The 71081-nt window shown below is 42.8% G+C and overlaps 3 protein-coding genes across 3 annotated transcripts; 2 read left to right on the top strand and 1 right to left on the bottom strand.

The window, feature by feature from the left end:
- Nucleotides 1-11644: 11644 nt before the first annotated feature.
- On the bottom strand, nt 11645-22846 carry LOC132572251 (zinc finger protein RFP-like). The gene is made up of 7 exons (XM_060239127.1): nt 22418-22846; nt 20328-20423; nt 18856-19086; nt 17999-18021; nt 14741-14856; nt 13338-13364; nt 11645-12480 (listed from the first exon to the last, which is right to left on the bottom strand). Exons 1-7 carry the CDS (start codon nt 22832-22834, stop codon nt 11915-11917), a joined length of 1476 nt encoding a protein of 491 aa, XP_060095110.1. The 5' UTR covers nt 22835-22846; the 3' UTR covers nt 11645-11914.
- Nucleotides 22847-25441: 2595 nt separating this feature from the next.
- LOC132571940 (zinc finger protein RFP-like) lies at nt 25442-31805 on the top strand. Its single transcript, XM_060238731.1, has 5 exons — nt 25442-25881; nt 28625-28720; nt 31197-31427; nt 31609-31631; nt 31733-31805. The coding sequence occupies exons 1-5, from the start codon at nt 25468-25470 to the stop codon at nt 31803-31805; spliced, it is 837 nt and encodes a 278-aa protein (XP_060094714.1). The 5' UTR covers nt 25442-25467.
- An 8585-nt stretch (nt 31806-40390) lies between these two features.
- On the top strand, nt 40391-55229 carry LOC132571939 (zinc finger protein RFP-like). The gene is made up of 9 exons (XM_060238730.1): nt 40391-40856; nt 46917-47012; nt 47133-47357; nt 48988-49010; nt 50281-50396; nt 52684-52710; nt 53003-53038; nt 53300-53326; nt 54249-55229. The coding sequence occupies exons 1-9, from the start codon at nt 40419-40421 to the stop codon at nt 54803-54805; spliced, it is 1545 nt and encodes a 514-aa protein (XP_060094713.1). The 5' UTR covers nt 40391-40418; the 3' UTR covers nt 54806-55229.
- Nucleotides 55230-71081: the final 15852 nt, after the last annotated feature.

Genomic DNA, 71081 nt, shown 5'->3' with positions numbered 1-71081 from the left:
AAAGCTGGCGTCCACTGGCACTTTAGATCCATGAGGTGTTCTTCAAGGTATGAGCTTTCATGTGCCTTGCAGTATGTTATTTTGGGGAGATTCCCCCGGGAGCCCTGGGTGGCAAAGAAGGGGGGATGTTTTTTTCAGACAGGAGGGGTGGGGAGTGGACATTCCAATAGCTTTTTTTTTTTTTTTTTACCAAACAACACCTGGGTAGAATTGTTGCTGGCTGGGGTAATCTGATGGTGAGTAAGGTTTTTTCCCTCTTCTTTGTCCCCCCTTCTTTCTCTTTCCGCCTGCAAGGGATGCTCTGTCTGTATTCTTGGTGCTGGTGGTGGGGGGAAGCAACAGTGGGAGGGCTTCTAGTGCCCTGGCCCCACTGGTGAACATCCCGGTGCTTTTTGGGCATTGTATGAGAAAATTTTGAACTGGATGGTCCACTGGTCTGATCCAACATGGCTTCTCTTATGTTCTTTCTTTCCATGTCTTTCTTTTCTTTCCCTTTCTTTCCTTCCATTTTGACTGGATGAAACTTTTCTGTTCATCATACTGTTGTTGCAGACATAGGAGCTCTGTCAATGAAAAACTGGCACCCCCAGTTGTAGCCAGCTGGCCTTTCTATGGGATTTCTGTGTGAGTGAGTGAGAGTTAGAGGTGTGGGGCAGAAAGAGATTATTGGAGATTACTGCTGTATAGGTCAACAGCAATGGAAGTGATGGTACTATGAACTTGACACCATTTTACTGGTCCTGTTTTTAACAACTGGCTGACACCAAAATTAAACTCTTCCTGTAGATTTTAAAAAGGATGAAAGACATTCACTGGCTAAATATCTGCACAACAGGTTGCTTTTAAAGGCATGGGAAACACAGCCAGTAAAAAGCTGCAAGCCCCTCATAAATATCCTTTTTGGGATAACTGCAGAAAAGCTTGTATGAACTTTATATAACTTGAAATTAATTCATTAATTGCAGTACAATTCTCTGCTACCTTTCACAGCAATTTCCCAATGTTTCAGTCAAGGAAAAGTATGAAAAATAGCTGTCGAAAGATTTTCTTGAAACGAAGCAAGCTTGGTTGTAGCTTGAGGAAAGGTTCCAGTAGTAGCAGCTAAAGGAAGGGCCTACTAAATGTGTCAGCATATTTTGAGATACAGCAGCTGCCTGGGCCCAGTATGGGTGGTACACAGCACTGGCATTCCTGATGGCAATAGCAACAGCACTTCCAACTGCGTACACTGGTCAGTGCTGTTAGGAAAGGGTGGGTAGGTGGTGCAGGCAATTGAACATGGGCATTAGGAGTGCTTGCAAGCTGGAGAAGAACACACAAACAGATAGGTGCATGCAGGTGTGAGGGTGGAAATGGAGGGCCCTGAGAATGTATGAAAAAGTTGCAGACCACCCACTTTCCACCCCCATTTTGGCTCAGCACTAGTTTCAGAGAGATTTTTCTGAAAACAAAGTTACTTCAGAAGAGACAGGTTTGGGGGAGTGCCCTGGAAGTGACATCACAGGAAAAGGTGGAGTTTTGGTTTTGGTGGAGTTTGGTTCAGTGTGCCCTGGAAGTGACATAACTTGGCCCTTGACCTGGAAGTGACACCACAGGAAGTGACATAATTCCTGTCTCCTGGCTCCACCCCCAAAGTCTCTTGGCTCCACCCCCGAATTTTAGTGGGCCACGAAGGAGAAGTGTAAAAATAACCAGGCCATGGGAAAGAAAAGTTTGGGAAACCCTGCTCTATCTAATACAGCAAGACGCCTCTATGAGGCCACTCTCTGTTATCTAATCCACAAGCTTGAATACACACCCACTAGCGCAGACACCCAACGTAAAGTTACACCAGATACCCTAGTTTGAAAGGCAAAAACATACTCTCATTCATTATTATTATAGTGGTATGTATTAATTATTCAGGGGTCCCCCTTTATTCCCCCTTTTCAGCCTCTGAAAGCTTATTTAAGTCTGAAAGAGACTGACCATCATCAAACAAATTACTAAAAATATTGTTTCCTCTCTTCTAGAGACATGTACATGATGCTGACATTCTTTTCAAAGGGAGTGACAGCCTTCACAGCATTATTAACACTGTACTTTATAACAGGAATTAAACATGGCAATAGCATTAAACCTTCTAAGGAAATACCAATTAAGAATAAAATGCGCTTCCAATCTCCCATAATTTGTCCAAACCATGATACATCCAAGTTCATCCATGTTTGCACTGGTACGTGAGCAATTTTACGAATTTCAGATGCTATATTCTGCACAGCCTCCCCATTATCATCAATATTAAGACAGCAATTTGAAAGATTAAACTTCCCATACATACAGAGTAAAGAGCTTATCAGTATCTGGTAATCCTAGGGCTGGAGCCTGCATGAGCTGACGCTTCAGGGTTTCAAAGGCATTCTGACATTGCTCTGTCCATTCAAAGGGTGCTTTTTCTCCCCACTTTGTAGCTTCACATAAGGGCTTAGCTGTTATAGCAAAATTGGGGAGCCAGATTCTGCAGAACCCTGAGGCTCCCAAGAACAACCGCAGCTGATGCCTGGTAGTGGGCACAGGAATAGCACACACAGTCTCTTTTCGCTCTCTGCCTAGCTGCCATCTGCCCTGGGACACATGGAAGCCTAAAAATTTCACTGTCTCTTGGCATAGCTGAGCTTTTTTTCCGAGACACTTTATACCCAGTCTCAGTGAGGAGTGTCAGCAAAGTGGCCATGGCTTCCTGGCAGGTCTGTTTATCTTTGGCCCCAGTCAGGGTATCATCAACATACTGAAGGCACACAATTTCTCTTGGCACAGTTGGGAACTAGCTCAAGTCTTTACTGAGAGCATTGCAAAAAGAGTAGGTGGATTTTTGAACCCCTGGGGTAAACGGGCCAATGTATATTGCAGCTTTCTACCAGTCTCTTTCTCTTCCCACTGGAAGGCAAACAGTGGCTGACTCTCAGGTGCCAGTCTTAAACAAAAGAAGGTATCCTTAAGTTCCACAATTGAAAAATAAGTGGATGAGGCAGGTATAAGTCCTAACAAGACATATGCATTGGGAACCACAGGATGCAAAGTCTGTGTACAAGAATTAACAGCACATAAATCCTGCACCGGTCTGCACCTGGCTTCTGAACTGGCAAAAGAGGGCTATTCCATGGAGACTGACATTCAACAAGAATTCCATATTCAAGAAGCCTGTCAAGGTGTTTCTGGATGCCAGCTACTGCCTTCTTAGGGATCGGGTACTGGCATTCTCGGACTGGAATGGCCCCCAAGATTAATTCTACCTTAATAGGCGCATGGTTTACTGCTAGCCCAGGCGGGTTTTCTTCTGCCCATACATCTGGAAATTGTTGAAACCAGACTTCTGACATGGCCATTACAGGAGCTGGTTGGTAAAGCCGCCACTCTTCTTCTCAGGGGCATTCTAGAGCATATACACCTTAATACTGCAATTCGCCTTTTGGGGTTGTATAAGGCAGCTCAAAGTTCATCTGATTCTCTGATTCAAAAGTCAATCGGGCTCGCAACTTGGAAAGCAAATCTCTTCCCATCAGCGGCACTGGGCAATCAGGTAAATGGACAAAATTGTGGCAGACCACATGGCCTCCTACTGTTCAAGTTCGTTTGGCTAGAAGTGGTCAGGATTGTTTATGCCCTGTAGCTCCAATTATATTAATATATTTGCAAATTGAAGGGGCAATCTTATCAGGCACAACAGATCATGCAGCTCCAGTATCTACAAGGAACACAATCTCCTGACCCTCAACATCAACTGTGCCCATACGCTCTGCAGGGTCAGGACTGTTGATGCCCGGTCTGTCCTAGTCATCCCATCCTTCTAGCCCAGCCAAGCTCTGAACAGACTCTTCTTCGTTCCTCCAATATCTACCGCTCTAGTCTTGGCCTCTTCCTCTTCCCCTCGCTCTGGCTCCTCTGCTCCCACGACCTTTAAACTCCAGTCCTATCATCTGTCTAGGGGCACTTTGGATTTCTTGTGTGTGGAGGGGGGTCGATTCGGGCATGAATCTCTCCAGTGCCCAATATCCTTACAAAACGCACACCAGTTTGGGTCTAAATTGGTCATCACCGTTCTTTGATTTCTGCCATTCATTCCTTGCCCTCAAGCAGCCCCTCTGCCTCTCATAGATGGCTGCCCAGCCAAAGCAGCTGCCAACTGATCAGTCTTCTTTTTCATCTTTCTTCCTCCCTCTTCTGGTCTACATCTCAATTGGCATAAACTTTCTGGGCAATCTCTAACAGTTGGGATAAATTCATGCCAGCAAAGCCATCTTGCTTCTGAAGCTTTTTGTGAATGTCAGCATAGGATTGAGCAACAAAAGCTGTATTCACCATGCGCAAGTTTTCTGCAGCCTCAGGATCGAATGGAGTGTACATTCGAAATGCTTGTATCAAGCGCTCAGCAAAGGCTCCAGGGCTTTCATCTGTTTTCTGGAGAACTTCGCTGACTTTAGACATATTAATGGGCTTCTTGCCTGCTTCTTTCATCCCCTCTAAGATTGCCTGCCTGTATTCTGGTAGATGCTGTTTGGAAATTTGGGAATTGGAGTCCCACTTTGGATCTGTTGCAGGAAATCAAGCCTTTATCCACTCTTCTCTATTTGCAGTTCCCTGAGGAACTTTTCCTTCTACATGTTTTTGGGCATGATGCAGGATACGACTTCTCTTCTCAGTTGTGAAGAGGGCTAGTAAAAGCTGTTGACAGTCTGCATAGGTAGGCTGATGCGTAACCGTAATACTAGTGAGCAGATTTGTCATTGGGGCAAGATTGTCAGAAAATGCAACAGTATGAGTTTTCCAGTTTACTAGATTGCTTGAAGTGACAGGCACATACATGTATTGGGTCTCAATGCCGGGGCCAGGCTGTTGAGGGATATGGACTTCCCAAAGTGGAGCTAGCAGTGAGCCCTCTGTGCCGGATGTAAAACCTGGAAAAGTTGAGGGCAAGGCCGTGGAAGAGCTGGAAGTTTGCTCAGTACTGGATGAGAGTTCAGTATTGGAGAGAGGCTCAAGAAGCGAACTAAAACTTGCAGCCAACCTCTGACTATTAAACACAGGCATGGAGTAACAAGGAGCTGTTGCAAGAAACGGTTGCTCTGAAAACAACTGCTGAACTGAATTTAGAGTTCGCAGGGGTGTCGCTCACCCTTTTGCAGCTCTAGCTCCCTCATTCATCTCTATTTCCTGGCTCTCTGAATCAAAGGACTTTAGAGCGCCCTTAGCTGGCTGCGCTTGATCCTTGCCAGCACCTCCTTCTGCTGCCCCAGCACCTCCTTCAGCTGGGGAAAGGTGGGTACACTGGAACATATGGTGAGGGACTAGCCAAGGGGTCTTCGGGATCGGCATCTAACACTGGGGGCTTTTCCTTTTTTGGAGGGATTGTTGTTTTTATTAACACATCCCGGCGCAAAGCCATAACTTGACTTGCAGCTTTATCAGTGGCCCTCTGAGCCCACCTCTTCTTCATGCTCTGAACTTCTCTGGTCACCAGTAAGACTTCTGCACCGTTGCTGCCCAACTATTGATGTGGGGAAACTGACTTTCACGAGTTGGGGACTGTACTACACTCTTATAAACTCAGTGAACCAAGCCTTGGACAAAGCTACCCTCGGGTGGCCATTCTACATGTAAGGCCACCCAATCTTTCTGACATATTGCTTTCAGAGTTTTAAGAGTCAGTTTGACTCCATAATCATCACAGAAATGTACCTTAAAGTTCTTACACATGTATTCTAGCAGAGTTTTTGACTGAATTCCACCCATGGCACCAGACAGACAAGACACACTTTGAAACACAGAGAGTAGGGAGGGTGAGCTGCCAGTGGGGTTATAACAGCTCCAGACACAAAGGAAGCCTTAACCAATCGCTTCCCCACTTTCCCGGCTCAGATGCACTCATGTGGCTGAGAACCGCGGTACCGGTGGGTACAAAAATCGCTTTGTGGTTGGACCACATCTCATACACACTCACACACACCACAAAAATCCTCCCAGATCCTAGCCTTTGTGCTTCAGTGCCAGAGTGGAGCCTACTGAACAGGGCTTAAGGGGTGATCAGACCCTTCTTCTCTCCTAAGGAGAGGTAATCCAGATTCCCAGACAGTTCATACTCAAAATCCTGAAGATCTTCCAATTCCCTGCACACGTCGGTTCAACCAGGTGCAGGATCTTGGTTGGCGGACCGGGCATCCTCCCCCACCAGGGAGGAGAGAGCTGGACTCAATCAGAAATGTGACCATGGCGCCTAGTCGATCTTCCCGCCATGAGGGTGGAAGGCAGTCGGTTATGCAGCCGCCCCAAGGGGAAGGAAATATCCTACCCCATTATTTCCCGGCCAATCGCGCCAGGTAAATGTTGCAAAAAAATAATGAGGTCTGCAATCAATTACTGGTGTGAAGTGAGGTTTTTACTGTGGTACCAAAGCAGAGTTCAGTGTGGCATGATTGCCCACAAAATACTGAACTAAAATCCTACAGCACACAGACAGTCTTTTTAAGCAAGAAAGAAAGCAGGCAGGCACACAGGCTTATCTGATTTCAACATTGCCGCCTCTTCATAGTTCTCGCTAGTAAAATTCCATGACTCTGTCCCTTTACTCTATCTAATGCAGCAACACGCCTCTATGAGGCCACTCTCTCTTATCTAATCCACAAGCTTGAATACACACCCACTAGGGCAGTGTCTGGGCCCCAACAGAAAGTTACATCAGACACCCTAGTTTGAAAGGCAAAAGCATGCTCTCATTCATTATTATTATAGGGGTATTAATTATTCAGGGGTCCCCCTTCAGATGGATCCATGCATCTTCCCATGCATAGATGCCAACAGACACAGAAAGATGTAAAATGCAAGGGAGTGGGGGAATCATGGCACTTTAAACACTAATGGCTTTGTTCATGAAAACTTGACTTCCTTAGCATGCAAGGTGCCACAAGATTGTTTGATGTTCTGTGCTCTCTAGCCACATTCTCTGCATTGTTCATAATTTTATAATAAAAACATAAAAGAAGCCATGTTGGATCAGGCCAATGGCCCATCCAGTCCAACACTCTGTGTCACACAGTGGCCAAAAAACCCAAGTGCCATCAGGCGGTCCACCAGTGGGGCTAGAAGCCCTTCCTCTGTGCCACCCCCAGCACTGTGCCCCCCCAAAAAACAATAAACCTCATGGCTTCCTCTTAGCTGCTTTTCTGTTTCCTTTCTAAACCAAATAGCCTCATGTGCTGTTTAACTTGCCAGGCAAAGAAGTTTGCTTGAACTATCTGATTATTTGGAAGTATCATTTTCTATCATTTTTCCAGCTCTACAATATATTTTTTGAAACAACAGCTTTGGCCATTTGGGGTTCCAGGCAACACCTCATCCATCACAAACTAATTGTCAGAATTTCAAAATTCAGTGAATGGTAATAAAAGAAGAAAACAAAGTACAAGGTACAGAAGGGGACAAAATATAGGTGTGTAGCTGTCATACAAACCACTTAGAGTCAATAAACCATGAATATATCCCCACAATGGAGAACTGTTATACCATTGTCAACTAATGGCATTTGTGGAGAAATGCCTTGTCTCCTGGGTGGTTGACAACAAGCAGGGCTTTGCTGTGGGATTTAACCAGGGTTCCCTCCCCCCCTGAGCTAGGACAAGCAGGAGAGGGGAGGAAAGTAGTCCATGGCCCTCCAGATGCATCTCTTAAGAAATGTTAATAGGTCTTGCAGGAGATGTTGGGATGGGCCAGTTCCCTCCCCTCCCTGCAAGCAGGGAACATAGAGGCCTGGAGGACATTTTGCTAGACAGTTAAGAGGGGGCTTCCTGGAGACAACGGGGTGGAAAGCCTTGACCTGAGCAGAGCAGGGTCAAGACACGGTTTTGTTAAAAACACCTTGCAAGGGGAAGGTGGTCTCTCTTTCCCTTGGGATGCTTGGTTGAGGAGTCGTGCTATGGTCTGCAGACAGGCAGCCATTGAACATGTGGTCAGCCTGGAAGAGCCGGGGCAGGTTTTCAAGGTAATGGGAGATCTTTAGAGAATCAGAAAAGCTAAGTTAAAGAGCCTGTCCTGTTTTTCCATCAGTTAGGATGCATCCAGCTGAGAGGGACAGAGGATTTGTATTTTACCAAATACTTTTGTTCTTCCTTGCTTTTAGCGCTGTGCTGTGCTTGTGAACATTTCCTTTTTAATAAAAACTTTAAACTTTTGATTCTGGGAGTGATTCTCTGTACCACATAGATCTCCATTGTTTTGGACACACTGTTTTTAAAAGAAAGCCCCAGGAGGAGGGAAGGCAAGCAGTTGGCAACTGGCTGTTCTCTCAGGGGCACACAAAGCAGTAAACGATTTCCATATTAGCCAAGTGCTGGGCTAGCAGGAGACTCAGAGGCAAGACCTCAGATCACTGGGAGGGAAGCTGGGAGTCCTGTCCCTCTCAATGGGCATATCCTTCCAAAAAGGCAGGTGGTGGTGGCGAGAGAGAGAAGAAAAAGCCCCTCCAGGGAGTTGGAAACCCCAAGGAGGGTGTGGAGAAATGCCATCTTAGTCAATGTTGGTGCTTCATTGGGAGGGATCACTAAACTGCTAAGCAGGCTTTGGCCTAGCCTCCCTCCAACCCCCCCCCCTCCCTTCCAGAGCCAAACCAACAACTCTAAGGGGAAAGCCTCCTAGAGCGGCAGGAAGTTCTTTTGTTCTCTGCATGTGAGTTAGGCAGGAAGAGAAGTCAGTTCTCAGCTAGTGCTCAATGGAGAAGGATGTGAGCCTGGGAGCTCCTGCCTGGGGAAGAGGCCTATTTACGCAGGAAAAGGCCCCCAGGTAGTCAGACCAAGTAAGTCATCCACAAGACAGGGCAAGTTTAGACCAGGGACAATAGGATGCGTTTATAATCACCTTTTCTCTGTCATGCTGTTTGCTGTGTGGGTGCTGTGCTGTGTTAACCTTTTACATGCAACTGTTTTCGTTGTGCTTTTCTTTTCTTTTTCTCTTTTAAATAAATATTTTTTTGCTGTTTTGAATGCTGGCAGTCAAACTCTGTACCACATAGATCCCGACCGTTTAGACCACGCTGTGTTAAGAAGGGGGCCCCGGGGAAGGGGGAAGGCATGCAGTTGGATAAGGGGCCAATCCTCCAGGGGTTCCCCGAAGAAGTGCTGCGGTCTCTGTGATACCCAAGTACAGGGTGGCAGAGGACCTTAAGGCCTGGCCTCATAGCTGGAGAGGGGGATTGGGAGTCCTGTTCCTCTCAATCTGAACCCCTAGACTGAGCAGGTGGTGGCAGCGAGCCCAAGTGGCAGGAGGAGAAATAGCTCCCTCCAGGAGTTGGCGACTCAATAGGGAGCTGACGGGACCGGGTCTGAAGGCGGAATCGGGCCGGTTCCGTCACAGAGGGCAAGGCAGAAATGTGGCCTGCAGACCAGAGCAAGCATGTTCTACCACAGCACTGCTATAATTTTTAACATTGTGGGCATATATTCATTGTTTGTTATTTGTGGTAGTTCATGTAATATTTCCACACCTGTGTTTTACACCTATCTGCACCTTGTAGTTTGCTTTTTCGGTTTGAGGTGTTTCTTTCGTTTTTTGAAATAAAATAAGAAAATGAGCAGCCAGTCAACATCATACCAAACAAACAACTAAACAACAAATAAATTGCACTCTCATAGATTCTTTATTTAATAAATTTTCCTCCTGCACCTTCTCCAAGGAATTCAGGGCAGTATACACAGTTCCCCCTTGCTCCACTGTATCTCTACCCTGTGAGGTAGCTTAAGGTGAAGGTGAATAGACCAAGATAATTAAGTGCTGAATTTACTCAAAAAGAAGCCTATTTTATTTAAAACCTTTTTAGCAGCCTTTCTATTTTGTGGAACTCAAGACAGCTTACAAACGTCAACAAAACAATTATTTTTTAAAAAACCTACAATTTAAAATCTCAATTAGGACTCTACCTGTTAAAATAGCAATAAATTAGTCATATATGCCATAAAAAGGAGATTTATCAGTTTATATTTTCATACAAGTTATAATTGTGATCAATCATAAAAGTACTTTTTGTGTATAATAATAATACTACTTTTTATTTGTATCCCGCCCTCCCCGCCAGGGCAGGCTCAGGGCGGCTCACAGCATAAAAATATAATATACATCAACAATTATAATTATAAAACATCATTAAAACAATTTACAAGTTATATTAAAATTAACATTAACGTTGTGGTACTATAACATTACGTCTTCAGTAGGTTCAGTAGCTAAAAACATATCCAGCAGCACTTTCTTGGCTCGGCATTAGGTGAAGGCTATTTTGAAGAGGTAGGTCTTACAGGCCCTGTGGAATCGATCTAAACATCGTAGGGCCCGTACCTCTTCTGGGAGTTGATTCCACAGCAATGGAGCTGCAGTGGAGAAGGCCCGATCCCGGGTGGTCTTCAATCTGGCCTCCCTTGGCCCAGGGATATTCAGCTAGTTCTTTCCAGCTGACCTCAGCGCTCTCTGGGGCTCATATGGGGAGGGACGGTCCCTCAGGTAGGCAGGTCCTCAGCCATATAGGGCTTTAAAGGTAACAGAGCTTTTGGGGGAGGAATCATTTTACGTTCAGGGTTTTCTTTGAGTAAATATAGTAAATTCCATGGTAAGCAGAGATTTGTACCCTGGTCTCATTTTTGAACCAATGTTCTTAACTACTAAGAGCCTCGTGGCACAGAGTGTTAAAGCTGCAGTACTGCAATCCTAAACTCTGCTCACAACCTGAGTTCGATTCCTGGCGGAAGCTGGGTTTTCAGGTAGCCAGTTCAAGGTTGACTCAGCCTTCCATTCTTCCGAGGTCAGTAAAATGAGTACCCAGCTTGGTGGGGGGAAAGTGTAGATGACTGGGGAAGGCAATGGCAAACCACCCCATAAAAAGTCTGCCGTGAAAACCTGACTGGGAAACAACTGGTGCTTGCATAGGGGACCTTTCCTTCCTTTCCTTCTTAAATGCTATGTCATGCTGGATGTATCCTGTTCTTCCCGAAAAACAGTTTTTCCTCACAATGATTTTGTGAGATACGTTAAGTGAAGAAATAGTGACCAGCCTAAGATGAGCTTCATGGCTCTGCAAGGATTCACGTCCAAGTTTTGGCAATTTAAGGATTCAATTACACATCACTGCTTCTTCCCCATGTTTATTTTAAACTTTTTTTTCTTTTGCAAATCTTGCTACCAGGGCTAGTTTATCAAGGAGCAGAGCAGCATAGGAAGAGGAGATCTTTAACCCTTTCTTCTCCGATGAAACAATTTGCCTCTAGGTAGCCTCATCTCCCCCCTTCTTGATTTCATCAGGCACCTTCCCACCCACCCCAATTAAATCTCCCACTCCTACAAGCAAACTGGCTTCTAGAAATATAGAAACTTCTGGCCTAGAATGTCACTGGGACCCAAAAAAAATGCAACCATGCTAACTCACTAGTTTAACAACTGACATCTCTGGTTCCCAGTTAGAGGTTTAGAACCCATGTGTGAGGAAATAGTGAAATTGGAGTCAATGTGAAAAGTTACATAGGCTGGACTAGAAGATTCCTCTCAATGTACCATTTTTGACGTGATACCTTCCATCAACTAGGAAATTTTTTTCTGGCCACATCCCATATTGTTACAAGAGGATCTATTAATGACATTTCAAAATATAATAAAAAATTTTAATGATTCAGAGTTGTATGTATGAAATAAAATAGCAAGGGGGGGGAGCTCATCTTATAAGTTTCTACAGGGCCCATAGAGATGCTGTTTGGGTCTTGCCTCCTCTATAGGATGGGAGACCTGCAGTCAGGAACAAGTGCTGTACGAAAGCCACTAAGACTGTAGTTTCCTGCATGGGTTTCCATACAGCTGTTAAATACTAGCACCCCCTTTCAAAGTAGCAGAAGGATGGGGGGGTTGGCTTCTAGACGGAGCAATTTAAAGTGACTCCAAACCACCCCACCCAGAAAAAGGGACGGATCTTCTCCCCAGAGAATGAGGCAGAAGGGAAAGAGAAGATGACGTCATCTGTGTCAGCATCAAAAAACTCCACACGGCCTTCTTCATAGTGGAGGGACACCCGGATCTTCCTGGGGTCGCGTTTCAGGGTCAAAGGGGTAATTGAAGAGGAAGTAAAAGCCAAGAGTTGACAGGGTGAGAATCGATTATTGAACGGCTTTCCCACAGCCCAGACCCCTTCATCAGGCCTATATCTGAAAAGCCCCTTCCTCCTGACTGACTCTCTAGCAACTCCCACATCCCACAAGGTCCACCCTGTTTTTCCTGCTACTTCCACCTCCATCTTTACTTCCACCTCCCACCAGTGTCTTCCTGAAGTAAACCTCTCACAACCCAAGACACAAGGAATAATATTGAATCTTTCAGGGTTGTCAGGAAGGTCCTGCTTTCTGTCTCCCAGATTCACACTCTTCAGTTCCTCAGACAGAAGGAGTTCAGGATGGGCAGTGTCTGGATCCAGAGTCACGTTCACTGCAGGACAAAGAAAGAGAGAGAGGAAGAAAGAATGATGTCAAGAAAAGGATCACCATCAGCAGCTGGGCAGACATTCACAGAAAATGGTTTTCATTATGGATTTCACACCTTAATCTGGTCCAGTTCAGAGAAGGAACAGTCCTTCCTTCAAGTAGAAGCAAGGTAAGAACCAACTAACTAAAGGAACTTGGGACCTGGATATTTTTAAATGCTGACATTCCTAAATGAAGAAGGCTTTGACTTTAAACACAGAATCAGACCAGGAAAAATCCATACATATTATATCTCCCCAACAAGATAGGACTCTAATGTCCAGGGCTTTTATTGTAGCAGGAACTCTTTTGCATATTAGGCCACACACCCTGGTGTAGCCGGTCCTCCAAGAGCTTACAGTAGGCCCCATAATAACAGCCTTGTAAACTCTTGGAGGATTGGCTACATAAGAGGGGTGTGGCCTAATATGCAAAGGAGTTCCTCTACAAAAAAATCCGTTAATGTTAAAAACATATGTTCCACTTTGGATTACTGAAAGAGCTTTCCAATTACATATATAAGAACAACTGAAGGTACCTCTTTAGCAAAAGTCCAACCATTGGCCACGTAAGCCAGTTAAACATTGTCAGTACCCAGGGCCTTTTTTTGTAGCAGGAACTCCTTTACATATTAGACCACATCCCCCTGATGTAGCCAATCCTCTAAGAGCTTACAAGGCTCTTATTACAGGGCCTACTATAAGCTCTTGGAGTACTGGCTACATCAGGGGTGTGTGGGATAATATGCAAAGGAGTTCCTGCTACAAAAAAAGCTCTGCCAGTACCCCAGGAGAAACTTTTTTAAAAATGGCAGATAGTTACCTTTGTCCATTGCTTCCTCCAGAAACACTGTGATGGGAGGAAAAGGTGGCAAGGTTAGCCAAACGACATACATTTGTGTTCCTTGATGTGAAAGCACAACAGTCATAATTGTGTTCAGCACTTCAATTAACATCATTTTGTATGAATTATTTTTTTAAGGGATGCCTCAGAATTAAGGCCCACAAGACTTTCCTTCTAACAGCCTAATGTCACCACCTCCACAAAATTGTGCAAAACAGGACCACACAGGTTTAGGATGTAGATTTCTTAAGGCCAAACAGTGCCTAACCACACCTGCCACTGGAGGGAGGGACCAGTGGGAGGGGTGGGGGGGGAGGAGATACCGGGGGCCTCTGGATGGGAGAAGTAGGCTACAGGCATGGGGAAGAAAAAGTGGTAGCCAGTGACAGGAGATAACTGGGGGGCAGGAAGCAGAGACAGAGTTGAAACAATGGAGGGGACGATGGGGGGGGGGGAAGCAGAGACAGAGTTGAAACAATGGAGGGGATTTTGCCTGCCAAGCAGGTGCTCTACCACTGAGCCACAGTCACAGCTCCAGATACTTTAACTCCTACAGAGAAAAAAAGATGATAATAATAATAATAAAACCTTCCGTAACTATTTTTCTGATTCCAGAATAAAGCCGAATACTATAGAAGATCAATGTAATATATGATAGGGGGAAGTCAGGACCACAAATGTTGGGGGAAAGGAGGGGAGCAAGAAGATAGAGGACAGAATGGAAAGTGGAGACTGGTCCCAAGGGGAACATGAGAAGCAGAGAAGAAGATAAGAAGATGAAAATATTGGATTTATATCCCACCCTCCACTTCTGATCTGAGTCTCAGACCAGCTCACAATCTCCTTTATCTTCCTCTGCCACAACAGACATCCTGTGAGGTGGGTGGGGCTGAGAGGACTCTCACAGCAGCTGCCCTTTCAAGGACAACTCCTGCGATAGCTATGGCTAACCCAAGGCCATTCCAGCAGGTGCAAGTGGAGGAGTGGGGAATCAAATCCGGTTCTCCCAGATAAGAGTCTGCACACTTAACCACTACACCAAACTGGCTCCAGGACAGGGAGCGGAGCTGAGGTACAGGACAAATGGGATTTTCCCCCTCTCAAGAGATCAAATTGGAAGAGATGAGAGAGGGGTTATCTCAGTCTTCCCCACTTCTGCATCCCACTGATCCATGTAGGAGGTGCAATGACAGATTCCCTTTGATGCAGTCTCTTTCTCACTGAAAGGTCTCCTAACCAAAAATGGAAGAAGGGGTTTTGTAAAGAATTTCATCAGGAAACTCAGTTCTATAACAACGGTCTGACTTTCCCTGAAGCCAACCCAGAAGATGATCATCCTTAGAGATCTATATCTAGTCCCCTCCCAGAGCTGTTCCCAACACCTTTATAGACTTCGATAACATCTTCTAGAGCGGAATTTTTCTGACAGCAAATTCTGAGTCTCTCTTCCAGCCCAGGGGAGAATTCCACTGCATTCCTCTCTTGTTTCTTCTCATACCTGTGAGGAAAGATGGTCAAGTTGAAGGAAAATATATGGAACATCACCTCTGTGAATTAGGAACCGCAATGCAGCATTGAAATGGTAGGCTGAGCTATTAATTGAGTGGATTGCAACATCTCTTGAACTGTAGTCTATAGGTAATAAGTAAATAAGTAGGAGCTCTTGAAGATCAGTGTTATCATTTACCATACAAGGCTCGGAGCACTTTTGTGAAACAAGTTAGAACATAAGAGCAGCCATACTAGTTCAGACTGAAGGTACATCTAGTCCAGCGGTGGCCAAACTGCAACTCAGGAGCCACATGTGGCTCTTTCACACATATTGTGTGGCTCCCAAAGGTTGAGGAGGACCTTAATGCAGCCTTACTCCCAAGCAAGCATGCTTAGCATGGGGACATCAGTCAGCCTCAGACCGCTGACTCATAGGTAGGCAACTATTTCCACTGTGTGTAAAGCGAGGAAGGAGGGGGAAATAGGAAAGCTTGCTTGCTCTTCTCCTCTACCACAGAGGATGTTTGGAGATCTAGAGCAGGAAAGAGAGCACAAGAGCCAAGAAGAAGAAGATATTGGATTTATATCCCGCCCTCCACTCCAAAGAGTCTCAGAGGGGCTCACAATCTCCTTTACCTTCCTCCCCCACAACAGACACCCTGTGAGGTGGGTGGGGCTGAAGAGGGCTCTCACAGCAGCTGCCCTTTCAAGAACAACCTCTGCCAGAGCTATGGCTGACCCAAGGCCATGCTAGCAGGTGCAAGTGGAGGAGTGGGGAATCAAACCCGGTTCTCCCAGATAAGAGTCCGCACACTTAACCACTACACCAAACTGGCTCTCCAGCCACTGAAAGGAGGAACGAAATTGAAGTGTGTGGCACAGGGTTCCTCCTTAGTTTCATAGCACTTGTATTTACTAACCTTGGTGTCACGGCAAAGAGAGGTGCATAATTACACAAATGGTGGTCAGTAATTTATATGGTATATGTGTGTCTCCTCCCACTGGTGCCAAAAAAATAATTCCCTAACCTTTCCCTATGCAGGTCTTATGGAGACTATTATTCCCAGCCTTTGTTTTTAAAAAAAGTCTCCTTCCAGCATGGTCATGTTGTAAAGTGCATACATATATATTTTGTCTTTCTGTGCAAATAAAGTATTGTTAATAAAGACATTTGTGTAATATTTGTTCATGTCCTGCAGCTCTCAAACATATGACATTTATTCTATGTGGCTCTTATGTTAAGCAAATTTGGACACGCCTGATCTAGTCCATAATTTTGTTACACAGAGTGGCCAACCACGTGCCTTTGGAAGGCTCGCAAAGAGGCCCAAGTCTCCCTCTTTTCATCTCCCACTTCTGGTATTCATTGTTATTTATTCAACTTATTCAATTCGAAGAGTTAATGCCTCTCTGAACATAGGTCTTCTGGTGAACACATGAAGCTGCCTCATACTGAATCAGATCCTTGGTCCATCATAGTCAGCACTTTCTACTAAGACATGGCCTCAAGTAGAGGTCTTTCACAGCACCTACTGTCTGGTCCTTTTAACTATAAATACCGGGGACTGAACCTGGAACCTTTTGCATGCCAAGCAGGTGCTCTACCACTAAGCCACAGCCACACTTCCAGATACTTTCACTCCTAAATAGAAAAAAAGATAATAATAAAACCTGCCAGCGGCAGAGGGAGCGAGCAGAGTGTGGCGGCCCAGAGGGAGCTCGCTGCGGCAGCAGGAGGGGGGAGACAGAGACAAACTAGCTGTTTGTCTTGGGCAACAGAGGGGGGGAAGCCCAATATGGAACCCCCCACCTCTCGGTGCCCTAGGCAACTGCCTAGTTTGCCTAGTGGGCAAGCCAGCCCTGTATGGAAGGAAAGGCTTGTGCCAACAGTAGGAAGTTACCAGGCTGCCCTGTCTACCAGAGGCTATAACTATAGGATTCCCCAGTCCTACAGTTAATTAAACTTTACTGTCCTTATATAGAGATTTAAAAAAAAGGTAGTCCCCTGTGCAAGCACCAGTCATTTCCGACTCTGGGGTGACATCACATCACGGCGTCTTCACGGCAGACATTTTATGGGGTGGTTTGCCATTGCCTTCCCCAGTCATCTACGCTTTACCCCCAGCAAACTGGGTACTCATTTTACTGACCTCAGAAGGATGGAAGGCTGAGTCAACTTTGAGCCAGCTACCTGAATCCAGCTTCTGCTAGGATCGAACTCAGGTTGTGAGCAGAGCTTGGACTGCAATACTGCAGCTTACCACTCTGCGCTATGCATTCAAAATTACCATCAATCTAAAGAGCTACATCACTACTGTATGCCCTGCATCTGTGTGCCACCCCACCAAAAACACACGTGTACAATGAAATGCAAGCACTCAAATGTATAACTATAACTTTTAAATTACTTTAATTTAATTTAAATACCTCTGAAAATACAGGGTGGTCACTTACTACTTCTGCTGAATCTTAGCTAGTCCTTCTGTATCTAGAAAGAGGGAAAGGCTACAAAGCATATCTCTTCTTCTGGGAGAAGGCAGTGAAATGGAGTTCCAGAACCTCTTCATGGAAACAAATTTCTGAAAAAATGTTTAAACGTTCACGAGGAGCATCTGTCTGTTTCTCCTTCATTTCCCTCTTGAGAGTTTCAGCACCGCTTTTTCCAGAAAAAAAAGTCTTGGGCACATGGGAGGGATTGCAGATCTGAAAAGCCACTGGTGGCATATCAAGGAGTCACTAGTGGCTTCTGAGCTGCTGCCATGATATCTTTAGGATCTCAAGCACTGGAAAAGGTCCTTGCCTGAGTTCTGGGAAAAGTGTTTCCAGCAGGAGCAGGCAGGTCTGGGTTAGATGGACCAATGGTTAGACTCAGTATAAACCAGTTTCCTAGATTAATTTTCACAAAAGAAAACCCTTCATTTCTAATGAGGAGACACATGAGACCAAACATTAGGATCAAAAATACCATTCCAAAATGACTTGGGAAATAAACTTTGAGGATTCTTCATATGTCCCCCACAAAATGTGATTGTCCCAAACAGAAATATCAATTTTTTTCAGAAGGGTATATATCTGACTTTATATTGAGATCAACAGCCTTCCAAAGCATGCAAAACCCAACGGAGGGGGTTTAAAAAAGAGCCACACACCTGCTCAAGGTACTTCTGATGTCCTGAAAAAGAGAAAGAGGAAAGTGGGTGTCACAGTGAACAAAACATAGGGTTAGCTGGGATTCCTGTGCCCTGTTAGAATCTGGAAAGATCAGTCACAATTCCCAAATCTTCTTTATCTCAAGTAACCTCAAAGGTTGCCCTGTCAGTTCTTAACAGCTAATAGGCTGCTTCCAATCATCATTCCATACTGTCCTGGGCTGGCCTTAGCCAATAAGCAGTAGGGATAACTATCCTGGGCCGTGTGCTAAGGGAGGCCCAATTGCCCACAGCCCCACCCCCCTGATGGAAGGGGAGATGGAAAAAAGCAGGCTCCCACTGCTTCCTTTTGTCCCATTTAGGGTTCAAGTTGCCTGCTCACGGAGAAAACCACTTGTATGTGCCCATCCAGGGCTTGGGCAGCCAGCTTTTGGTGATGCCTCTTATGTGGTCACAACGGGAGGAATGGGGGGGGACAGGGGTGACAGTGATTCTGGGACCCCATCTTAGACTTTTGCCCTGAACTCCAGAATCACCAAGACCACCCCTGCACCATTCAGCTTATTAGAGGTGGGGGGGAGGGGGTTGCAAGTCCAGGTTGGAAGTCATTATCCTTGGGATAATCCACATCTTCTAGAACAATCCACCTCTCACAATAATCTCTACCAAATGACATTGTTTTGCCAGGTTCCAACAGGTTATACAGTATTATATGTAGTTTCATTTATTGTGAAGAGAATAATCATGACAGAACTATGAACGTAAATTGTTTTTTTTAAATGTGATGGGTTTAAAATATAAACAACTTTGGGAGTAAATTTGGCGGAATAAATACATGGGATACATGAACTGCTTACCTGAAGAAATTCACTTGCAGGGAGCTGGCACTTCTCCTCCATTTCACTGATCAGGTGATTGAGACCGGAAATGTCCTCAGAGAGTCGGATGACGTTTTCTTCCTGCCATTTCTTCGTTTCGTTTTCTAGCTCTTCAAGCTGTGCCAGTCGGCATTGTTCCTTTTCTTCAAGAAAGGTTTGCATTTGGCGGAATATAGACTTGATTTTCTGCTTCTCCACACCTAATTTTGCCTGAGGGAAAAAATGCAAGAAGTTGAGAAAAGCCAAAGATCAGACAGGACCAAGGGAAATTACTTGGTCAGCTGTGACCATAACAATGAATCTAACTGGCAAACAACTGTTATTTTAACAAAATTATCTGTTGGGGGGCAAAACTAGGTTCAAAAAGAGAAAACAAACACAATAGGGGAAATCACATAGAAGATGATGATGATACTGGATTTATATCCCACCCTTCACTCTGAATCTCAGAGTGGCTTACAATCTTCTTTACTTTCCATGCCCCACCCCCCGGCCACAACAGACACCCTGTGAGGTAGGTGGGGCTGAGAGAGCTCTCATATAAACTGCCCTTTCAAGGACAACTGTTGTGAGAGCTATGGCTGACCCAAGGCCATTCCAGCAGCTGCAAGTGGAGTGGGGAATCAAACCCAGTTCTCCAAGGTAAGAGTCCACACACTTAACCACTACACCAGAGCACTTTATATACATAGGCCCATATGTTTGAAGTTTATACAGCTCTTTCCCTCAGACAAGAAGGGGAAGATCATTAATAATTTGTGAAGTAAAAGCAATCAGTCCGTATTATTATACCATGGTGTAAGGGGGACCCATGCCTGGGTAAGTGTCTGAAGCCGGGCCTACTGCAGTAACAATGGCAACTTGTTTCTGATCTTATTTTAATCCGCATCATATGGCAACAATGCATATTTTTGAAATAATTTGATATTTGGATCCTTTTGTTGTTTCAAAATTTAGCCCACTAATTATTTTAATAGAATGTAAAGCTCTTGGAGTTAGATTAACATTTCCATGAAGCCTTACTTGGAATATTTAACTGGTTCACACAATGCAAACAGACCACACTTTCTCAACTGTTATTGAGCACATGACAACATTGTGTTTTGTATCACGTTATATGGCATTTGTAGTATTTGATCCATGAGATGGATTCAAATCTATTTCTGGTTCTTTACTTTCTTGTTAGGAAAGAGCCTCCAAAGTCCTGAACGATCACAGGTGGAATGTTTTTTGCACAGCGACTGTAGCCTAGTTTTTATTCATGACGGAAATCATTCTGTGATCCTTCAATAATCCGGTCGTTTTCTTCTACCTATGAATCAGTTCTTAGGACACCACAGAACACCTCAAACTTATGTCAGACTCTGAGACGTCCATTGCCTCAGCAGACAAGGAGTCTACCAGACACAATACTCATCCCCAGTGCAAGACCCACAGCAAGGAACACCTACCAGACATTTAAGGCTTCGCTGCTCATTGACAAGTTTCCATTCCACAAGGTGGTCTCTCTCTTTCTCCAGAGATTTCCACTGGGCCTTGAATCTTTCCTAAACAAACAGAAGACTATCACTTCAGAAAGTCAACACAATTTTGTTGTTGTTTTAAGAAAAGCTGTTTCCATACTAGCCACATTAGGCTGTCTTATACCAAGGTCTGAACTAGCTGTTACATCTGACACATGACGACCATGATGGACTTAAAGTCAGCCAGCATCAGTGACTTTGTGGGAAATGAATTTAACTATGACATGGAAATAAGGTGTTGAAGTGTCCCTCCCATGTGCTTTGAATAGAGCCCAGCAGCGCCTTTATGACCAGCAAAGTTTTATTCAAGGCATGAGCTTTCATGTGCACACACATTTCCTCAGATACATTGAAACAGAATTGTTCATGCACACAAAAGCTCATACCTTGAGTAAAACTCTTGGTCTTAAAGGTACCACTAGACAAAATACATGGCTCAAAATAGGTGGCCAAATCAGCGGGTTTCAGTGTTTTCTTTCTTTAACAAGTTAGAGACCTGATTTATCACAATTTTTCTGGTTTTGAAGGCAACCATTCACCCTCTGGACTGGCACCACCACACAGGAGCTGGTCCCCAGGAAGCCCATTCAAAACCATTAAAAATGATCAACTACTTGGCAGAAGTCAGGAAATAAACAATGGGGATAATCTGTTCTCCCAAAATACAGAAAATAAATGCCATTTTCCAAGTGACTTAAAGCTCAGGTCATGCCACCCCAATATCTCAACAGCTCATTCCCACTCAGTGCATGGAAGAAGTCTGTTGCTGGGGATTTCTTGATATTATCCATTGAGATTTAAAAGGCTGCTCTTTCTTCCCTGTTTTGTCATACCTCGACATAGGGGACATTTCCTTTTGTCAGCTGACTTGGAAAAGGCATTTCTCTCTTTAAAGCACTTCTCCAAGCCAAGCCAGCCAGCAGCTTGAATGCATTTAAAGTTGCTTTCTTTCCACCTCACTCTCCCTCCCCTCATCTTCCTTCCTTCCTGCCTGCTTTGTGGCTCTCAAACTTCTGAAGTTCATTTCTTGGGGCTCTCAAATGTCTTACATTTATTCTATGTGGCTCTTACATTAGAACATAAGAGCATAAGAGAAGCCATGTAGGATCAGGCCAATGGCCCATCCTGTCCAACACTATGAGTCACACAGTGGCCAAAAAACCCAAGTGCCATCAAGAGGCCCATCAGTGGGGCCAGAAGCCCTTCCACTGCCCCCCCCTCCAGCACAAAAACATTAAGCAAGTTTGGCCACCCTTGTTCCAGAAGATCCCCAAGTCCCACCTGGAGGTTGGCATCCCTAGTTAGCCCTACTGATTTAAAAAAAAAATAAAGAAGAAACCTAAAGTGCTTAAGTTAACGTTGGTTTAATAAAGTTTGGGACATCTTAATACAGGATAAGTTGGCAACCAGTATCACTCTACAAGAGAATGTTAAAGCAGGGAATTGGTTTATTGAAAAATGGTTTAAATTCCTTGAATATGTAAAGAAGGAGGATAACGAGGGTAAAATTCTCCTCAAGTATTTGAATATTATGTTATATTGAATTGATGTTGGAATTTTGCGTAATTCCCAAGCTTGAACTCTGGGGAAGTTTGGAAGATATGTACCTTAACAGAAGTTTATACTGCTGTCTGTCATGTGAAAGTGACTGTATGTATTTTGCCTAATTAGTATAGTGATTAGATTGGCTATATGTATGTTATTGTTATTTTTATGTTTTTACGGTAAAACTTTTAATAAAATTTAAATTGGAAAAAAAACAAAAAAGAAAGCACTGCTGGATTACATCTGCAACCTGTTTCTCCGCACCTAACTAGGAAGCCGATCAACAGGACAGAAAGGCAAAGGCCTCAGTTCTGTAATAGCAGGCTGAGACCTAAGGCTCCAGCTGAAGGGGAAAAAATCCTTCCGGGGTGCTGTGCTGGAAGGAAACTTCTGCAGAACAGTGGAGGGCATTGTTGTGAACTCAAGCCCTGTTCTAACGAATCCACTGCGGGTGGTGGCGGCGCTTTTGCTACCTGGTATTCTTGGAAAGCCTCTTCCACGGGAACGACGTCGTGGCCGCGGTGCTCCTTGGCTCTGTCGCACACCACGCAGATGGGGGCCCCGTCGTCCTTGCAGAAAAGCTTCAGGGGCTCCTCGTGAGTCTCGCAGGCGTCGCTCTTCTGCTTGGCCCTCTTGCCCGCCTCCAGTTTCTTGACGAGCTCGACGAAGTTGGCCAGCTGCCGGTTGGGCCGGAGGTTCCTCTGCGGGAAAGTCTCCCTGCACTGAGGGCAGGAGGGGGGTCTCTCGGCATCCCCCCAGTACTGCGTGATGCAGGCGCGGCAGAAGTTGTGGCCGCAGTCGACCACCATCACCGGGTCTCGGAAGTACTCCAGGCAGACAGAACACGTCGTTTCCTCGCAGAACTCCTTCACCAGATCCCCGGCTGCCATGGCTGCGGCTCCCGGGCCGGGGGGCGGGGAGCGGGAAAGCCGGAGAAGTTATACCCTCTTAAAACGGATTGGACTAAAATTAACAGCTGCAATTAATAGGCTTCTGTTGCTTTCGGGGTTTTTTTTTTTCCCCTGTGACATTGACAGGCCTTTTGCTTTCTTTCCTAGATCTGCTTCAGTCAGGAGGAGGCGGGAAAGATTTCTGTCCCGAAATCAAGAGCCTGGTAAAAAACAAAACAAAAAATCCAGCACCGGATGTCAAGTTTAAGAGGCGCTACAACAGCAACGACAGTAATATAATACGCATTATTTACACTGTGATCCCAAACTGAGTTCGACGGATTTAGAAAGGTCAAACTCTGCCCAGGTTTGCACTCCGAAGTAATTTTTAGTGTAGCAAAGTTGGAGTCCAGGGGCACGTTTAAAACCGACACTTCCTCTCTCCCCCCCACCCCCGGTATAAATAAGCTTTTATGTGCATGCAGTGCACACTTCACTTCTTCAGATACATTGGGCAAGCTTTTGCCTTGAATAAAACTTTGTTAGTCTTAAAGGTGACACTGGACTCAGATTTTGCTCTGCTGCTTCAGACCAACACAGCTATCTACCTGAATCTCATCTTCAGTGTGTGTGTGTGTGTGTTTAGAGGCCCCTACTAATGTGAGAACTGTTTTCTTCCTTTTCATTATATCTGAAGAAATGTGCTTGCACACAAAAGCTCACACCTTGAGTAAAACTTCGTTGGTCTTAAAAGTGCCTCTAGAGTCTACCTTTGTCCTGCTGTAAACTATAATTCACTTGTCTGACAAAGGGAACTTTGACTCTTGCTAGTTCTACAGTCGCCAGCCTTCGGGTGTTAGCTGAAGGTCCTCTGGGATTTACAGTTGGTGTCCGGGTAATATAGATCAATTCACCTGGAGAAAATGGCTGCTTTAAAAGTGGGGAGCAAACCCTACCCTCCTCAGGCCACACACCCCTGATGTAGACAATCCTCCAAGAGCTTACAAAAAAAGAGCCTTGTAAGCACTTGGAGGATTGGCTGCATCAAGGGTGTATGGCCTAATATGCAAAGGAGCTCCTGTTAGAATTCCATCCCTGCAGGTAACTGTTAACTATTACCACTATGGTCTGCTTTGGGGTAACTGAATTTATTTTATGTGTTACTTGAGTTATGTCTTGTTGCTATTGTATTGTTAATATTTGGGGAGGGGGGTGTTACTGAAAATTTGATAATAAAAATATAATTTAAATATTAAACCAGTTATAGTCCACTCAGGATGTGAATTGCTCGACGGGGGGGGGGGGGGGGGGCGGGGGGGATTAGAGGTAATGCTGAATTCTGCTCCCTGTTGACGATTGCGCTATCATTGTGCTGTAACAATAATTCACAACTGGATTGTCTTGTCCACATAGTTGTGAATTACTGTTCTAGTGCTACAGCCAAAAAAATGTGTGGAGTATTTATTTTATTTAATTCACCTGTACCCTGCCTTTCTCATTAACGAGGGCCCAAAGTAGCTTATATCATTCTCCTCTTCACCATTCACAATAACCCTGTGAGGTAGACTAGGCTGAGAAAGTAGAACTGGCCCAAGCTCACCAGTGAGCTTCCATGGCTGTGGGGATTCAGACCTGGGTATCCCAGATTATAGTCTGACACTCTTAACCACCACACACACCACACTGGATGAAAGCTGCCATTCTTTCTGACAGTTCCCTAGCAGCCTACTGCTTCTCAAAGGATGACATGCAGGGCTTTTTTTGTAGTAGGAATTCCTTTGCATATTAGGCCACACACCCCTGATGTAGCCAGTCCTCTAAGAGTTTACTGGGCTCTTAATACAGGGCCTACTGTAAACTCCAGGAGAATTGGCTACATCAGGGGTGTGGCCTAATATGCAAAGGAGTTCCTGCTACAAAAAAAGCCCTGTTACAAGAAAAGCCCTGATTGCATGGAATGGGAATGAAGTGCTGAGCAACTAGAATGGGGCTAGGATAGCAGTGCTAACAAATAACTGGAAAGCTTCCATTACCTATACATTATTATTATTGCGAGGAAGGGGTGAAAAGCCCACTTCCCAATGGCATCCATGCTGGGGCAAACAACCCATGTGTGACTCACAGGAATTTGGCAAATATGAAGCAAATTACAGAGGGGGGGAATCAGGAGGGATTTTTAGCTCTAAAAACCATTTGGTAATTTACTGGCTTTTCAAAGGAGAGCTTTGAGACGGAATACTTGCATTCAGTTCCTGAATACTTTCCCCTCGTCACTGCCACCACCTAACATAAATCATACAAAGATTTTATAACAGGTGACATCAGCTTTGTCTATACTTTTTTCCAGGGGTGGAATTCTAGCAGGGCTTCCTTTGCATATTAGGCCACACACCCCTGAGGTAGCCAGTCCTCCAAGAGCTTACAAGGCTCTTTTTGGTAAGCTCTTGGAGGACTGGCAACATCAGGGATGTGTGGCTTAATATGCAAAGGAGCTCCTGCTAGAATCCCACCCCTGCTTTTTTCCCATGGTTGGTTCCAAGGCCCTAAAGATCCTCCACCTTCCTGAAACGGTTCCAGGAAAGCAAGAGGGAAAGTAATTCTGCTGTTTTTACAGCTGGGAGAAAGAAGCAACCATGGCCGCTGGCGATCCTCTCCAGGGGCTCTGTAATGAAACAAAGTGCCCCATCTGCCTGGATTACTTCCAAGACCCAGTGACAACTGACTGTGACCACAAATTTTGCCGGGCCTGCATCACCCAGTGCTTTGGGGAGTCCAGCACCCGAGCTTCCTGCCCTCAGTGCCGAGAAATGATTCAACGAAGCAGCCTCAGGCCTGACCGACACCTGGCAAATGTGGTAGAGCTTGTGAGGAAACTCGAGAGAGGAAAAGTAAAAGAAGGGAAGACTGGAGTGTGTGAAAGACATCAGGAACCCCTGAAACTCTTCTGCCTGGAGGATAAAGCCCTTATCTGCTGTGTCTGTAACAGATCCAAAGAACACCAACATCACAGCACACTTCCTGTTGATGAGATTTCCCAAGACTGCAAGGTAGGAAATTGAACCAAGTGGGAGTCCAGTAGTACCTTTAAGACCACCAATTTTTTTTGAGAATGTAAGCTTTCATGTGCTAAAAGCTCCCTTCATCAGATAATGAAATGGGGTACAGTTAGCAGTCTTACATATAACTTGTGGGTAGTGGTTAAGCATGCAAAGCAGTTCCAAGTTAGAATCCAAGGGCAAAATAGTGAAATTAACAAATTGAAAGAATAACAAGTTTGGTCTGGATAGTATAGTTGTGGGAAAACAGCAAAAAGCAATAAACATGTCAGAATTGGAGAATGATGGTGAGAATTCAACATCACAAGGCAATAAATGTGGGATCTGTTAATTGCTCTACTTCTCCTCAAGCATGTTCTGAAACTGCTATTCTATGTCACTTTTGATGATGATGATGACAACGACGACAATGATGGAAGAGAGAGAGAGAGATGCAGTCCTATAAATACTCTTAACTCAGGGCCAGATTAACAAATAGGCCAAGTAGGCACTGGCCTATGGGCCCCCACACCTTTAGAGGCCATGGACCTGCTCCCCCCTTCATTTCCTCCCTGTTTGCAGCCCTCCCAGCTTGCACACACAGCCAGCAACTGAGCTGCTCTTTGCCTGACTTGTCACCTAATTTGCCTCTCTCTGCCTCTCCCCTGCAGCTTTGTCAAAGGGGCTTTTGAGAAGGTGCCTGCAGGCTGCAGCAGGGGTCCCAGGTGGCAGGGCAGGCGCTCTGAACCTCTGTATTAGGAGATTTGTGAGCCCCCCCACTCCAGATTTTGACTGCCTAGGGACCTCCATAGGGTTTAATCTGGCACTGCCTTAACTAACCCTTCACCTTCATTTTTCAGAACCTTAACCTTTTTAAAATGGGTTTCTATCTTCAACATTTAGGTTTGCCAAACTCCAGGTGGCACCTGGAGATTTCCTGATGTTACAATTGATTTCCAGATCACCAATATTAGTTCCCCGGAAGAAAATGGCTGCTTTGGAGAGTGGACTTTATCCTGCAGAGGTCCCTCACCTCTCCTTCCCAAACCCTTTCCTTCCCAGGCTCCACCCCCAAAATCTCCAGGTGTTTCCTAACCCAGAGCTGGTAACCCTACTGAAATGAACATCTCCGCCTGACTTTATCAAAGTGAAGCAGTTTTGTGGACTTCCTGGAGGCATCTGGTTGACCAGTGTAGAAAACAGAGTGCTGGACTCCCCTGCTCTGGCAGGGAGGGTGGGATATAAATCCAATAAACTTGCTCTTTTTCAACACATGAACGCTTATACCCAGGGCTTTTTTCGTAGCATGAACTAATTTTGCATATTAGGCCACACCTCCCTGATGGAGCCAATCCTCCAAGAGCTTACAGGGCTCTACGTACAGGGCCTACTGTAAACTCCAGGAGGACTGGCTACACCAGGGGTGTGTGGCCTAATATGCAAAGGAGTTCCTATGACAAAAAAAGCCCTGTAAAACGAAGTTAGTCTTAAAGGTGCCACTGAATTTCAAACTTTGTTCTACTCCTTCAGACCAACATGGCTACCCATCTGGATTTTTCAACACCAGTATAGCTACCTGGACACATGAGGACTATTCATACTGTGTTTTGTGCAACAAACCTAAAGTTGTGTACCTGTTAGATAACATAAAGAGCAACAAAAGGAAGAAATGGTGAATTCAAGGAGTTCATTCTTTTGTTTCATTTTTTTTTTCAAAATTTGGAACCTGCCTAGGGTTGCCAATCCCCAGGTAGGAGCAGGGGATCCCCCAGTTTGGAGGTCCTCCCCCTGCTTCAGGGTCATCAGAAAGCAGGGGGTGGGGGAAGGAGGGACGTGTCTGCTGGGAACTCTATTATTCCCTATGGAGACTTATTCCCATAGGAAATAATCAAAAATTGATCCGCAGGTATCTGGGGGGCTGTTTCTTGAGATAGAGGCACCACATTTTCTGTATAGAACCCAGTGCCTCCCCCCAAAATACCCCCCAAGTTTCAAAAAGATTGGACCAAGGGGTCCAATTCTTTGAGCCCCGTAAGAAGGTGCCCCTATCCTTCATTATTTCCTGTGGCAGGAAGGCATTTAACAGGTGTGCGGTCCCTTTAAGTGTGATGGCCAGAACTCCCTTTGGAGTTCAATGATGCTTGTCACACCCTTGCTCCTGGCTCCACCCCCAAAGTCCCCAAATATTTCTTGAATTGGGCTTGGCAACCCTAAACCTGCCCCTCTAAAGACCTGCTTCAGAGAGCTCACAATCTGAAATCTAATATACGGTTATCAAAACCACAAAGCATTCCTTAAAAAGACAAAACAGAAACACATAAACCAGACATAAAACCAGCAGATTCTTGCCAGGGGTATAAAATAATAAGAACAATGTTCAACAGAATAAAAAGACAAAACCATTATAGCAGGGAACACAAAATAACAGTTACAAAACAGCATTCGGGTTTGAGGCTCAGTCTGTAGGCTTGCCAACCTGGAGATCTCCCAACATTACTACTGATTTCCAGACTGCAGGGATCAGTTCCACTTCAGAACTGCTTTGGAGGTCGGACTGCATTGCATTATACCCCACTGCAGTCCTTGCCCTCCCTATGTTTCACCCCCACAGTTAACACAGCTTTTACATCCGTTGGTCTGATTCCACATCCCTCTTATGAGATCCACTATCCTATACCATTCCAAATTTTTCTAGATTTATTGGATGGGTTGGCCTCTTTCCGGAACATATTTATTTTGCTTTGTTTTTGTGCAGAAACAAATCAAAACCCAGAAAAAATATTTGGAGAAACAAAGAGAACACTTTCTGAACTTGAAACTAGCGCAAGAGGAGGAAACTCAGAAAAATCTGGTAAGTGTTTCTTGCATGTTACGGATGAGTGTTGTGACTGATGTTACTTGGGCCAGTGGTAGAGCATTTTGTTTTGCATGCAGTTCAATTTCAAGCACCTCGGGTGAAAAGTATTATGTATCAAGTGGTGTGAAAGACCTCTGGTGGAGATCCTGTAGAGCCTGCTGCCCATGAGGGTAGACAATACCAATTTTAATAGGTAGGGTTGCCAATCCCCAGGTAGGGACAGGGGATCCCCTGGTTTGGACGCCCTCCCCCCGCTTCAGGGTCATCAGAAAGCGGGGGGGGGGGGGGGAATGTCTACTGGGCACTCTATTATTCCCTATGGAGAACAATTCCCATAGGGAATAATGGAGAATTGATCTGCGGGTATCTGAGGTTCTGGTGGGGTGTTTTTTGAGGTAGAGGCACCACATTTTCTGCATAGCATCCAGTACCTCTCCCCAAAACACCCTCCAAGTTTCAAAAGGATTGGACCAGGGGATCCAATTCTATGAGCCCCCAAAAGAAGGTGCTCCTATCCTTCATTATTTCCAATGGAGGGAAGGTGCACTGTCCCTTTAAATGTGATGGCCAGAACTCCCTTTGGAGTTCAACTGTGCTTGTTCAACCTTGCTCATGGCTCCACCCCAATGTCTCCTGGCTCCACCCCAGGGTCCCCAGATATTTCTTGAATTGGACTTGGCAACCCTATTAATAGGTCAGTTTATGTACATCATGTGTATGTGTACTTCTGTTATTTTTCCAGCTCTTCAGTGACCTTTTTTAAAATACAGTGACCAGAACTGCACACAGTATTCCAATTCAGGCTGCACCATAAATCTATATATATAGGGGCACTGCAATACTATCCAGGATGGGTGTGGGGGGGGGGTCACAGCCAATTGTTACAACTTCTCTTTTAATTTGTGTGGTTACATATAGCATGTCTTTAACTTTCTTGGTATTTCTCTCTTTGGGTATGTAAGGCAGCCACCAGGGATTTAATTCTAATCTTATTAATTAACCTTTCCTACAGTATTGTTCCCAAGCTCTAAGGCTCCTTTGTTGGACTACATGGTCTTGAGGATGAGAGTCTTATAGTTTAACAGCATAGGACTCCAGGTTAACAATAAAGCAAAACAAAACTTTATTTGTCCAAGAAGCATATTGGATTAAAGATGTTTTGTAAGAAGCATATTGGTCTAAAGCCAGTTTGGTGTCGTTGTTAAGTGTGCGGATTCTTATCTGGGAGAACTGGGTTTGATTTCCCAGTCCTCCACTTGCGGCTGCTAGAATGGCCTTGGGTCAGCCATCACAGGAGTTGTCCTTGAAAGGGCAGCTTCTGTGAGAGCTCTCTCAGCCCCACCTACCTCACAGGGTGTCTGCTGTGGGGGGAGAAGATATAGGAGATTGTAAGCCACTCTGAGTCTCTGATTCAGAGAGAAGGGCAGGGCATAAATCTGCAGTCTTCTTCTTCTTAACATGTCAGTAAGTAAACCAGTGTATGAGACAAGAGAATGTTGCTCCTTCAGTATTCAAACTACAGTTAAATATTATGAGCACATCAAGCTACAGGGTTGGCAAGCAAAGCACATAGGAGCAGGTCTTTAATGTATTAATAAAAGCTGATCTGTGTGTTACTATTTCCACGTGGAAAACGATCCCCAATCTCCCTGTTCAAAATTTACATTTTTGGAGAAAAGAGTGGAGAAAGAAGTTGGGTCAAAATTTATCTTGCACCCTTCTCTTTTAGAAAGTGCTGCCTTTTCAGTCCCCACAAGACCAGGGCTTTTTTTTTTTTAGCAGGAACACACAGGGACATAGTTCCCGCTGGCTTGATGTCAGGGGGTGTGGCCTAATATGCAAAGAGTTCCTGCTGGGCTTTTTCTACAAAAAAAGCCCGACACAGGTCATTTATAAGGAGTATGTGTGCAACAGATTATTGCATTCATGGACCATTGTTTATTTTTATTTTATTTTACTATTTACATTATTTATATTGCACCTTTCTCACAAGGACTCAAGGCAGATTGTACATAGAGGGTCAATACAGAAAACAAAATGGGACATTTTCTATCTAATGCATTAGGAGATTAGAAATCTGGAGTCACCAGAAAGAAACAGAAACATAGCTTAATTGTTAATGTGACGCATTACGCAGTACAGAAATTACCTAATAGGATCTTGCCTACAATATGCTATGTACAGCAGTAAAGACCACAAGTCCCAATCATTTATCCAGGTAAGACTGTGAAACCATTTTGTTCAGTGCAGCCTTATTACCTGTGCAGGTAAGCCCTCTTGAATAGTTCAGTTTTGCCTAATTTGTGGAAGGCCAGGAGAGTGGGAGCTTTCCTGACATTCCCGGGCAAACCATTCCACTAGGTGGGAGCCACAATAGAGAAAGTGTGTGCAAGTTCCCTTCACTGATCTTCATTTTCCCCAATTTCATTTTCCAAATGCTCCTTCCCCAATTTCTATGTTTTATCCCCAGACGCAAATAGAAGCAGAGAAGCAGAACATCAGGTCTGCCTTTGAGCAAAAGCACAAGTTTCTTGAGGAGCAGGAAAACCTCAAGCTGTCCCACCTGGAAGACCTGGAGAAAGATATTGGCAAGCAAAATAAAGAAAATATTGACAGGCTTTCTGAGGAGATTTCCCGCCTCAGTCGCCTGATCTCAGATATGGACAGGAAGTGCAAACTGCCGGCAACTGAATTCCTACAGGTAGGACTGCGAAAACAGATGCTTCCTTCATTCTTGGGAACAAATAAATATATGATTTTGGGAATGACAGCTACATTTTAAAGATGAAACAATGGTAAATTGATCCCCCCCAGCCAAACAAAAAGTAATCCAGTATATATGTTATCTCTGTGACATCCACTTTTTTCTTTTTCTCTTTCAGGACATCCATGGAATGATGAGCAGGTTTGTAGCTCTTTTTCATTCCTATGGATGTAAAAGAAAGGTTCAAATATGCCAGTTGATTCAAACCAGAAAATTCTGAGTGAGCTCTTTTCTGCCCCAAGATGGAACATCATGCTGGGAAAGGTATGGGTTCTGATGGTGCTGCACAAATTGCACTGGCTGCCAATCGAGTAATGGATCCGTTTCAAGGATCCATTACTCAATAGGCAGTCAGTACTTAACTTCAAAACCCTTTTCAGCCAGTGGCTAGCATACCTTTGGGACTGCCTCTCCCCATATGGGCCCCATAGGACTCTCAGATCAGCAACTCAACACCTTTTGATGGTCCCTGGCCCCAGAGACATCTGACTCGCCTCGACTAGGGTCGAGGCCCCTACTTGGTGGAATGAGTTTCCTTTGGAGATCAGGGCCCTGAAGGACTTGTGCAATTCCTCAGGGCTACAAAACAGAGCTCTTCTGCTGAGTTTTCAGCTGAGGCAGCGGACGTTGCCTTTTTGGAGAGCCAGTTTGGTGTTGTGGTTAACTGCTTAGACTCTTATCTGGGAGAACTGGGTTTGATTCCCCACTTGCAGCTGATGGAATGGTGTCGGGTCAGCCATAGCTTTCACAGATCTGTCCTTTAAAGGGCAGCTTCTGGGACAGCTCTCTCAGCCCCACCTACCTCACACAGGGTGTCTGTTGTAGGGAAGGAAGGTAAAGGAGATTGTGAGCTACACTGAGACTCTGAGATACAGAGTTAAGGACGGGGTATAAATCCAATATCATCTTCATCATCTTCTTTTATTAGGCCTCCCCTCACCTACAATCTTGGGATCTAAATTAACTTCTGGACCTGATGGGTCACAACTGTTGAGGCACTAATTTTAAATTGTACTTTATTTTATACTGCAAATGTTAATGTTGTTTTAATGTTTATTTTCTGATGGAACCTGCCCTGAGTCTGCTTTGTGGGAAGTGTATGGACTAAGAAAACTGTGGAAAATTAACGAAAAACACTGAAATAAATTTATAAATGCAAGTTAATTAGTCAGGAAACATTTTACAAAATCATATCTATTCACAATATATAACAATTCATGAACACAGAAGTTGATGTGCAGGGAGCAAATTTAAGAAGTTAATTGTTGTCAATATGTAAGTTTCCGACCTTGAAATGCTAATAAACCATTCGCCCGACTCCACGGGTTAATTAAAGTGCCAGTGCCAAAAGTATTTCGCATGCAGTCAGTTTGGATTGTTCAAAGGTTATTTTTCATTTTCATAGATGCTGCATTAAAGCTTCGTTCTTTGTTCAAGCTTTGTTTGTATATAGTGGGTAGCAACAGCCTCTGACAGTAAAGCGCCTGTAATACTGTTTCAAACAATTCTTTTGTCAAAGAGACGTATCCCACTCTTCACAACAACACGAAATGCTTCACATAGCACTAATGCTGGAGAAAACTCTTTGTGGGAAGGGCAGGATATTTAAATATAAATAAATAAATAAATAGGTCCAGATCCTTCTTTAGCTAGTAGAGTGCACAAGGCTTTAACGCTGCAGTGCTTGTATGACCATGTGCTTGCAAAATTACAGAGTTACACAGAGCCACTGTTTGAAGATGAAACAAAGTAATATCAACTTTACTCTAGAAATACATGCATGATAGATGGGGTTGCCAAGTCCAATGCAAGAAACATCTGGGGACTTTGGGGGTGGAGCCAGGAGACTTTGGGGGTGGGGCCAGGAGACATTGGGGGCAGAGCCAAGAGCAAGGGTGTGACAAGCATAATTGAACTCCAAGGGAATTCTGGCCATCACTGCACATCTTTTTAAATGCCTTCCTTCCATAGGAAACAATAATAATAATAATAATTTTTATTTATTTATTTACAGCACCATGTTCTTGAAGACTACCTTCCTCAGGGAAACGGACCTCACTGAGAGCTGCTATGTCAATATTCAACCTGAGAAGTTCGTGGGCAACTAGAGCAGAGCGCCGTTCAGGGCGACCGCTATCTACTGTGTCAAGCATGGTTCTGATGTTCCAACACGCAAGCTTAAGTCTTTGCACACTTTGTGAGGCAGGTGCATGCCTTTTCTTTGTTGTTATTTTTTGACCGCAAGTAAGGATGCCCGTTGACCGCGGCTAGCCAACTGGGATGGGGGAGACGAGCTTTGTTTAGGCCACCTTTTCTAGGCCCCTCTCCGTGTGGAGCAAGCAGTGCTGTCCCTAGATAAGGCTGCTTGGTCATTCAGGGTGCTGCCGAAAGATGCTTTCGTCTCCGGGTCAGCATCAGGCGACCAATACCCTGAACCGCCTACATGCAGGATCGGGACTGCAGCTTCCAGTGGCATCTTCCACCTGCCGTTTCGCCCCTTGCCCATCACTGCAGGACTTGGTGTGTTGTGGGTTGTGGATGTTGATATGCCCTTCAGGCCTGCGCAGAGGAATTTTTAGGTGAAGCACGGTGTGCGCAGTACTGGCTCCACCCTTTCACCTTGGGGTCATCTGCCATGGCCCAGTAAGCCGGGACGCCGGCAGTGAGTCCTCCAGGTGGTAGGTGTTACATTAACGAGCTCTATCTGCCCGGGTTTGATGTTAGAGTTTTCCTTCTCTTGGCTGGCAAGGTTGGTGAGCCCAGCCTGCCCATCCGGTTATACCGCCGGACATTCGGTCGCACCATGACGTGGCAAACTCTGTGAGAAACAGGGGGGGACCAGCGGGAAGGTGTTGCCACGGATGCAGTAATGCAGGACAGGCCATTGCAGTGACCATCTGCCAGGCATAGCCGGACAGTGACCACTACACCGGGAAGGAGAGGCTATGTATTGCGCATACACTTTCCCTGGGGGGGCAGGATACAATAAAATACATTTAAATAATTTAGTTAAAACCACAACAGTTAAGGTGCTATAATACAAGACAGTATATATCAGATGGCTAGGTGTCACTTCAGGATTCAATCTTGTAGGCCATTTGAAAAAGGACAGTTTTACAGGCCCTGCGGAACTGATTATAGTCCCCCAGGGCTCGAACCTCCGCTGGTAACTGATTCCACCAATGGGGAGCTGTTATTGAGAAGGCCTGCTCTCGAGTTGTTTTCAGTTTGGCCTCCCTTGGTCCAGAGATTTTTAAGAGATTTTGGGAGCTAGATCTCAGTGCTCTCTGGGGGATATATGGAGAGAGGCGGTCCCTAAGGTAGACAGGTCCTCGGCCATAAAGGGCTTTAAAGGTAATAACCAGCACCTTGTAACGAACTCGGAACACAATGAAGGATAGGGGCACCTTCTTTTGGGGCTCATAGAATTGGACCCACTGGTCCAATCTTTTTGAAACTTGGGTATTTTGGGGAGAGGCACTAGATGCTATACTGAAAATTTGTTTCCTCTGTCTCAAAAAACAGCCCCCCCAGAGCCCTTGATACCCATGGATACCCCATCATTCCCTATGGGAATTGTTCATGGAGGTGCATGATGGCTGTGGGGGCAGGGCTTCCCCTGCTGGCCAGCTGGCTGGGGGAACGTGGAAGCCTGAAAAACCGGGGGATCCCACTCTGGGACCTGGGGACTGGGAAGCCTAATGACAGAACAAAGTTGGAGTTAAGTTGCACCTTTAAGACCAACAAAGTTTTATTCAGAATGTAAACTTTCATATGCATGCATACTTCTTCAGATGAGCAGATAGGGTACAATGGGTTGAAATACATGTTGTTGGTGGGTTAAGAGTATAAACTGATACAAAGTTAGGATCAAATGGCAAAATAGTGTAATAAATTGGAAGAGCACTTGGTCTGGATAGCAGTAAAAGGTAATAAAAGTTGCCTGTTAATTGCTGTTGCTGCAAGTCTAGGTAAAACAAAAGCACATGTATTTCCTAGTGTAGGGTAAAGAGACCGAGACAGATCCTATGCTTTCTAGCTAGTAGGTGGGAGTGAATGCAGAGAGATGTATCCAGCACCCATAAAATTTTCATTTAAACAAGAAGAGATTAAGAAAATTTTAGGATGTGATATAACAAACAATGGAATATATCTTGCAAACTTTGGAACATATCTTGCAGGGCAAAATTACATGTTATTTAAAGACAGTTATGTGACAACCTGGTCTAAAATGCGAAAAGATTTGAAAAGATAGTCCAAACAACGACTATACTGGCTTGGAAGAATCTCTGCAATTAAAATGAATGTATTACCAAAATTAAACTTTCTGTTACAGATGATTCCAGTGTCAGTCTCCAAAAAGATTCTGTGTGACTGGCAAAAACAAACAAATAAATGTGTATGAAAAAATAAGAAGCCAAGAATAAGACTTAAAATACTGCAAGATGAGAAGAAGAGAGGAAGTCTAGCAATACCTAATACCAAAGCCGCTAGGTTATTATGGATATCAGATTGGATCAAAAACCCTAATGAAAGACTGATTAGAATCTTCAAGTCTTGATGATGGACTACATAGTTGTCTCTGGATTAAAAACTCTATATCAAAAAACCGAACCCAAGATAAAAGATATGTAATTAGACAGAGCTTATTTAAAATAATGGGAAAAGCTACAAAAGAGTATCAGCCCTACAATCTCACCATTAATGTCACCAGTAGATGCTTATTATGATAATCAGACAAGAAGAAATAATGACTTTATAACTTATAGCCATATGAAAAACTTGCAAGGTATGATCAAGATGTGGCAAGAGATCAAAGAAGAAGGAAAGGAAATCAAACAGCGGACATACTCTCAAATTCCTTCAAGACTTAAGAATATCTGTACCAAGGGAGGTGTTACCAAAGAACTGACTGGCTTTGAAAAGATCATTTCACAATCTAAAGTCCATTTATTAGGACAAATTTACAGGTTATTGCTTCAATATGACTGAAGAAGAACAGGTAAAATCTTGCATGATCAAATGTTCTTGTTTATTCTTTCAAAGAGAAAATTCATGTCAAATACTGTAATAATGATGTTTTACTATCTGCTCTTCCATTTGAAATTATTAAATGATTAAGACAGTATCTAGTCTTTCAGGATGGTTTAAATTTAGTACAGGAATTTGTCTAACTGTAAAAGATGCAATCTTTTTGCTAATATAATATCGCAACCAAGAAAATTCTTGTCTATTCTTTTAAAGAGAGAATTTACCTCAAAATACTGTGATAATTTTGTTTTATTATCTGTTCTTGTTAAAAAAATAATTAACCCAGGTCTGGCTCCTTCATAATTATTGATGTATTGGAATTGCTTGTATATTGCTTATCTGTGCACATAGGGTTATAGGAGGAGATGTTCTTTTTTTTAAAACCGTTGCCTTGAAAAGTTCAGAACGGTAGGCTTTGTGCTCTGGTAAGGCAGATAGCGAAAAGCTACTTCGTGGGAAAAGAATGCAGAATGTAAGGGGAGGGGGACTGTTGCTTTGCGCTGGGGAGGAGTCAGATTGTGAATCCTTTTGGCCGGTTTGGTCACGGGGGCAGAGAGGAGGAGGAGGGGGGTTTCTTGCTTCGAGAATGCTTTAAAAACAACAGCTTGAGCTAAAAAAGACAGAGAGAGAGAAAATCAGCTCAGCCTGGAATCTCTTTCTCTCCATTTGCAAATGATCTTTTTTTTTCTTTTTCTTCTCTTTCTTTCTTAACAAATAAACCTTTGGATTATGAGCAAAGAAGTCTTAAGCCTGGTAATTGCTGATTTGGGAAAGGGGCACAGCCCCAAAACCGGTTAACATTCTCACATGTGAATTATGTATTTTTTACTAAAACAGTTGACTATTTGATTTTACTTGTTGTACGTAACTATTCATGATATTTGAAAATTATTGATGAATTTATACTTTTCCCTTCCCCTTTTTTCCTTCTTTTTTGAAAAAGTAAAAAAATAAATAAATCACAAAACAGATTTGTTGCTTCAGCTTATCAGATGCATGACCAATGTTCTCAGCCGGAAAATATCTTGAGAGAAATTGTTATTCAGGGAGCCAAGAGGCTATGAAATAAAAGAAGAGCAGATAATTCTCTCAGGCAGAGATAGTCCTCCAATTTAAAACAACATTGGATTTACTTAGTAGGTAATTTAGCTAGATTTGAGTCCGGTAGAGCCTTAGAAACCAACAAGATTTTTGGGATATAAGCGTTCAAGGGTGAAAACTCTCATTGTCAGGTAAAAGCTATCAACTTCTGTCAATAGAGTTGGCAACTCTGGGTTGGGAAATGCCTGGAGTTTTGGGGGGTGAAGCCTGGGGAGAATGCGGTTTGGGGAGAGACGTCAGCAGGATATAACGCAATAGGATCCATCCTCCAAAGCAGCCATTTTCTCTAGGGGAATTTATCTTGGTGGTCTGGAGATCAATTGTAATAGCAGAAGATTGCCAAGTGCTACCTGGAAGCTAACAATCCAAAAAGAGTCACATGGACTGAAAAATGAAGAACAGGCCATGAAGCTCTGCGTTGAAAAAACACCTCTTATCTGTAATTGACAAATATATACTTCATAAAATGTATTTGTGACTTCTCCTTCATACAGACTAACATGGCTAACCGCTCTTCTTCTATATTCAAAAGCCTGTAGCAGAACTTTTCAATCTGCCAGGAAACTCTATTGCTGACCAGAAAGTCTTCATTCAGTGAAAGGAGACACCAGAATAAAAGTGGAATTTCTTTAAGGTTGTAATGGTAATTGCCTCAGCCTGGATAGCCTAGGCAAGCCTGATCTCATCAGATTTCAGAAGCTAAGTAGAGCTGGCCCTGGTTAGTACTTCCAAGGATATCCAGAGGCAGGCAAACCACCTCTGTTCTCCTCTTGCTTTGAAAACCCCACATGGTCACCATAAATCAGCTGTGGTTTGTTGGCAAAATAATTCAAAAAACAAATTAATTGTATTGAACAGGGCTTAATCAGAGATTATCCATTTCTTAACCACTATAGGTGTTAAATTTCTTCAGATAAGTAGGAAGATTGTATTAGCACCAGTTGTAGCTGTTGCAAATGGTCACTGCGCTTATCTTACATGGAGGGGGGGGATTGCACAGAAATGTCACCAATCACATCACCTGTATTTCCTTGCCTTTTCATTCCATCATCTGCAAATTTTCCTCTGCCTATGTATTTGTGCATGTGTATAATCTGCAGACTGAGATTATACTTCATGGATTTGATCAGGGTTTTGTGTTTGTAGAAAAAGCCCAGCAGGAATTTATTTCATATTAGGCCACACACTCCTGATGCCAGCTGGAACGGTGTTTCTGTGCGTTCCTGCTCTTTCTCTGTAATGACTCACTGTAATGATCCACTTTGAGTTCAAAGAAGAAAGGTGGACTATAAATGATGTATCAATGACATTATAGGGACTGTTGTCTCTACTATCTTTAGCTTGCTGAAAGTAGGGTCCTACTATGTAAATTTTGCAACACTTCATGTGTAAAGACTTATGCTTTGCTTAGGGTTCCCAACCCTCCCACCCTGGCAGGGGACCCTGGATTTCCAGCCTCTTCTCCCGCCCCCCCCCCCCAAATGGAAGCGGGAGGAGGGGGAAGGGGGGGCAATCCACGAGTCCGGTTGCTTTTGAGCCCATCTACGCTGAAGTGGAGAAGAGGCTGCAGCACAGCGGCGTCGCCCGCTCTGCCTCTGAAGTCAAATGAGAGAAGGGGATGGTGGAGGCAGGGGGAAAAGTGAGCCACAGAACTGGACGTCCCACGACGCTCCTTGCTTCCCGCTGCTGTGATCCACTGACGCACCAGCCTCCCAGCCTAATCACCTCCCCGTTCAGAAACACAACATTGTAGGTTCTTTTAGGGTGCAGGAACCTGAGCCACCATCAACACTTGACTGTAGAGTAGGGTTGCCAATCCCCAGGTGGGGGCGGGGGATCCCCCAGTTTGGAGGCCTTCTCCCCGCTTCAGGGTCGTCAGAAAGCGGGGGAAGGGGAGGGAAATTTCTTCTGGGAACTCTTATTATTCCCTAGGGAGATTTATTTCCATAGAAAATCATGGAGAATTGATCCGTGGGTATCTGGGGCTCTGGGGGGGGCTGTTTTTTGGGATAGAGGCGCCAAATTTTCAGTACAGCATCTAGTGCCTCTCCCCAAAATACCCCCCAAGTTTCAAAAAGATTGGACCAGGGGGTCCAATTCTATGAGCCGCAAAAGAAGGTGCCCCTATCCTTTATTATTTCCTATGGAAGGAAGGAATTGAAAAGGTGTGCCGTCCCTTTAAATGTGATGGCCAGAACTCCCTTTGGAGTTCAATTATGCTTGTCACAGCCTTGATCTTGGCTCCACCCCAAAGTCTCCTGGCTCCACCCCCAAAGTCCCCAGATATTTCTTGAATTGGACTTGGCAACCCTAGCTTTGCTTCATATATATATATATATATATATATATATATATATATATATATATATATATATATATATATATATATATATATATACACAATATAAAAAAAATCAGGGGTGGCCGACAGTAGCTCTCCAGATGTTTTTTGCCTATAGCTTCCATCAGCCCCAGCCATTGGCCATGTTAACAAAAGTGGTTAATCAAAGCAAGCATAATACTAAAATATTGTTCTCAGACACATCCTGTTTTGTTTTGTTTTTTTGCATTTTTAAATTGCCGCGTTTTGTCCTGAAAGAGCGAAGAGGGAGGATGGCAATCAAACAGAAAGGCGGGAAACAGGCAAATGCAGCTTTCTCCCTGAGCTAACCCAGCCAAAAGGCAAAAAGACGTATTAAAGAGGTCTGTTCAGTTAGGCGCCGCCCTCGTTTTGAACCATTTCCAGGGAAGAAAACACGCAGTCAAACACTGAGAAACGAAACTAAGGCTTGCTGAATGCTTCAGGGAGAGGCAGCCATGGCAGCGAGGGGCTCTCTGACGGACCTTTGCAATGAAATGAGCTGCCCCATCTGCCTGGAGTACTTCAGGGAGCCCGTGATTCTAGACTGCGGGCACAATTTCTGCCAAGCCTGCCTCACCCAGTGCTGGGGGGAGTCGGGCACAGGGGCTTCCTGCTGCCCGGAGTGTCGAGAAACGTTTCAGCAAAGGCATTTCAAACCCAATAGGCATCTGGCAAACGTGGTAGAAATAGCCCGGAAACTTCAGGAGGGGAAGTTAGCAGAAGGGACGAGGGGAGTGTGCGAGAAGCACCAGGAGCCCCTGAAACTATTTTGCAACGACGATCAGGCCCCCATCTGTGTGGTGTGCGACAGATCCAAAGAGCACAAGGCTCATTCTGTGGTTCCTGCCGAAGAAGCTGCCCAAGAATATAAGGTAGGAATTCACAGGCATAGAAGGGAAATTATTGGGATCCCTTTGTAACTCTGAATGGATTCATTCTGGTAAGACTTTTTTTAAAATCGTATACAAAAATGTATTAGAATACTCAGGACTCATTTTGGGCAGGAGCTCACAGGAGTGGAGCTCTAAATTTTATTATTGTACTGTTTCTTTCTTATCCTCACCCCATTTATACTTGCTTCTGGGCTCCATCGTTCAAACCCCCTGTGAGAATTTTGTTGAACTCTAAGATCTGACAATTAGAACTCTAAGATCTGACAACTCTTAAGATCTGACAATTCCACTATCCCCCCCCCCCAAAAAAAATGGGAAGATGACCAAAACATATAAAGCAGATAAATGGAAATCTACATCAGGACCCTGTAGCTGTATAGGAGAAAGTAGTTTAGAAAGTATGATGGGAATAAGGTTTTCCTATGACAATTATAATTCAAGAAGCATTTTAAGGTAGATGCTGAGCTGATAGGATTTAGTATACTTTCCAGTGATGTCAGGGGTGTGTGGCATATGCAAATGAGTTGTGCTAATGAGCTCCAGCATCTCTTTTTCTACAAAATGATCCCTGAGAATACTCCTCCCTCCCATCAAAGCAATGCCCCACTAAGAGTCCCCCCCAAGTAAAAGCATTTCTGGAAGCTGCCCACTCTCCCTTAATTAGGGTTGCCAGCCTCCTGGAGAGGCCCAGAGATTTCTAGCCCCACTGGTGGACCTCTTGATGGCACTTGGGTTTTTTGGTCACTGTGTGACACAGAGTGTTGGACTGGATGGGCCATTGGCCTGATCCAACATGGCTTCTCTTATGTTGCCAGAATTGGAATGGATCTCAGACTTTGAGAGGGAAGTTCTCTGAAGAAAATGGCAGCTTTGGAGGGAGGACTGTGATGTTATACCCCACTGAGGTCACCTTCCCTGAACCCTGCCCTCCTCAGGCTCTGCATCCAAACCTCCAGGGATTTCCCATCCCACAGTAGGCAAATCTACCCTTTCTTGTACTAGAAGACCATCTGTGGAATGGAGAAATTTTGCATACGTTCATACCAGGGGAAAATGTCCTGTCTTTTAATAGAGGCTTAATACACAAGGAAAGTGTACTTTCCGTGGCATGGAGGTAAATCATATCACCCAATATATAATATCCAATTAAATAGGACAGGACATTTTTTTCCAGGCCCATTGGCATCTGTAATCTGGGTAGCAACCCATTTCATGTTGGCAACCCTAACAAGTATGACATGTATCAAAATGAAAAGGAAGAAATAGAAAATTATGCCAATGAAGGGACTGGCTGTAAGTTACTACAAAGTACTCACAACTGGTGCTCAAAACTAACATCAACACCTCAAAAAAATTGGATTCAGTCATTACTATTCAAAGATACTGTTTATAAACATAGATCATCACACTAGCTAGAGCCATAAATTACCCATCCTGCTGATTGAACACATGACTCAAAACCTAACTGCAGAATACACAAATCCATGATCAATCCCCAAATTCTTTCAGGCAGGTGTTACCTGGGAGTTGACTGTTGAAATTCAGATTCCGCAGTGTTTGGAGGCCCAGTTTGGTGATTTGACCCTTATTGCATTGCTTAGATTAGGTCTGGGTAAAAGTTGGATCTACATGGATCTTCATGAATTCATATGATTTTTACATTGAAATGAAGTAAAACCAGTATTATTCTGTAGATCCTGTCTTAGACTATAGGCAGGACTTCAAAAGTCATGCCTCCACGAATTCGTGGTGCCTCAGCAGTGCAAAAACAGGATTCCAAAGCACAGATTCCCATGAGTTCATATGATTTTTATGGTGAAATGAAATCAAACCACCATCATGTTGTAGATCCTCTCTTAAGACTATAGGCAGCACCAGAAAAATCATGCCTCCACGAATTTATGGCGCCACAGCACTGAAAAAACATGTTTCCAAACCACGGATCCCTGTGGATCTTCATGATTTTTGCTTTGGGCCACCCCAAGATCACCAGCCAATCACATATCATGTCCATGGGCAGATTTTGCACCACAGAAATAATTGATTCATGGCTTCGTGGCTCCGCCAGGGACCAAAAACTTGGTTATGAACCACGGATCCTCATGGATCCCCATGATTTCTGCTTTGGATCCCCCCAAGCCCGCCATCCAATCACATATCATGTCCATGGGTAGAACTTGCACCACAGAAATCAGATCCACGGCTTCTTGGCAGCACCAGAAACCAAAAACTCAGTTTTGAACCACGGATCCTCATGGATCCTCATGATTTTTGCTTTGGATCCCCCCAAGCTCATCATCCAATCACGTATCATGTCCATGGGGAGAGTTTGCACCACAGAAATCGTGGATCCACGGCTTCATGGCAGCGCCAGGGACCAAAAACTTGGTTTTGAACCACAGGTCCTCATGAAGCCGCGTGATTTCTGCTTTGGATCCCCCCAAACCCTCCATCCAATCACATATCATGCTCATGGGCAGAATTTGCACCACAGAAATCATGGATCCACGGCTTCATGGCAGTGCCAGGGACCAAAAACTTGGTTTTGAACCATGGATCCTCATGGATGCACATGATTTCTGCTTTGGATCCCCCGAAGCTCACCATCCAGTCACATATCATGTCCATGGGCAGAGTTTGCACCGCAGAAATCATGGATCCACGGCTTCGTTGCAGCGCCAGGGACCAAAAACTTGGTTTTGAACGGATCCTCATGGATCACCATGATTTCTGCTTTGGATCCCCCGAAGCTCACATCCAATCATATATCTCTATGGGCAGAGTGCACCACAGAAATCGTGGATCCACAGCTTCGTCGCGGTGCCAGGAACCAAAAACCTGGTTTCAGACCACGGATCTTAATAGATCTTTCTGTTCTTGCTTCGGATCACCCCAAGCTCCCCCTGGAGTCATATATTATGTCAATGGCCACAACTTACATCCTAAAACCATGGATCCACAGCTTTTTGGTGAAACCTTGGAGCAAAAACTGGTCCTGCACCATGGTTCCTAATAGATTTTTCTGTTCTTGCTTCATATCATCCCAAGTTCCCCCTCAAGTAATATATCATGTCAGTGGCCACAACTTATATCCATTACCATGGATCCACAGTTTTGCGGTGACACCATGGAGCAAAAAATGGTCCTGCACCATGGAGCCACATGGATCCTCATGGTTTTTGCTCGGGGTCACCTGAATATCAACATCAAACTACATATGTCCATGGGTAGAGTCTGCACCACAGAAGTTCTGGGTCCATGGGTTCGTGGCAACTCCTTGGAGCAAGAACAGAGCTAAAAGGTATAGAGTCTTATAGAGTCTTGGTCTTCTTATTGATAGACCTGGCATTGCATAGCATCAGTGTTAAAGGGGAGTATATAACCTGTACCCTCCCACCAAAGTTTCGAGGGATGTGATGAAGGTTGGAAGGGGACCAAGCATGTCCATATCTCTGTTTCCTTCCATGCCAAGACCTCCTCCCACCGCTATACCTCCTGCCCTGGATAACTGGAATCCCCAGTCCAGAGCTGGCACTTTACATGATGTTCTCAATATGCATGCTGTTCTCCATATAGTATCATAGAGTTGGAGGGGACCTCCAGGGTCAGCTAATCCAACCCGCTGCACAATGCAAGAAATTCACAAATACCTCCCCCTAAATTCACAGGATCTTCATCGCTGTCGGCTGGCCATCTAGCCTCTGTTTAAAAACCTCCAAGGAAGGAGAGGTCACCACCTCCCAAGGAAGCCTGTTTCCCAACCCAGAGCTGGTAACCCTACTGAAATGAACGTCTCTGCCTGACTTTATCAAAGTGAAGCAGTTTTGTGGACTTCCTGGAGGCATCTGGTTGACCAATGTAGAAAACAGAGTGCTGGACTCCCCTGCTCCGGCAGCGAGGGAGGGATATAAATCCAATGAACTTGCTCTTTTTCAACACTTGCACATGAAAGCTTATACCCAAAGCAAAAATCATGGGATCCATGAGGATCCGTGGTCCAAAACCAAGTTTTTGGTCCCTGGCACTGTCATGAAGCTGTGGATCCACGATTTCTGTGGTGCAAATTCTGCCCATGGACATGATATGTGATTGGATGATGAGCTTGGGGAGATCCAAAGCAGAAATCATGAGGATCCATAGTCCAAAACCTTTTGGTCCATGGTGCTGCCACGAAGCCATGGATCCATTATTTCTGTGGTGCAAACTCTACCCATGGACATGATATGTGACTGGATGGTGAGGTTGGGGGAATCCAAGACAAAAATCATGTGGATCCAAGAGGATCCGTGTTTCAAAACCAAGTTTTTGGTCCCTGGGGCTGCCACAAAGCCGTGGATTCATGATTTCTGTGGTGCAAACTTCATGGGATCACCATGGCCCAAAAAAATGGTTCCAGATTTTGGATGGTTGGCTTGGGGGGATCCAAAGCAGAAATCATGAGGATCCATGAGGATCCGTGGTCCAAAACCAAGTTTTTGGTCCGTGGTGCTGCCACGAAGCCGTGGATCCATGATTTTTGTGGTGGAAGCTCTGCCCATGTACATGATATGCGATTGGATGGTGAGGTTGGGGGGATCCAAGGCAAAAATCATGAGGATCCGTGGTTCAAAACCAAGTTTTGGTCAATGGTGCTGCCACGCAGCTCTAGATCCATTATATTTGTGGTGCAAACTCTGCCCATGGATATGATATGTGATTGGATGGTGGGCTTGGGGATATCCAAAGCAAAAATCATGAGGATCCGTGGTTCAAAATCAAGTTTTTGGTCCATGGTGCTGCCACTAAGCCATGGATCCATGATATCTCTGGTGCAAACTCTGCCCATGGACATGATATAAGAACTGATGGTTAGTTTGTGGGTATCCGAAAAAGATCATGAGGATCCGTGGTTTGGAAACATGTTTTTCCACTGCTGTGGCGCCACAAATTTGTGGAGACATGATTTTTCTGATGCTGCATATAGTCTAATACAGGATCTACAGGGTGATGGTGGTTTGATTTCATTTCACCGTAAAAATCATATGAATTCATGAGGATCCATGCTTTGGAACCCTGTTTTTGCACTGGTGAAGCACCATGAATCCGTGGAAGCATGATTTTTGTGGTCCTGCCTATAGTCTAAGACAGGATCTATAGAATTACAGTGGTTTGATTTCATTTCAATGTAAAAATCATATGAATTCATGAAGATCCGTGTAGATCCGACTTTTACCCTTTTTCGCTTAGATTCCATTTTGCTTGGTGCCAGTTCCCTTCTTTGCCTTCACTGCCCATGGCCATTTAATCCCACCGGCTGTCGTGATGTGTGATTTCAGCAAGGAAAGCAGTGTTGATACCACAGACAAATACAGCTGATCGGTCAACCCTAGTTTCTTTAGTTTTAATGTCATTGCATCCTGAATTCTTGTCAGGGCTCCATTTCCAATTAAGCATGGCCACCAAATATTCAGATTGAAATTACAAACTTTAAAACGGGTTTACAAAATCTGAGAAAGAAGAGCAGAGAAGTGGTGAATGAATAAAATCACAGGAAATGTAGTTTTTTTTTCTCCAGCAGCCATGATTCTTAAGATTTGTATCATTTTTTTATTATTTATATCATGTATAGTCTGCCTTTCTCACAGAGACTTGTAGTGAATCAGTACAGTTGACAAAATCTGACATTCGGTTACCAGTGCATTAGGATTTTAGAAGTTTGGAGACACCAGAAAGAATTGAAATGTTGTACAAGTATTCACATGGCACATTAAGTTGTACATAAATTACATAAACAGGATCCTTTTTTACAATAACTTCTGCACAGCACTATAGACCACAGTTCCTAACCATATATCCAAGCAAGTTTGCAAAACCATTTTGTTCAGTACAACTCTGTTATCTGCTCAGAAAAGCCCTTCTGAATAGTTCAGTTTTTCATACTTTGTGGAAAGCCAGGAGAGTGGTAGCTTTCCTGACTTCCTAGGCAAACCATTCCACAAAGCAGGATTGCTGATTAGTAATCCAGCAGGCTCATCTACTAGAACTTTTTTGTTTCTGCAGGAAAAAATTAAAATCCTGCTGATGTCTCTGGAAAAAAAGAGAGAACAGTTTGTGAACTGGAAAGAGATTCAAGAGTTGAGAAGCCAGGAATTTATGGTAGGTCGTTAATTGCTTGGACTCACGTGTTGGAGATGAGCATTGGCTAGTAGATACCTACTGACTCTGCCCCCTTCCTCCAATTTCTGTGTGTGTGTGTGTGTCCCCTCCCCCATTCAGTTAGAAGAAGACAAGCAGAAAGTCAGGTCTGCCATTGGAAGGATGCATAAGATTCTTGAGGAAAAAGAGCATGAATGGCTGTCCCAACTGGAAGAGATGGAGAAACAGATGGAGAAGAAGAAGGAAGAAAATGTTGGGCGGCTCTCTGAGGAAATTTCCCATCTCAGTCGCTTGATCACAGAAATGGAGGGGAAGTGCCAACAGCCATCACATGAGTTCCTGCAGGTGAGAGAATGTTTCTGAAATTCTCCTTTTTTCAGTTTTCTCTTCATATTTTAGGTGAATTGCCCGCTGTTTTTTCTGACATGGAAATGATACATTAGGACTCCTCAGTTGTTCTCTATTTTATGCTTGTTTCGCATCAGTGTGAGGACAGAACAGCATAAAAATCAACCAAGGCAGACAGCACAGAGTTAACAATCCAGTCTGTAACACCAAAAGAGCTTGTAATTAAGAACATGATTCTGAGAATGACATTTGGTTTTCATAGACATGGAAGGGCAAAATAAGAATATCACAAGTGGGGATGTGTAAGAAACTTGCAGGAGCAGGTATCCCACTCTTCCCACCTTTGTTTCCTCCCCTTTCTTCCTACTTTTTTCAGTCTCTCACTCTTTCTCCCTCCGCCACCTCTTTTCTTAGTCTCTCTCCTCCTTGCCTATAACTTTCTGTCTTTCTGACTCCCACCACATCACTCTTTCTGCCCCCATCACCCTCCTGGTCTCCTGCCTGCTTCAACCCCCCCCCCCCCTGCAGTGGCAGTGGCAGTGGTAATGGCAGTGCTCCCAGCCACCCACCTGCTCCCCCACACAGAAAGCAATTGCTCTCCAGGAATCACAGTGGACCCCCCAACTACAGAGATCAGTTCCCCTGCAAGCTCCAGGTTGGGAAATTCCTGGATATTTGGGGGTGGAGCCTTAGGATGGTGAGATTTGGGGAGGAGAGCAACTTCAGTAGGGCATAATGCCATAGAGTTCACTCTCCAAAGCAGCCCTCACCTGGAGGTTGGCAACACTAGTTCCCCTGGAGAAAATGGCTGCTTTGGAAGGTGGAGTCTATGGCATTATATCTTCTCCTTTTTATCTGCACAATAACCATGTGAAGCAGGTTAGGCTAAAAGCATGTGACTGGTCCAGGATCATCTAGTGAGCAAAATGGGGAACCTGGGTCTCTCAGACCGTACTCTGAAGCGTTATGCCACACTGGCTTTCATAGGGTGACTGCTTTTGAACAACAGCAAACAGCCAAGTCTCATGCAAGTCACACAGAGGCTGCTGTCAGGTCTAGGGTTGCCATCTTCCAGGTGGGACCTGGAAATCTCTCAGAATTATAACTGCATGCAAAAGAGATCTGTCTCCATGGAGAAAATGGCTGTGGCATTATATCTTCCCTCCCCAACCCTGTCCTCCTCAGACTTCACCACAAAATCTCCAGGGATTTTCCAGCCTGAAGCTGGCAACCCAAGTCATACTGACCCCAATGAATCTTCCCTCAAAGGCCAGAATTGGCCTGGAAAGAGCCCTGCCCCATACCCCTGCCTTTTTACTCACAAAACCCCATCCTGAAATAATGTTATTACTTAGCAACAGCCACCGAGGGAATCTATTTTTTTAAGATACAAGCACTCCTTTTATAATTTTAAGGTTTTTTAAAAACTCAAGTCATTTTTTTTAATTTCATATTTTTCTGCAAACCTGGGGCCCTTTTCAGGTTTGTAGAAAGATCCATTTTGCCTGTTCACAGCTCTAGTCACCAGATGTAAATATCCAAAGATTAGCAACTTTGCTATAGAATATAAGAAAAGAAAAAAAGTCCAGTGTGTGTAGCTGAGACCCTCTTCTCTCTTTTTTTTTAGGACCTGAAAAGTACCTTGAATAGGTATGTGGCTGTCTCTATCTCCTCCTTCTGTTTTATCAATTCTGGGAGATTTTGTAGTGGAAAAAAACATGCTTGGACAAAATAGCATTCCAAAATATTGTAAACATACTAAACTTCAAAAGCAGTTTACTTCTGTTCATTAATATATAAATTAGTATGGGAGAATTACATTTTTTTTAAAAACTGAACAAAAATGCATAATACAATTGAGTACAAATCTGTAGGGATGATATAATAGTTCCTGAAATTATGTCTCATATGTGGTATGGGAATATTCTTATGATTAGATTTTGGCAGGACCAGATCTACATTTTTTTTGTGGGGGGGATTAAAAAATGGCACCTCCTTATGGGCCCATTCTGTCTTATGGGCCCATAGAATAGAATGGACTCCATACCCAATTTGGCACACACATCCCCTCCAGTGGCACCCAGAGCAAGCGCCCCCTCTGCTCCTCCCTAGATCTGGCCCTGGGAATGAGGAATCTTTTTATCCCAGCCATTTCACCCAATTGTATATTATCAGAGGCTGGGTACTTTTCCTAGAAAAATGTGCATTAGTGTGTTTTTTGTTCAGTAAGGTCATTGTATCCCACTTCCACCAATAGACTTCTTTCTGTCCGCTTCTTAGCACCTTGCATAATTTTATGGCTTGGATCCCACCAAGAAATCTGCAGGCACAAAGAGGGGCAGTTTCCACTGATCTCTCATTTCTAGAAGACCTTTGATTCCCCTCGTCCCCAAAAAACCTTTTCGGGGGGGGGGAGGGGCTTTTTCAGATGAGGTAACCAGAGCTGTGCACAGTATTTCAAACTTGGCCCTCTAACCTTTCGATATGGAAGTATATATTCTACGCTTGAGCAAGGAAACCCATCTGCATGTCTGTACCAACTCTCATCTTTTCCATTGGTTCTTCCAATGCTCACAAGAGAAAGAAAGGAGCTACAGCAAGACTGTGAAAAATCATGTTATTTCCATCTGATGGCTGAGACTTTTCCTGTCAAGCTTCTAGGTTAGCCTGTTACCTTCCTAAGGAGAGAATTATTCTGGAGAATTCCCCCCCCCTCCCTCACATTAAAAATGAAAGAGTAGAATTGAACAGAACAAAGCTCAGTTGGATAAAAGAGATCTAGTATTTGAATAGCAGGCAAAGAACCTTATCCATGAGCAGTGAGTACTTCTCTCAGTGGAGGACTCCAGCCTACCGTTCTTCAGATTACATGCTTACATTTGATGCAATATTTCTTTGTCACACTCCTTTTCCCTTCTAGGTATAAGAAAGAACAAGTGGAGCATGCAGTGGGCCTTTCTACCTGGTTGCAGTGGAGACTCACAGCTTGCTCACAGAAGTGTTCTGCTTTAGGAAAGGCTGTAGAGAAATGTGCAGGTATTGGGAACAACTTAGAATGGCTGACTGCAAAATTGTGGATGTGTGTCTGCAGAGAAGCTTGAATTTATTTAGCTTACATCATTTATACCCCCCATCTCTTTCCCCAGTGGGCCCCAAGGTAGCTTACAATGTTCTCCATTTTATCATCACAGCAACCTGTGAGGTAGATTAGGCTGAGAATGTGTGACTGGCCTTGTCCAATCAGCCTGTTGCCAGGGGTGGGATATAGGGACTGAATCACACAAGGGCTGAAGTGTCTGCACTGACTGGCATTTGTTTCCAGGCACAGTTCTTACCTTTAAGTCTCTAAATGGCTTGGGCCCAGGGCACTTGAAGGGCAGCCTCCTCCCATATTGTCCAACTTATCAATTAAGATCTGCCTCACAACCTCTGGTCTCTGTTCTTTCACTTCCAGAGGTGAGGCAGTTGGCAACAAAAGGCAGGGCTTTTTTCAGTAGTGGCAGCTCACTTGTGGGACACCCTTCCACTTGAGGTTTGCCTAGCACCTACACTGATCTCTTTCAGACTCCAGACTAAAACTTTTCTTTCACCTTAAGGGCTGACGTTTCTAGGACTGTTTGGGCCTGGAAACCATTATTTTAACCTGTCAGTAGTTGTTTGTGTGGCCTGTGTTTTTATGCTACAGCTGCATTTATAATGCTGGAATCTAATTAATATCTTTTAAAGGTTTGTTTTTTATTATTTTGTAAGCCATCTTGAGCAGGTTCCTGGAGAGGCAGAAAAAAAATTTCTAAATAAATACCATTTTTCAAGATAGCTGAGATGCAAATGGAGATATGCAATAATGTGTGAATGGATATGTAAAGGAAGCTTTTGGTGCCCAAATCTTGGTTATTGTATTTACCGGTATTTTGTAGTGGATATCACCAGTATCATGTAGTGGATAGAATGTAGAATTAGGAACATGAATACCTTGCTTCAGATCTCTGGTGGGTTATGAAGCTCACAGGATAGCCTTAGGCCAATCTCCTTCTCTTGGCCTAACATATCTCAGTAGGATTGTTCTAAGTCAGGGGTGTTGAACTCATTTGTTATGAGGGCTGGATCTGACATAAATGAGACCTTGTTGGGCTGGGCCATGTGTGTCATAAAATGTAATGTCAGGTAGCAGAGATACAAACTTTGTAAAGGACATAGACAAACACAAAGGTCGTTTTCGCACTCACCTCCAGCCAGCGCGACCCCCCTCTTCACCGCGCAGGATCTGCGCGGATTTCGCACTAAATGCCGCGGAGCAGCCTTTTGCGCCGGAAACTCCCGTCGCAAAAGCTGCGCAAACGCCAAACTGCTTTTTGGCGATTTACGTTTGAGCGGCTTTTGCGACGGGAGTTTCCGGCGCAAAAGGCTGCTCCGCGGCATTTAGTGCGAAATCCACGCAGATCCTGCGCGGTGAAGAGGGGGTCGCGCCGGCTGGAGGTGAGTGCGAAAACGACCAAAGAGGTTTTTTTAAAAAAAAACCCTTAAAACATGCTTAAGATATGGTCTTAAAAGTGCTTTCTTTGTATCTCTCTCATGGAATCCAGGGAACTGGGCAAAGGAAACTCTGGCTCTTTCCTTCCTTCCCCAAGGGAGGCGCCTCAGCCAGTGGAGAAAACAGAGGTTTTGTTCTGTATCTCCTGTGCAATTGAGCAAGCCCTGCAAAGCAAGCTGTGATGCAGAAGGAAGCAAGAGAGAGGGAGAAGGAAGCAGACAACAGCCAGTTGCTCGGGGGCCTGATAGGAGCCCTCTGAGGGCCTGATTTGCCCCCGGGCCACATGTTTGACACCCCTGTTCTAAGTAGTATAGGGCCTCAGAGACCAATTAGTTTCTTTTGAGCTCTGTATAATTATGATCCAAGTGGGCAGTTGATTCTCTTAGTATAGAATGGTCTTTGGGTGTGCCCTGTAATGGAACTGAAGGATGACAGTGGGCAGCCTGTGCAGAGTTAATTTGCTCCATTCCATTTTTTTAAGAATTCATCAGTCGACTGCACCAGTAAGGATGACCAGTGTGTGGGCCAAGGCATGGAAGTCTATTGTAACTGCCCAAGAAGGGAGAAAGAGTGTTCAGGGTATTTGGACTTGTGACCTGGTGCCACCAATACTCTTTGTTGCTATGAGATGCTGTAATAAAACCAATAAAATTCAAAAATTAAAAAAAAAATTACATTATGCAACATGGTTTTTATTTCTACTCTGAATGAACTGTGTGTTATTTGACATATTTAATCATGAAATGACACATTGCTGTATGCAAATCATATCACCTTTTCTTCCCCCAATAGAATCTTTGGAAGAAGTCCTGAAGGAAGGTAATTATGTGGGAATGAGAGGGTATACCTTTTGAGGGGAAGGTGGCACTTGGGAAAAAGACCAAAGAATGGAATACTCTGCTGATTTGAGATTACACGCCAAATTCCCAAGTCCTAATTTAAATGCTGATCTGCCAAATTCCCAAGTCCTAATTTAAATGCTGATCTGAATGAGCAATTTCACGTCCGTGTCTGTGGTTTGTGGTATGGTGTGGTGCTTTTTACTTTAACTAACAATCTGATATACAGCAGGAATCTAAAGAAATCTGTTACCTTTCCCTCCTTGTAACAGAATGTCTGGAGGCTCTGGATCAAGCATTAAACAAAGGTAAATTTCTGGGGCTGAAATAGAAGAGCAGTTTGGATGGGAGATGGCTTATGATATATAAATATAGGATCAAGGAGTTGGGGATACCTCTGATAACCCTGGGGACCCCAATCCCCCATCCCCATAGTAATTCATTCAGCATGGTCTTCACTTTAGTGCTCTTCTTAATAAGGGATTTCATTTTAAACCATTTTAAAGAATGAATTGACACATTATTCTTGTGTTATGACTAAATTTCTCACATTTTTTTTTCAAATACAGGGTCACTGAAACGAATGCGACACAGAGGTAAACTGCCTGCCAGGAACTAATGGAGATGGGACACTGTAGATGGCAGCAGCCCCTTGTTCAAATATTTGAGCATTTTGATAGTTAGATTGCTCAATCCTCCACTCTGGAGAAATCAACTGTGACCCACCCTCCCCCCCACCCCCGCCACACACACACACCCCTTCCCTCAAACACTACTCTCAATAGTGGGGATGGGTAAAATAATACAGAATCACTAAAGGGTGAACAGTGAAGACTGGTTAAAATTGCTCCTCAGCATCCAATTAACCATATGTGCCTAGGTATTTTATTATTGTTATGAATTGTCAACAGTTATTTGACTGGTAGGTGATGTTCTGCAACTGAGATCTAACAAGTTCTTGGGAATAGTGGTTGTATCTCTGCAGGATTCTTGCTCTTCTGAGTGACACTGTCTTTTGGAATTGAGCTGTTGTTCTTGCCTTCTCTTGGGAGGATTCTGAGAGCCAGTTTGGTGTAGTGGTGAAGTGTGCCGACTCTTATTTGGGATCTTGATTCCCCACTCCTCCACTTGCAGCTGCTGGAATGGCCTTGGGTCAGCCATAGCTCTCGCAGAGCTGTCCTTGAAAGGGCAGTCTCTGTGAGTGCTCTCTCAGTTCCACCCCTCTCACAAGGTGTCTGTTGTGGGGAAAGAAGGTAAAGGAGATTGTAAACCACTCTGAGATTCAAAGTGAAGGCTGGGATATAAATCCAATATCACCATCTTCTATGTAGCCTTTGTCCCATCCATGCCTATGGTTTTAGGAGAAAACATACATTGTGGTTTTATTTTAGATGTGGATGTTTAGCAATATCCTTTTGCTGGGCCTCAAATGCCCTCATTAGCCAAATGGTTGCTTTCAGGCCGCCAAGATGGATTTATACCAAGCCTCTTCTTTCCTTCTCTCTCTCTGTCCTGCAGTGAATGTGATTCTTGATCCGGACACTGCCCATCCCTGCCTTATTGTGTCTCCAGATCTGAAGAGTGTGAGATGGGGAAGCAAAAAGCATGACATTCTTGACAGCCCTGAGCAATTTGAGAATATGTTCTGTGTACTGGGCCATGGAAAGTTCTCTTCAGGAAAACACTGGTGGGAAGTGGAGGTGGAAGTAGAGGAAATGGAGGAGGCGAAGATGAGGGCACTGTGGGCTGTGGGGGTAGCACCAGATTCTGTGATGAGAAAGGGAGGGAGGACAGTCCCTACTCCTGAAGAAGGGTTCTTGGTTGTGGGGAAGCTGTTTACTGGTTCATTATCATCCGGTCAGCTCCAGGCTTTCACTTCACCTAACTGGACCACTTTGACCTTGAATCATGAGCCTAGGAAGATCCGGGTGTCCTTGGACCATGAAGAGAGCTGTGTAGAATTTTTTGATGCGGATACAGATGATCTGATTTTCACTTTCCCTTCAGCCTCATTCTCTGGGGAGATGATCCGCCCCTTTTTCTTTTTGGCTGGGAATATCAGAATGAATTGCTAAATTCTGAGTAGAATTCCCATCATCCCAAAATACGGATTCTGAAGAGCCAGCTAGGATCTTCATGCTTTTCAGGAAGAGTATTTGGTTCCTCAGACTCTGTGGAAGAAATAAACAGAACCAAAATTTGGGGGGAGGAAAGCTAGGTTTTGAAGCTTTCTTCTGTTGAACTGAATAAACAGACTTTATCCCCCCAATAAAAAAAAAGACTGAAGAAATGTTTTGCGGCAAGTTTTCTGTGTCTTGAACATCTACCTGACTAGGACAAATTCCACAGGGGCAGGCCACTTTTGACTTGCCTGTCATGAGTTATAGGCTCCCTGCCCTAAAATATAGGCGTGAGCCTTAGCAGGAAAGAAAAGCTATCCTTGTTTAAACCCCCCCCCCCCCTTTCTGTTAATAAATGTGGTTATTTCAAAACACTGTAGTGAAAGTTTGTTGTTTCTGTCTCTGTCTGTGGTCACTGTTAACCTTGACTCCTATTTATTCCCACCATTTTTGCTCCAAACATGAGTGATGTTTTCAGAAAGCAGAAGTGTTGCCTGGAACTCTCTTACTGTATCTCCTAGGAGGCAGGTGTCTGCACTCCTGGGGCCATCTCTCTGACTGGAGTCAGGGCAAGAAGCACTCCAGATGGAGACAGTGCTTGTTCAATCCCAGCCAGTCCATGACTGATCTTAAGTGTCAGTCAGTCATCTTTATTACAATCATTAGACCATCCATGTACAAAAAAAACCACAAAAGAGTTAAAAATTGAAAGTTAAAAAATTTGCATTAAATATACAAGCAGAGAGGAGGGATAAGAAATATATCCATTATTCAAGTCCAGAATTTAAGCCTGGTTAATGTACATCTTCTGCATCTTGTTGCTTCAGCACTCAGAACAGAAGAACTGTATTTATATGCTCTCCATATAAAATTATATACAACATCATGACCAGTTATGTAGGAATAACACTGAATTAAATATTAAAGCTGTTACGGTAGGTAGGGGAGAATGGCATCTTTTCTTGTTGGGAAACTCCCTTAGAGCAGGGGTTCCCTGGTAACCAGCCACCAGCATTCGGGATCTCCTAAGGACATCTAGACTGACCCACTGAGAAGGTATTCTGGTGCAGTATTAGAACAATATCAAAGTGATACAGTAGGAAGAAAATACTTTATAACCAACCATGGTGCATCTGTGCATTCTAGCATGCAGGGAAGAGAGTCAGACATCCTAGAAAAATGAATTGTCATATTTGGGGAGCGGGGGAGGAGTCTTTATAAAAAGGTTCATTATAAAAGCAGAAGGGTAGTTGACTTCAAAAAAGTTGTGAAAAGAGGGCAAAACAAAATGGGAAATGCATGCAGCAAGATAGCACAAAATTCAAATTAAAACAGTTGAGGGAGCTAAACACATTACCTACTAGCCTGTTCCTAAGAGCGTGTGCAGAGTTCCTTGCTGGAACAAAATGTTAGACAAGTCTAGCCTCTACCCAGTCTTTCGTTGACCCAGTTTCCACTAAAGACAAGAATATCTTGATTAATGTCCAGATATTTATGGTTAGCAGCACTAGACCTAAGCCAGTATCCTTCTGAAGAGTGACAAGCTGGTTTAGCAAATGCCACTCAAATCCTACTTTCTGATGGCAGAGGTCACTTACAGATTTTAAAAGGTAAAGGTAGTCAGCACCATTCGTTTCTGACTCTGGGGTGGCATCACGATTAGAGATGAATAAAATATAATCCCACCTCCATCAAGCATCTAGTAATGGCTCTGAACTTCCATGACAAATAGGTAGTTGGGTCCAAACTGGGTTGCCCTTTGTTTAAAAGGCGTTAACTCTCAGGATGGTGCAATGTGGAATGGAAATGAATTGGTCATTCTAATGTAAATTCCCATGGAGTCAAGGTCGTAGGGACTGTAGGTGGTGCTCTTGCCAGTAGTAAGGTACCTATTTTGCTCACAGTCCTTAGGAAACCTGTTTAGAATGATTCCTTTGCCTACTTGACACAGCTCCAGGTAAGTAAACACCCAGCCTGTGTGTGAAATCTGAAGCCAGAGTAAACCTTTTGTTTCTAGAAGAAACAGCTCTGGCACTCTAGGATCCTACCAAGGAGCTCTGCGATGAAATTATTTGTTCCATCTGCCTGGAGCACTTCAGAGATCCAATGAGTGTAGACAGTGGACACAATTTCTCCCAAGACTGCATCATTGAGAACACTGACAAAGTTTCCTGCTCTCAATGGAGAGAAACCTTTCAGCAAAAGAACACCAACCATATTTGTCACAAACCCACACAAGGGGAAAGGAGCAGAAGGTGAGAGAGGAATATATATGAGGTGCACCAGGAAACCCTGAAACTGTTCAGCACCTGTGTGATTTCTGGCAGGTGAGTTATGCATTCGGTCCAGGAAACAACAGAGTTCTAGCAAAGGTATAAGGTAAGGAATCGCCATTATGAAAGCAAATTCTGTGTCAGTTCACCCATCTAAGTTTCCTCAGCTTTTGTGGATGTGGCAGAGAGAGGAAAAACGGGGGAGGGGAATAGAAATAGGTGTAGCAACGTTTCTGCTTGGAAGACTTATCAGAAAAGGAAATGATTGTTGCTGTTATCAAAACTCCCTGGCACTGGTTGTTGGAAATTAGAATTGCTTCCAAGCTTCAGACTGGTAAAAAAAATACTGCAAAAACATACCCTTTCCTGACAGAAGGCAAAGCAGGGAAGGGGCTTTGGAGCTGAGGAGATCCCCCGGGGAACATAAAGGTATTATATCCAATAGAGAATCCTGGATTGTAGACTTTGTGGGGTGGGGGATTTTAGATGATAATGCACACTTCAAATGCAAAACAGAATGAGCATTCAGCAAACTTATTTCATCCCTTAGTAGGTCCACAAAGATAGATCCAGATGGGTAGCCATGTTGGTCTGAAGCAACAGAATAATGGTAGAGTCCAATGGCACCTTTAAGTCCAACAGAGTTTTACTCAGAGTGTGAGCTTTTGGGAAGCCTGCTAATCATATATGATAAACATATGGAGCAGAGCTCCATCAGTGGCTGTTAGCCACAAGGTATAGATGGAACACACTGTCTGGGACAGTGTTGTTCTGTATTCTTGGTGCTTGGGGCCACAGTGGGTGGGCTTCTGGAGTTCTGGCCTCACTAGTAGACCTCCTGATGGCACCTGGGGGTTTGCCACTGTGTGGTGCAAAGGGCTGGACTGGATAGGCCATTGGCCTGATCCAACATGGCTATGTTCTCTTACAGAGTTGCCAACCTTCAGGTGGGACTTAGAGATCTCTCAGAAAGAGATCAGTTTTCCCAGAGAAAATGGCTGCTTTGAAGGTGTACTCTATGGCAGACCTTCTAAGATCCCTCTCCTTCCCAACTCCACCCCCAAATTTCCAGGAATTTTCCCAACACAGAACTGGAAACCCTGCAGGGATGCAGACTTTTGCTCCAACCCTGCATCCTTTGATCACACTGTGGGGCTGGTCAGGGCTTGCAGCCTGGGGAGCACTCATGGCAAAATGTGACATTCAATCAGCCTTCTGTCTACTCCCAGTTCATCCTGGGGACTTCTGCCTGCTTGGTTTCAAATTTCAGGGTTTCTGGTACCTTGATAAGGCCATGCCATAGCATGTGCAGCCTTCGAGACCTTTTATTCAAGGTATAAGCTCTTGTGTGTATGTGCACTTCAGTGTGCATGCATACAAAATCTTGTTGTTGGTCTCAAAGGTGCCTCTGGACACACACTTTATTCTACTGCTTTAGACCAACACGGCTACCCATCTGAATCTTTCTTTCTGATTAAAACATTTTTATTGGTAACATATGGCAGTTATATCTAATACTAATAAAATATCAATAGTCACTTAATGCCTTCCCCATACATTACCCTTTTCCCTCCCCCCTCTCCCCCAGTCTTAATTATAAACATTGGTAACATAAGGTAACAATTTTTATTTCTACATCCTTAATCATTTTTCCCCACCATCCCCTATATTACTTTCTAATTACCCTCCCCCCGTTGCTTGGCTCCCGCTGATGATAATCATTCAAAATAATAATATTTAAAGGTACTCTATTCTAATCAAGAACCAATATTTATACTCTATCTTCTTCTAAAACTTAATCTTAATCATTATCAAAAACTGCTAACATTTAAAGATACACTTAACTACTAAAACCAAAAATTAATATTCTTCTTTCTTCTAAGGCTTAATTATCAAAAATTGTCCAATAACCTTTTACTTTCCACTCTTTTTCTGCATATCTTCTAAATTTTTTCCACTCCATCTTAAAAACCTCCAAATCATAGTCTCTTAAAGTTCTTGTTAATTTGTCCATTTCACTCCATGTCATAACTTTAACTATCCAATCCCATTTTTCTGGTATTTTTTCTTGCTTCCACAACTGCTCATACAATGTCCTAGCAGCTGAGAGCATATACCATATTATAGTTCTATCTCCTTTTGGAAACTTTTCCATTTGTAATCCCAATAGAAAAATCTCTGGCACTTTCTTGAATTCGTACCCCAAGATCCTAGAAATTTCTTGTTGAATCATCTGCCAATACTGTTTTGCTCTTTCACAAGTCCACCACATATGGTAAAAAGAACCTTCATGTTTTTTACATTTCCAACATCTATCTGACATCTTATTGTTCATCTTTGCCAATTTTTTAGGAGTCATATACCACCTGTACATTATCTTGTAACAATTTTCTTTTATACTCTGACATGTTGAAATTTTCAGAGTTTTTCCATAAATATTCCCAAATATCCATCTGTATTTCTCTATTTACATTAACTGCCCATTTAATCATTTGAGACTTCACTACTTCATCTTCTGTAGATGGTTAATTTTGAGGTTAATTTTTCATTATCTCCAAGCAAGACATTCTCCATTTCAGTTCATTCTCGTCTAATTCCTACAGTTTTGATATCATTTTCCACCAAACTTTTTATTTGCTGCATTTGGAACCAATCATATTTGTTATTCAGCTCTTCAGCAGTTTTTAATTCTTTTTTGCCACTTTGTATTTTCAATAGTTGATTGTACGACAGCCGCTTTCCTTCATCCATCTCAACTGTTATTTTTATCACTTCTGCTGGTACTATCCATAATGGCTTTCTTTCATCACCATATCTCTTATATTTCATCCAAGTATTTAACAAATTGTTCCTTATGTAATGGTAAGAAAAAAGACCATCCAGCTTTTTCTTCTCATAATACATGCACGCGTGTCAGCCAAATTTATTTCCATAACTTTCCAACGTTATAAGTTTTTTATTCAACAGCGTCATCCAATCTTTTATCCACACTAAGCAAACTGCATCATGATACAGTCTTAAGTCTGGTAGTTGAAAACCGCTTCTTTCTTTAGCATCCATTAATACTTTCATTTTGATCCTTGGTTTCTTCCCAGCCCATACAAATTCAGAAATCTTCCTTTGCCATTTGCTAAATTGTTTACTATCCTTCACAATCGGAATAGTTTGAAACAAGTACATTATTCTCGGCAAAATATTCATCTTAATTGCAGCTATTCTTCCAAGCAATGACAAATTAAGTTTATTCCATTTTATCATGTCCTCATCCATTTTACGCTACAGCTTTTCATAATTATTTTTGAACAGATCAATATTTTTCATTGTAATTTCCACCCCCAAATATTTTACTTTAGGGGTTACTTCACATCCGGTTAATTTCTGCAGCTCCTTTTGTTTGTTCACTGGCATATTTTTACATAAAAGCTTTGATTTCTCTTTATTAATATAAAGTCCCGCCAGTTCTCCATATTCTTGTATTTTATCTAGCTACAAAGGTGTTACTTGCAAAGGATTTTCATTTATGAACATAATATCATCTGCAAATGCTCTATATTTATAAGAAAGTCCTTTAACTCTCAGTCCTTCTATCTTTTTATCATCTTGTATTTGCATCAAAAGAATTTCAAGAGTCATTATAAACAGCAATGGCGACAACAGACATCCTTGTCTTGTACCTTTGCTAATTGTCATTTCATCTGTAAGATCTGCATTTACACATAATCTTGCACGTTGCTCAGTATATATTGCTTTTATCATTCTTATGAAGTCTTCCCCTAATTTTATTTTCTCCATTACTGCAAATATAAAGTCCCAGTTCAAATTATCAAAGGCTTTCTCTGCATCCACAAAGAATAATGCAACTTCTTTCTCTGGACATCTCTCATAATATTCTACAACATTTACAACAGTTCTAATATTATCTCTAATTTGCCTTTTAGGGAAAAATCCTGTTTGGTCTTCTTTTATAAAGTTGATCAAATATTGTTTTAAGTCTTTCTGCTAAAATTCTTGTATATATCTTATAATCATTATTTAGTAATAAAATTGATCTATAATTCTTTACATTCGTGACATCTCTGTCTTCTTTAGGAATCAACGAAATCACAGCTTCCTTCCATGTATTTGGTATTTTCCCTTCCGTTCTTATCATATTCATCAATTTTAGTCTCGGTACTAATTCTGTTTTAAAGGTTTTAAAAAATTTTGCTGTATATCCATCTGGCCCCGGTGTTTTCCCAGTTTTCATTGCATTAATCGCTGCCTCTATTTCTCTGTTCAATTGGACCATTCAAAATTTTCTTCATATATTCCGTTAAGGGTGCTATTTTGACCTTTTGCAAATATGCTTCCATCTTTCCTTTATCTACATTCACACCCTTAAATAGTTTGGCATAATACTTGAAAAATTCTCTCTTTATTCCTTCTTGGTCTACTTTCTCTCCTCCCTCCACCACAATTTTATTAATTATTTTACTTTCTCTCTTTTTCTTCAGTTGCCAAGCTAAAAATTTTCCAGATTTATTCACACCTTCAAAGGATTTCTGTTGTAGTTTTTTCAAATTCCATTCCAACTCCTTGTTTAACAAATGTCTAATTTGTGCTTGTAATATTGCAATCTCTCTTATAATTTTCTTTTTCCCTGGTCTTTTCCTCAGTTCCCCTTCTTTTTTCTTTATTTCATTTTAAATGTCCAACATCTGCTTTTCTTTTTGTTTTTTATCCTTATTACTTACTGTAATCAGTATCCCTCTCATTACAGCTTTGTATGTATCCCACACCGTCTGGAAAGCTATATCACCCTTATCATTTATTTGAAAGAAAGCTTTAGTTTCATTTTCCAGAGATGTCACTGTCTCTTTATTTTGTAGTAAGTCTTCATTTAATCTCCATCTTTTTAGTTTTCTAGACAGTTTTGTAATCCACAATATTGGGTGTGATCTGCACTTACCTTCGGCAAGATCTCTATTTTCTTTGTTATAAGGCTTAAGTCTTTAGTGCCCCATATCATATCAATTCTGGAAAAAGTATTATGTCTTGCTGAAAAGAAGGTATAGTCTCTTACAACTGGGTTGAACTTCCTCCATATATCTTCTAAATTTTCTTGTTTTATCAGTTCAAAAAATGATTTTGGCAATTTCCCTTCTTTATTGTTGTTCTTCTTCCCAGATCTATCTAATGAGTTCTGGATTGTTCCATTAAAGTCCCCCATCATCAAAATTTGCTCATAGGTCATTTCATCAAGATGTTGTAAAATATATTTTTTAAAAATGTCTTTAGCCCCATTAGGAGCATATATTCCCAACAATAAAGTTTTTTTAGTGTTCAATGTAATTTCTACCGCTATATATCTTCCATCTTTGTCTTTAAATACCAATTTCGGTTCTAATTCTTGTTTAATATAAAAAATTACACCTCTCTTCTTCTGCTCAGCCAATGCACAAAATTCTAGTCCCAATTGTTTATTCCATAAAAATTTGTAATCCCTTTGTCTAATATGCACTTCTTATAAACAAACTATGTTAAAATTTTGTTTTTTAAGCCAATGAAACGTTGCCCCTCTTTTTTGTGGTGAATTTAGTCCGTTCACATTCCAAGATATCAATTTATAATCCATCATGGTGCAAATTCCTTATTCTCTCTACAAAATTTATGCAGTTCTTCTGTACTTGTAATTGTGAATCTTTTCCCTTGAAGTTCAAAGCTCAGGCCTTCAGGTATTATCCATCTATATCTCATTCCCTTGTCACGCAATTTTTCTGTTAATTTTTTGTATTCCTCCCTTGCAGACAGAACTTGTCTTGGCAGTTCTTTCATCAGTCTGACTCTGCTGCCTCCTACAATCAAATTCTTCCAGTAACTTTTATTCAAAATCCTCCCCACCATTTCTCTTGTATTGAACCTTACAACCACATCTCTTGACAGATTATTCTTTTTTGCATAGAGCGAATTTACTCTATACATAGAGTCATACATATTTCTACTTTCTTTGGGATCCTCCTCCAAGAATTCTGCAATTATTCTTATTATATATCCTTTTAGATCATTTTCTTCATCTTCAGGTACACCTCTCAAACGAATCTGTGTCTCCATCAATCTGCAGTCATGTATAATCACATTTTCTTGTAATTTTAACAAGGTGGAATCATGTATTTTCACTTTCTCTTCTATGTCATGCACAGTTTTTGTTATTGCCACAGTCTCACTTCTAATACTCTCCATTTCTTTTTTTAATTCTTGTTTAGAGTCCTCAATATCTTTCCTTATTTCTTTTTTAGAAGCATTAATCACCTTCATTATCCTGGCTTCCATCGCCTCTAATTGAGCCTGCATTTTCTCTGTTGAAGCAGCACGGGTTAATCTTGGCTCTGACATGAAAAAAAACTCAATATTTTTTTTATCATCCCAATTTAGTCCTGAACCATCAAACTCAATACAATAGAGTGTGCTCTTCACAATAAGCCCAGTTTCACCATTCTACAAGCCTCCCAGGCTCAGATATTAATTTTTAAAATTTTTATTCTCCCCAAAAAGGCAATTGTGACTTTTACTTCCCTTTAAAAAAATTGCTTCTTCTCCTTTGTGTATTTCTAGCTCTCTCTGCCACAGTCTAACTTGCAATGTTTTAGAATGTCCACTCCACCAGTTCCTACTATTTGTAATGCTCCTATCACTTAAAAAACTTAATTGAAATTTAGTCCTCCCAGCAATGTCCACCGATGTTTCTTTATGGTATTAAATCCTAGAGTAGGCTTTTTTTTAGAGTCTATAGTTTCCTTCTTCTTCCTCCAATACTTCCTGCTTATCTGGCCACCAACTCCTGTTTCACTGGTAAGAAGTACGATGTCTGACATACTTCCTGTGATAACTGGGTGTTTTGCAGCTCTGTGAATCTGGCACAGCTTCAATGACCACCGATAGACTAAACAAAAAATTCCTTTCTCATTTCCACTTTCTCTTCCAGATTTACAAAGTTCACATTTCACCCCTTCTGTTCTTCTCCTTTTAAGCTTACAGTCTTTCCAACTCCCATCTTTTTCTTCCTTTTAATCAGCTTTAATTAGCTCCAGAGTGAATAGATAGTGATCAGTACCTTCGTTTTGTAGCTTGCTCCAATCCGCATCAGACTTTTGAAGTTTAGATGTTTATAGTTGTCAAAGAGGGTTCGGATCCTGCCGAGCTTATGCCAAATAGATGACTCTGGACACTTCTGCAGACGCTGGAAAAGCAGCTTATCACTGAAGACCCCTGGCAACCCTCAGATGGGGCCTGAAATTCTCTTAAAATTACAACTGACCTCATCTGCATTGATAGTTCTAGAGAAAATAGCTATTTTGTAGGATGGACTCTTATGGTATTATATCCCTCTGAGATCCCTGCCCTCCCCAAACTCTGTCTTTGCTAGGTAATACCCCCGAATCTCCAGAACTTTTTCAAGCTAGAGTTGGTAACTCCGGCAACTGCACTTTCTCCCACATAGTTTCTCCTCACTTTAAAAAATGCAGGAAACAAGGCTGCATTTTGAAAAAAAGAAACAGGAATCTTGCCACACCTTGAAAACAAACATATTGTAATATAAATCTTTGGTGGACTCAACCCCGCTTCATTCGATGCAGGAAGTACAGCTTCAGTTAGCAAAGTTTATCTACTATATACAAGTGAATGACCTGCAAAGCATCATGGGGAGGAGTATCCTTCTCCCCAGTTCCACCGTGCAGCTAAAGTATACCACTGGGGAAGACTGAAAGTGCAGAGAGAAAAATGACTTTTGAGTCACTCCACCACTTCTTGCTGATTTTAACAAAGGCTCTGGACTCATGTCAACAGCTGTGATGTGTGTGTGCGTGCACGCACACATGTTTTTTGGGTCCACCCCTGGTACAACAAATGCTCCAATTATATTTATAACAGGCTTGAATCCTGACAGAGCAAATGTTTCTGCAGGCACAAGAATTTCTACCCACAGATCCCACCTATATGAACAGCTCTTAGCTCTGATCAAGTTGATTATGTTTGGCATTATATCTCTGCCTCATCCTGACTCCAATGGCCCTTTTTTGTTACATCCCTCCCAGTTTCTGACCTGCATAAGAACACTTAGGGTCCTTCAGTCTCTTTGTGTATGATAAAGTGAGCTTTGAGTCATGAAAGCTTATATTCTAGGAAATGTTGTTTGCTGCTGCTCGGTTTGAATTTTGTTAGAACCCTGTTGGAGAAAGAGGTGTCCATGGCAGCAGAAAATGCTTTATTCCAGTGATGTTAGGAAGAGGGATCCCTATTCATAGATGCCTGATCTGGCCATATTGATCCATTCTTCAGTAACCTTGAGGCTAGATTGCTGCAACATGCTCTGCATGGGGCTTCCCTTGAAGATGATTCAGAAGCTGCAGTTGGTGCAAAACACAGCAGCACTTTTGTTACCTGGGGCTAGCCATCAAGGCCATGTTACTCCTATGCTGTGGTCCTGTCACTTGTTGCCTATTATGCATCTGATTCAGGGTGCTGCTGCTTTCGTTTTAAAGTCCTTCATGACCTGGGATACCTTATTCTTGAACAACCACCTCTTTCTGCATATTCTTATTGGACAGCTTCTACTGCCAAGTATTCCTCTTGTCTAAGGAACGTTCAGCTACAGTCTGGGCTCCAGCCTTTTCAATGGCCACTCCATGCTCTGGAACAACCTCTTAGAAGAGGTCAGGGGAACTCCTGCCTACCTGACTTCCCATCAAAACTGCAGAGCAGAGCTTTCCTCAAAGAGTTTTGGGGACAGACAGAACCTGGGAAAAGTGGAAAAAACCTTGAGTGAGGGGCATTAGGCATTTTTAATATTCTTATTTCTGTTGTTTTTAATGTTTATTTTATAATGTTCTTTTTATACTGTTGTTACTTGCCCTTTATTCTAAAGAGCTCAGGAAAAAGATGGCATATAATATTTTAAATGAATAAAATATGAGATACGGTGAGATAGTTATTAATTTGACAGGCATTCCTGTATTCTCTAACACATTTCTTTTTTTTTGTAAAAACAATTTTTATTATGATGTAATATACTGCAATTTTATCTAACCATTGATTATTAAAAATTAATTCAAATACCAATACATTACATTTTCTCCATCCCTCCCTCCTTTCCGTGACCCTCGGCAGTGCAAATTTTACCCCTTTTACAAACTGTTTCATATTGATATTTTCTTGTAAGAAGGCAATAAACTCTATCTATTAAATAATCTTTTTTCATAAAAAAAAACCCTTGAAAAAGAAAGAAAAAACCGTATTTGTAATCCATCTTGGTAATAGTTCTTTTTAGTCCTTCACAAAGAAGCGAAAAACATATAATCCAATAGTCTCATTTTTTTCATATTTCATATAAAGTGTTTGAGATTAACCATTGTCAAAAATCATCAAATGTCCTTTAACATTCCATTGTTTTTCAATGTATTTTTGAAATTTTCTCCATTCATTTTTAAACTTCTCTAAGTCTTGTTCTTTTAAGATTCTTGTAAGCTTGTCCATTTCACTTCAGTGCATAACTTTCAATACCCACTCCCACCTTTCTGGTATTTTGTCTTGCTTCCACATTTGCGCATATAATGTCCGCGCAGCTGAAAGCATATACCATATTATCATTCTATCTTGTTTTGGAAATGTTCCATTTGTAATCCCAACAAAAAAAAGTCTGGCGCCTTCTTAACATTATATCCCAAAATTTTCGAAATCTCTTGCTAAAACGTTTGCCAAAATTGTTTTGTCTTTTCACAAGTCCACCATATATGGTAGAAAGATCCTTCATGTTTTTTACATTTCCAACATCTATCCAACACCTGATTGTTCATTTTTGCCAATTTCTTAGGTGTCATGTACCACCTATATAACATTTTAAAGCAATTTTCCTTGATGTTATAGCTTGTAGATATTTTCATAGTCCTTCCATAAGTGTTCCCATGACTCCATCTGTATCTCTTTATATTTATTGACCATTTTATCATTTGTGTTTTAACTACTTCATCTTCCGTAGACCATTTCAACAATAGCTTATATGTCTTTGATATCAACTTTTCATTTTCCTCAAACAGCATTCTTTCCAGTTCTGTTTGGTCTTGTCTTATTCCAGAGGTCTTAACATCCTGTTCAACCAGACTTTTTATTTGTTGCAATTGAAACCAATTATATTTATATTGTATTTCTTCTGCCGATTTTAGTTCCGCCTTTCCTCCTTGAATTTTTAAAAGTTGTTTACATGAAAGCCACTTCTCTTCCTTAATATCTGAATACAATTTTATTACTTCTGTTGGCACAATCCAGAGCGGTTTCCTCTCATCCCCATATCTTTTATATGTCAGCCAGGCATTTAACAGATTACTTCTGATATAATGATGTGAGAAGAAGCCGTCCATCTTACTTTTCCCATAATACATATAAGCATGCCATCCGAAAACATTTCCATGACCTTCTAATGTTAGTAACTTTCTGTTTTGTAATGTCATCCATTCCTTAATCCACACTAGGCAAACTGTGTCATGGTACAATTTTAAATTAGGTAATTGAAATCCGCCTCTCTCTTTTGCATCTGCAAAATTTTCATTTTAATTCTTCGTTTTTTCCCAGCCCATACAAATTCTGAAAGTTTCCTTTGCCATTTATTAAATTGTTTATTGTCTTTCACTATTGGAATTGTTTGAAACAGGAACATAATTCTCGGTAAGACATTCATCTTGATTGCAGAAATTCTTCCCAACATAGACAGCTTCAATTTATTCCATTTTATCATATCTCCATCAATCTTACGCCAAAGTTTCTCATAGTTATTTTTAAACAGATCAAAATTTTTCATTGTTATTTCCACCCTTAAATATTTTATTTTCGAGGTAACTTCACTCTCTGTTATCCTCTGCAGTTCTTCTTGTTTTATCCTTTGACATATTTTTACACATAATTTTCGATTTTTCTTTATTTATATAAAAACCTGCCAGTTCTCCATATTCTTGTATCTTATGAAGCAACAATGGTGTTACATGAGTTGGGTTTTCATTTATAAACATCACATCATCTGCAAATGCTCTGTACTTATAAGAGAAACGTTTCACTTTCAGTCCCTCTATCTCTTTGTCATCTTGAATTGGAGTTAACAAAACCTCTAAGGTCATTATGAATATCAATGGAGATAGAGGGCAACCTTGTCTGGTTCCTTTATTTATTATCATTTTTTCCGTTACGTCTGTATTAATACAGAGCCTTGCTGATTGTTCGGAATATATCGCTTTCACCATTCTTATAAAGTCATCTCCCAATCTCAGTTTCTCCATCACTGCAAATATAAAATCCCAATGCACGTTATTGAATGCTTTCTCAGCGTCCGGAAAAAATAATGCTGCTTCTTTCTCAGGGTGTTTTTCATAATATTCGATGATGTCTATAACTGTTCTAATATTGCCTCTAATTTGTCTCTTAGGAAGAAATCCTGCTTGCTCTTCTTTAATAAAACTGTTTAAATGCTGTTTAAGACATTCTGTTGAAATTCTAGCATTATTATATAGCCATTATTAAGTAATGAAATTGGTCTATAATTTTTCACATTTGTAGCGTCTCTGTCTTCTTTTGGAATCAAAGAAATTACTGCTTCTTTCCAAGTATTGGGAATTTTCATGTCTGTTCTTATGAGAAATGTGTTTGAGAAATGTGTTCTCTAACACATTTCTCACCCTGCTGTTCCACAGATCACACAGATTGGTCTTCTAACAGTGAAGCTATGGAGACGCGATCATCCTCCACTGTCTCAGCCATAGTCATGGACATAGAGCAAGAAGCCAGGTGCCCCATCTGCTTGCAGTACCTTATTGACCCCGTGACCCTGGATTGTGGCCACAACTTCTGTCGGGCCTGCATCACCAACTACTGCGAAATATGGGAAAAACTGGGGGACCTGGAATGTCCTGTTTGTAGAATGCCAATCGAGAAAGGGAATTTTCGACCAAACTGGCAGTTGGCCAATATAGTGGAAAAGCTCAAACTCCTTCCCCTGAAACAAACCAAAAAGTCTCTTTGTGTGAAACACAAGAAGGAGCTGAACCTGTTCTGCAAAGAGGATGAGGAATTAGTTTGTGTCATCTGCGAGAGGTCCCCAGAGCACAGATCACATCATGTGCTTCTGCTGGAAGAGGCTGCCCAAGAATACAGGGTAAGAAGGAATAATTAGAGTTGTGCATTCAAACGTTAATCAAAATCCAAAGGTGTATTCATCAGCTTATCTAACATACCAAATTCAACTGTCAAAAATAGCAACAGGTAAAGTCCAGCAGTTTTCAGAAATGACTGCTTATTCTGGTGTGTCATTGACTGCTTTCCAAAGTTGCACAATGTGTTGTCTGGTTTTAGATATGTCTTAGAAATTTTTGCTAGGTACTATGTTCTGTTGTTTGAAAACATGAGCTAATGTTTTATTCACTGAAAAATAATCTCAGTGATTGGTGGCAACCAGGGAGGCAGACCCTGTTTGAATTCTTCAGGAGAAGTGGAAATTGATAGCTGACGAGTAACAGCTGAAGACTGACAGAAAATGACAATTGGGAATTGTATTACTCAAGGCTGAAGAACATAAGAAGAGCCCTGCTGGATCAGAGCAGTGGCCCTCCTAAGTACAGCATCCTGTCTCATGTAGCAACCAACCAGTCATTCTGGAGGGCCTACAGCAGTGCATAGAGGCTGTGGCTTCTCCAATATTGCCTCCCGGGACTAATATTTCTATTCTTAGGCTGTGAACACACACACGAACTAATGCACTTTCAATGCACTTTCCAACTGGATTTTACTTGTGAACTGGTGAAATCCGGTTGGAAAGTGCATTGAAAGTGGACTGAAAGTGCATTAGTTTGTGAGTGTGATCGCAGCCTTAGAGTTGCAAGCATTTAATCACCTGTTATCTGTGTTTTCTCCCCTTTGTTCAGCAATATATGCTGCAGATGGAGTCCAGAGTAGCCTGATGCCTGCTTAGAATGACCTCCAGTAGATGAGGGCTTCTCCCTTGTGTCCATGAGTTAAATAATCTATGTTTTGCCCACCCCTTGTAAGCAATATTCCCTCTAAGCTGCAGAGTCTTGTGAGCAAAAGCTCCGCTTTGTGAGCTACTGGTATTAAAGTTGTGAGCTACTGCCTAAATTATTGTGCTCTGGGGTCATCCTTCCTGAGCTAAGACAAAAATGTGTGATCTGGAGGCTAAAAATCTGTGAGCTAGCTCACCCTAACTCAGCTTAGAGGGAACACTGCTTGTGAGTCATCATATCCTTTCCTATCCCCAAACAGAAGGTCTGTTCTGCCTGTTTAGACCTCCCAAACTTCGTGACTTGGTTGTGACTCTAGCCTAGGTGGGACCCTCACTGTCTTTGCTGTCCCCTACAAGGGTCATTCACATCTCTATGGTGGTGGACATACTTGAGAAGTGATTAGTCTACACCTGTCTTTCCCATTATGTATGGGTAAAAGGGCTCTTTGTAACTCCTACACCTATACAGAGTTATTGCAGACTTTGATAGGAATTTTGGTGTATAAGGCATTTCTCCATATACTTTCTTGGAAGTAAGCCCCATTGAGTAGACTATGATGCTGAATAGATCAGTTTAGGATTATTAAAAATTAAAAAGGTAAAGGTAGTCCCCTGTGCAAGCACCAGTCGTTTCTGACTCTGGGGTGACATTGCATCATGACGTTTTCACGGCAGACTTTTAACAGGGTGGTTTGCCGTTGCCTTCCCCAGTCACTTTCCCCCCAGCAAGCTGAGTACTCATTTTACCAACTTTGGAAGGATGGAAGGCTGAGTCAGCTTTACCACTCTGCGCCATACTATTCTGTATTAATTAGTACATACGGATGGGGAGAGAAGTAACTAATCGGTATATCATATGTCCATCTCTAGCCAGAGCAACAAACTTTTCTCTTTCTGCAGGAAAAGCTCAAGGACTGGCTAAAGA

Source organism: Heteronotia binoei, chromosome 5, assembly GCF_032191835.1.
Source record: "Heteronotia binoei isolate CCM8104 ecotype False Entrance Well chromosome 5, APGP_CSIRO_Hbin_v1, whole genome shotgun sequence".
NCBI classification, from domain to species: Eukaryota; Metazoa; Chordata; class Lepidosauria; order Squamata; family Gekkonidae; genus Heteronotia; species Heteronotia binoei.
The sequence above is the reverse complement of the archived record's forward strand: the minus strand, read 5'-3'. Positions and strand labels throughout refer to the sequence as shown.

What these genes read in the sequence shown, in the direction of transcription:
- LOC132572251 (XM_060239127.1), bottom strand. Translation starts at nt 22,834, where the DNA reads ATGGCAGCCGGGGATCTGGTGAAGGAGTTCTGCGAGGAAACGACGTGT. An exon ending in CTGCAAGTGAATTTCTTCAG is followed by an intron (nt 18,022 to 18,855) that starts GTAAGCAGTTCA and finishes TCTCTTTTTCAG; the next exon opens with GACATCAGAAGTACCTTGAG. An exon ending in ATCAGAAGTACCTTGAGCAG is followed by an intron (nt 14,857 to 17,998) that starts GTGTGTGGCTCT and finishes CTTTCCTCACAG; the next exon opens with GTATGAGAAGAAACAAGAGA.
- LOC132571940 (XM_060238731.1), top strand. Translation starts at nt 25,468, where the DNA reads ATGGCCGCTGGCGATCCTCTCCAGGGGCTCTGTAATGAAACAAAGTGC. An exon ending in AGATTTCCCAAGACTGCAAG is followed by an intron (nt 25,882 to 28,624) that starts GTAGGAAATTGA and finishes GTTTTTGTGCAG; the next exon opens with AAACAAATCAAAACCCAGAA. An exon ending in ATCCATGGAATGATGAGCAG is followed by an intron (nt 31,632 to 31,732) that starts GTTTGTAGCTCT and finishes TTCTGCCCCAAG; the next exon opens with ATGGAACATCATGCTGGGAA.
- LOC132571939 (XM_060238730.1), top strand. Translation starts at nt 40,419, where the DNA reads ATGCTTCAGGGAGAGGCAGCCATGGCAGCGAGGGGCTCTCTGACGGAC. An exon ending in TGAGAAGCCAGGAATTTATG is followed by an intron (nt 47,013 to 47,132) that starts GTAGGTCGTTAA and finishes TCCCCCATTCAG; the next exon opens with TTAGAAGAAGACAAGCAGAA. An exon ending in GGATCAAGCATTAAACAAAG is followed by an intron (nt 53,039 to 53,299) that starts GTAAATTTCTGG and finishes TTTCAAATACAG; the next exon opens with GGTCACTGAAACGAATGCGA.